Source organism: Bos javanicus, chromosome 3 (assembly GCF_032452875.1).
Source record: "Bos javanicus breed banteng chromosome 3, ARS-OSU_banteng_1.0, whole genome shotgun sequence".
In the NCBI taxonomy this organism is placed as follows: Eukaryota; Metazoa; Chordata; class Mammalia; order Artiodactyla; family Bovidae; genus Bos; species Bos javanicus.
In genome coordinates this window covers 78,406,010-78,478,098 of record NC_083870.1, presented here as the reverse complement: position 1 = coordinate 78,478,098, position 72,089 = coordinate 78,406,010, and the positions used below count along the sequence as shown (strand labels likewise).

Below are 72,089 nucleotides of genomic sequence, written 5' to 3'. Positions count from 1 at the left end.
AAAGGAGACAACAGAGGATGAGATGGCTGGATGGCGTCACTGACTCGATGGACGTGAGTCTGAGTGAACTCCGGGAGTTGGTGATGGACAGGGAGGCCTGGCGTGCTGTGATTCATGGGGTCGCAAAGAGTCGGACATGACTGAGTGACTGATCTGATCTGATCTGATCTGCTAGCTTTGTACATAGTAACGCTTCCTAAGGCCCACTTGACTTCACACTCTAGGACATCTGGCTCTAGGTGAGTGACCACACCAATGCAGTTATCCAGGTTATTAAGACCTTTTTTGTATAGTTCTTCTGTGTATTCTTGCTACCTCTTCTTAATCTCTTCTGCTTCTGTTAGGTCCTTGCCATTTCTGTCCTTTACTGTGCCCATCTTTGCATGAAATATTCCCTTGGTATCTCCAATTTTCTTGAGGAGATCTCTAGTCTTTCTCATTCTATTATTTCCCTCTATTTCTTTTCATTGGTCACATAAGAAGGCTTTCTTATATCTCCTTGCTATTCTCTGGAACTCTGCATTCAGTTGGGCCAATATTTCCTTTTCTCTTTGCCTTTTGCTTCTCTTCTTTTCTCAGCTATTTGTAAGGCTTCCTCAGATAACCACTTTGCCTTCTTGCGTTTCTTTTTCTTTGCAATTGTTTTGGTCACTGCCTTGTGTACAATGTTACGAACCTCTGTCCACAGTTCTTCAGACACTCTGTCTACCAGATCTAATCCTTTGAATCTATTCATCTCCACTGTATAATCATAAGGGATTTGATTTAGGTCATACCTGAATGGTCTAGTGGTTTTCCCTACTTTCCTCAATTTAAGCCTAAATTTTGTGATAAGGAGCTGATGATCTGAGCCACAGTCAGCTCCAAGTCTTGGTTTTGCTGACTGTATAGAGCTTCTCCATTTTATGCTGCAAAGAATATAATCAGTCTGATTTCAGTGTTGACCACTGGGTGATCACATGGATCACAGCCTTGTGTAACTCAGTGAAGCTATGAATGATGCCATGCAGGTCCACCCAAGATGGACAGGTCTTTGTAGAGAGTTCTAACAAAACGTGGTCCACTGGAGAAGGGAATGGCAAACCACTCCAGTATTCTTGCCTCAAGAACTCCATGAAAAGTATGAAAAAGCAAAAAGATATGATACTGGAAGATGAGACCATAGATTGATAGGTGCCCAATATGCTACTGGGGAAGAGCAGAGAAACAGTTCCAGGAAGAATAGAGGTGAGGCCAAAGTGGAAATGATGCTCAGTTGTGGATGTGTATGGTGGTGAAAGTAGTCTGATGCTGTAAAGAACAATATTGCATAGATATCTGGAATATTAGGTTCATGAATCAAGGTAAATTGGACATGACCAAGCAGGATCTGGCCAAGAGTGAATATCGACATTTTAGCAAGCAGTGAACTAAAATGGGCAGGAATGGGCAAATTTAATTCAGATGACCATTGTATCTGCTACTGTTGTTGCAGAAACTAGTACTCAAGAAACCAAGCACCACACTCAGAGAGTTGGAGAACTCAGGTTTATTATGCCAGCGGGCCCAGAGGAGTTAACACTCCAACCTCTGAGCCCTGAACAAAGGGGTTACAGAGCTTTTATACATGGACAGGCATCATTAAGTGGGTTTGCAGGGGCTAGGGTTATTGCAAAGAGTAGGACAAGGGTGAGATAAGCTCCAGTTTTGAGTATTGTGAGTCCCCACTTTCTGAGACCTACGTGATCTAGACTTTGCAAGGAGCAAGCTGAGTTACAGAGGCAGAAAGAGCAGGAGGTTATGTAAAAATTTTAACTTTTCCTCTTCACTGTGGGCAAGAATCCTTTAGAAGAAATGGAGTAGCCATCATAGTCAACAAAAGAGTCCGAAATGCAGTAGTTGGATGCAATCTCGAAAACCAACAGAATGATCTTGGTTCATTTCCAAACAAACCATTCAGCATCACAGTAGTCCAAGTTTATGCCCCAATCACTAATGCCAAAGCTGAAATTGAACGGTTCTATGAAGACCTACAAGACTTTCTAGAACTAACACAGAGAAAATATGTCCTTTTCATCATAAGGGATTGGAATGCAAAAGTTAAGAGATACCTGGAGTAACAAGCAAGTTTGGCCTCGGAGTACAAAATGAAGTAGGGCAAAGGCTAATCGAATTTTGCCAAGAGAATACACTAGTCATAGCAAACACCCTCTTCCAACAACACAAGAGACAACTCTACACATGAACATCAACAGATGGTCAATACCACAACCAGTCGGTTTTTATAGGGGTGGGTAATTTCATACTAATGATTGGGAGGACTATTCCAGCTATTTTGGGGAAGGGGTAGGGATTTCCGGTAATTGGGCCACTGCCCATTTTTTGACCTTTATGGTAGGACTTGGAACTCTCACGGAGCCTGTGAGTGTGTCACTTAGCTTGCTGGTGTGTTACAAAGAGCATACACTGAGGCTCAGGGTCTGGTGGAAGTTGACTCATCTGCCATCTTGGACCTATTTGGTTCCAATCAGTTTACGTTGTGTCCTCAGGCCATTCCATTCTTTTAAACATTGTGCCCTGCCCCCTTCCCTACTGTTTCAGAGTTGCTCACCCAATGGAATGATTGAGTCGGCAGAATGCACACATTCACCCAATTTATTGCTCAGTTCCCTAGTGTTCACAGTCTTTTAACAGATTGGTTCTATGCAGCCAAGACACTTGAACTAATTGCTAATACCCCTAATGAGGCTTCTCATTCCTCCTCAGTAGAGAAAAGTGGGGTAGTGGGTAGGGCAGGAAACCGTGGGTATTACCAGAGAGAAGTCCCCAGGGGAACAAGAAGAGCAGGGAAACAAGTGTTCCTGTCTAACTTTCCCTTGCCTTTTGAATTTAATCATTAAGTTGTGTTTAATCAGGGGTGTGTCTAGCACCCTTTAGAGAGGATTCAGCTATCAGTGAAGTCCTGCTCCTATATTTATGAAATTGCTCCAACAGTATACTTTTTTTTTGATTCTCCTGGGAATATCGCTTAATAGTGTTAATTTTGTGTTCAGAAGGCTCTAAAATATACAGTAATCATTACATAACAGAGAAGAACAAACTGATTCAATATTGGATCTCTTCCTTTAGCTCCAACCTTTGCGCTCTGTTGCCTGTGCTTAGTCATGCTGGCTCTGCACCTTTGAACAGGTTATATATAACCTGTTACCTATAACCTGAAGTATACAGGATAGCCCATTCTCAAGGCTCTGCCCCCTTGACCTTTAAAGGTGTAACACCTTTCATTCATATAAAGTTGCAAAACAGAGAATAGCAGTTGTCTTGTTGGAGGTTTATAGGAACTTCATGACCAGACCTGCCCAGACAGCTGCAAGAGCAAAGGCTTATCACATCTTCTCAGTTTGCAACAAGCAGTCACATCTCCTCCCTTTTTAGTATAAAAGAAACCTGAGTTCTAACTCAGATAAGAAGCAGTTTGGGACATTAGTCTGCCACCTTCTCAGCCTGCTGACTTTCAGAATAAAGTCATTATTCGTTGCCCCAACACTTTGTTTCTCAGTTTATTGACCTGTCATGCAGTGAGCAATACAAGCTTGGACTCAGTAACAACTACATTCCTTAAATTAATTCCGAGACCATGATGTGTCAAGATTAAAATTTTCATTTTCTATTTTATTTCCCATCTCAAATTATGGCCAGCCCACTGCCCAGTATAAGTCAACAGAGGTACTGTTATGAGAGTAATACACTTTACTAAGGAAGTGCTAACACAGAAATCCCCAATTTTGAATATATTACCCCCACTCTAAAATTTCTTCTGAGAAATTAAATTCAAAGATTAAAGTCCCAAAGAGACTGCAATAGCTTGACCTTGTTATAGAAACAATTTTACCTTGTGTTTAATCAGGTGACCAACAATATCAAAAACTTATTTCTTGATCATGTTACATGAGGGCTATGGGTTGGCTGAGGCTCTTCTGGCCTTTGTAGGATTCAACTTGCCTTGTTTCCAGATGTCTTCTCATAGTGGACCCAGATTCAAGGCGTGACCACTACTTGAGATATGCTCTTCTCATGGTGGAGGACAGGAGCAAGAAGAGCAAAGCTGAATTTTCTGAGTCACATCTGCTAACATTCTACTGGTTAAAGTAAGTCCCACGACCAAGCCCACATCAGTGGAGTAGGGAAATACACTTCAACTACGGTAGTCCAAGTCTATGCCCTGATCAGTAACGCTGAAGAAGCTGAAGTTGAATGGTTATACGAAGAACTACAAGACCTTCTAGAACTAACACCCAAAAGAGATGTCCTTTTCATTATAGGGGACTGGAATGCAAAAGTAGGAAGTCAAGAGACACCTGGAGTAACAGGCAAATTTGGCCTTGGCGTACAGAATGAAGCAGGGCAAAGGCTAAGAGAGTTCTGCCAAGAGAACGCACTGGTCATAGCAAACACCCTCTTCCAACAACAAAGAGAAGACTCTACACATGGACATCACCAGATGGTCAACACCGAAATCAGACTGATTATATTCTTTGCAGCCAAAGATAGAGAAGCTCTATACAGTTAGCAAAAACAAGACCAGGAGGTGACTGTGGCTCAGATCATGAACTCTTTATTGCCAAATTCAGATTGAAATTGAAGAAAGTGGATAAAACTATTAGGCCATTCAGATATGACCTAAATCAAATCCTTTATGACTATACAGTAGAAGTGAGAAATAGATTTAAGGGACTAGATCTGATAGACAGAGTGCCTGATGAACTATGGATGGAAGTTCATGACATTGGATAGGAGACAGGAATCAAGACCATCCCCAAGAAAAAGACGCAAAAAACAAAATGGCTGTCTGGGGAGGGCTTACAAATAGCTGTGAAAAGACAGGAAGCAAAAAGCAAAGGAGAAAAGGAAAGATACACCCATTTGAATGCAGAGTTCCAAAGAACAGCAAGGAGAGATAAGAAAACCTTCCTCAGCGATCAATGCAAAGAAATAGAGGAAAACAATAGAATGGCAAAGACTAGAAATCTATTCAAGAAAATTGGATGCCAAGGGAACATTTCATGCAAAGATGGGCTCAATAAAGGACAGAAATGGTAGGGACCTAACAGAAGCAGAAGATATTAAGAAAAGGTGACAAGAATACACAGAAGAACTGTACAAAAAAGATCTTCATGACCCAGATAATCACAATGGTGTGATCACTCACCTAGAGCCAGACATCATGGAATGAAGTCAAGTGGGCCTTAGGAAGCATCACTATGAACAAAGCTAGTGGAGGTGATGGAATTCCAGTTGAGCTATTTCAAATCCTGAAAGATGACGCTGTGAAAGTGCTGCACTCAATATGCCAACAAATTTGGAAAACTCAGCAGTGGCCACAGGACTGGAAAAGGTCAGTTTTCATTCCAATCCCAAAGAAAGGCAATGCCAAAGAATGCTCAGACTATCTCTCAGTTGCACTCATCTCACACGCTAGTAAAGTAATGCTCAAAATTCTCCAAGCCAGGCTTCAGCAATTTGTGAACCGTGAACTTCCAGATGTTCAAGCTGGTTTTAGAAAAGGCAGAGGAACCAGAGATCAAATTGCCAACATCCGCTGGATCATGGAAAAAGCAAGAGAGTTCCAGAAAAACATATATTTCTGCTTTATTGACTATGCCAAAGCCTTTGACTGTGTGGATCACAATAAACTGTGGAAAATTCTTCAAGAGATGGGAATACCAGACCACCTGATCTGCCTCTTGAGAAACCTGTATGCAGGCCAGGAAGCAACAGTTAGAACTGAACATGGAACAAGAGACTAGTTCCAAATAGGAAAAGGAATACGTCAAGGTTGTGTATTGTCACCCTGCTTATTTAACTTATGTGCAGAGTACATCATGAGAAACGCTGGGCTGGAGGAAGCACAAGCTGGAATCAGGATTGCTGGGAGAAATATCAATAACCTCAGATAATGCAGATGATACCACCCTTATGGCAGAAAGTGAAGAAGAACTAAGAACCTCTTGATGAAAGTGAAAGAGGAGAGTGAAAAAGTTGGCTTAAAGCTCAACATTCAGAAAACTAAGAAAATGGCATCCGGTCCCATCACTTCATGGCAAATAGATGGGGAAACAGTGGACACAGTGGCTGACTTTATTTTTCTGGGATCCAAAATCACTGCAGATGGTGATTGCAGCCATGAAATTAAAAGATGCTTACTCCTTGGAAGGAAAGTTATGACCAACCTAGACAGCATATTAAATAACAGAGACATTACTTTGCCAACAAAAGTCCATCTAGTCAAGGCTATGGTTTTTCCAGTGGTCATGTATGGATGTGAGAGTTGGACTATAAAGAAGGCTGAGTGCCGAATAATTGCTGCTTTTGAACTGTGGTGTTGGAGAAGACTCTTGAGAGTCCCTTGGACTGCAAGGAGATCCAACCAGTCCATCCTAAAGGAGATCAGTCCTGGGTGTTCTTTGGAAGGACTCATGTTGAAGCTGAAGCTCCAATACTTTGGCCACTTGATGAGAAAAGGTGACTCATTTGCAAAGACCGTGATGCTGGGAAAGATTGAGGGCAGGAGGAGAAGGGGATGACAGAGGATGAGATGGTTGGATCGCATCACTGACTCCATGTACATGGGTTTGGGTGGGCTCCAGGAGGTGGTGATGGACAGGGAGGCCTGGTGTGCTGTGGTTCATGGGGTCGCAAAGAGTCAGACATGACTGAGCGACTGAACTGAACTGATGAAGATATATGGGAAAAGTTAGGAGGAAATCAATAACTGTGAACCAATTGGAAATATTGTAAACAAGTGTTTAAAATTTTTGCCTTTATGAATTAAAATCTCCAAGCTCTACTTCTCTCCCATCTTTCTTACCTTCTCTTCTGCCCCATCTCTCTGACTTCTGCACTCCTCTGCTTTTAAGGGATCATGTGATTATATTAAGCCCACCAATAATTCTAAATAATCTCCATATTTGAGGTCGGATGGTTAATAACCTTAAATCTGCCTTCAAAGTCCTTTCACAGTTGTATCTAGTTAGTGTTTGAAAAACAAAGGTTGGGAATCTTGGGGAGACATGTTTGAAATTCTACTTCCCACACTGGCTTCAGTAGTGAAGTAAGAAAAGTTATTTGTGAACTCATCTAGTCCTGGGGCATGTCACTGCCTTCTAGGAAATTAGTGTATTCAAATTATCCATTTCTAGACGTCAATTCTGAGCATTTCTTTTTTGATAGGAAATCAATCCACTTTTACTTTTTAGATTTTCAAGTGTGTTGGCATAAATCTGCATGTACTATTTCTTACAATTCTTTTGCTTGCTCCTATATTTATGGTTATAGGAGCATAAACTAATCAGACTGATCACATGGGCCACAGCCTTGTCTAACTCAATGAAGCTATGAGCCATTCTTTGTACAGCCACCCAAGACAGACGGGTCATGGTGGAGAGTTCTGATAAAACAAGGTCCACTGGTGAAGGGAATGGCAAACCACTTCAGTATTCTTGCCTTGAGAACCCCATGAACAGTATGAAAAGGCAAAAAGAAAGGACATTTAAAGATGAACTCCCCAGGTCGGTAGAGGCCCAATATGCTACTGGAGAAGATTGGAGAAACAATTCCACTTATTTCTGGAGAAAGAATGAAGAGATGTAGCCAAAATGAAAACAACACCCAGTTGTTGATGTGACTGGTGATGGAAGTAGAGTCTGATGCTGTAAAGAACAATATTGCATTGGAACCTGGAATATTAGGTCTACGCATCAAGGTAAACTGGAAGTGGTCAAACAGGAGATGGCAAGAGTGGACATCAACATTTTAGGAATCAGTGAATTAAAATGGAATGGAATTGGCAAATTTAATTCAGATGACCATTATATCTACTACTGTGGGCAAGAATCCTTTAGAAGAAATGGAGTAGCCCTCATAGTCAACAAAAGAGTCCTAAATGCAGTACTTGGGTGCAGTCTCAAAAATGGCAAAATGATCTCTGTTTGTTTCCAAGGCAAAGCATTCAATATCACAGTAACCCAAGTCTATGCTCCAACCACTAATATCAAAGAAGCTGAAACTGAACGGTTCTATGAAGACCTACAAGACCTTCCAGAAGTAACACCCAAAAAAGATGTTCTTTTCATCATAGGGGACTGGAAAGTAAAAATAGGAAGTCAAGAGATACCTGGACAGGAAAGTTTGGGCCTTGGAGTACAAAATGAAGCAGGGCAAAAGCTAACAGAGTTTTTCCAAGAGAATACACTGGTCATGGAAAACACTCTCTTCCAGCAATACAAGAGATGACTCTACAGATGGACATAACCAGATGGTCAATACAGAAATCAGATTGATTATATTCTTTGCAGCCAAAGATGGAGAAGCTCTATACAGTCAGCAAAAACAAGACCGGGAGCTGACTATGGCTCAGATGAACTCCTTATTGCAAAATTCAGACTTAAATTGAAGAAAATATCCCTAGACCATCCAGGTATGACTTAAATCAAATTCCTTATGATTACATAGTGGAAGTGACAAATAGACTCAAGGATTTAGATCTGATAGAGTGCCTGAAGAGCTATGGATGGAGGTTCATGGCATTCATTGTACAGGAGGCAGTGATCAAGACCATCCCAAGAAAAAAAATGCAAAAAGGCAAAATGGTTATCTGAGGAGGCCTTACAAATAGCTGAGAAAAGAAGAAAAGCAAAAGGCAAAGGATAAAAGGAAAGATATATCCATTTGAATGCAGAGTTTCAAAGAATAGCAAGGAGAGATAAGGAAGCCTTCCTCAGTGATCAATGCAAAGTAGGGGAAAACAATAGAATGGGAAAGACTAGCAGTCTCTTTAAGAAAATTAGAGATACCAAGGGAATATTTCATGCAAAGGACAGAAATGGTATGGATCTTTCAGAATCAGAAGATATTGAGAAAAGATGGTAAGCATACACAAAAGAACTATACAAAAAAGATCTTCATGACCCAGATAACCACAATGGTGTGATCACTCACCTAGAGCCAGAAAAACTGGAATGCAAAGTCAAGTGGGCCTTACAAAGCATCACTACAAATAATGCTAGTGGTGGTGATGGAATTCCAGCTGAGCTATTTCAAATCCTAAAAGATGGTGCTGTGAAAGTGCTGCACTCAATATGCCAGCAAATTTGGAAAACTCAGCAGTGGCCACGGGACTGGAAAAGGTCAGTTTTCATTCCAATCCCAAAGAAAGGCAATGCCAAAGAGTGTTCAAACTACCACACAATTGCACTCATCTCACAAGCTAACAAAGTAATGCTCAAAATTCTCCAAGTCAGGCCTCAATGGTATGTGAACCAAGACCTTCCAGATGTTCAATCTGGTTTTAGAAAAGGCAGAGGAACCAGAGATCAAATTGCCAACATCCATTGGATCATAGAAAAAGCAAGAGAGTTCCAGAAAAACATCTATTCTGCTTTATCGAATATGCCAAAGCCTTTGGCTGTGTGGATCACAACAAACTGTGAAAAATTCTTAAAGTGATGATTCCCATCACTGTAAGAGGTCCCATACCAGACCTCCTGACCTGCCTCCTGAGAAATCTGTATGCAGGCCAAGAAGCAACAGTTAGAACTGGACATCAAACAATGGACTGGTTCCAAAATGGGAAGGGAGTTTGTCAAGGATGTATATTCTCATCCTACTTATTTAACCTATACACAGATTACATCAAGTGAAATGCCTGACTGGATGAGGCACAAGCTGGAATCTATATTGAAGGGAGAAATATCAAAATAACCTCAGATATGCAGATGACACCACCCTTATGTCAGAAAGCAAAGAGGAACTGAAGAGCCTCTTGATGAAAGTGAAAGTAGAGAGTGAAAAAGGTGGCTTAAAACTCAAGATTCAAAAAACTAAGATTGTTGAGGTCCTTTAATAGACCAGAACCTGGTGGTCTGGAGTCGATGATAAGAAAGTAAAAGAGAGAGCGAAAGAGGCTGATATTCCTTGGTTTACACAGAAAACCAATAAAGCCCTTTGACACAGGGCTTGCACTGCTACACGTAGGCATTAGGTGCCCTCTCGAGGTGGGTGAAGGCAGAGTGTGCCTTCCGAGAGGGTCTTAGAAGCCTGGGCAAGAAAGTGAGCTCAGTGGGCCTCTGTGCTCCAAAGAATTAGCCTGAAAGAGACAGAGAAAGAAAGAAAGACACAGGGACCCAAGCTCTGGTGGAGTGAAGGTGTTTTATTCAACATAGTGTGGGTATATATACTGTCTTGCTGCTGCTACTGCTAAGTCACTTCAGTCATGTCCGAGTCTGTGCGACCCCATAGACAGCAGCCCACCAGGCTGCCCTGTCCCTGGGATTCTCCAGGCAAGAACACTGGAGTGGGTTGCCATTTCCTTCTCCAGTGCATGAAAGTGAAAAGTGAAAGTGAAGTCGCTCAGTCATGTCTGACTCTTAGCGACCCCATGGACTGCAGCCCACCAGGCTCCTCCGTCCATGGGATTTTCCAGGCAAGAGTACTGGAGTGGGGTGCCATTGCCTTCTCCATATACTGTCTTACAAGTTAGCTATTTTCAGCAGAGATAAAAATCAAAAGTCCAGACTTACAAATTATCATAAGGCAATCCATATCAAAGAGAGAGTTGTAAATAATCACTTTTACCATATGGTTCATAAAAAGCAAGAGGGTTGTAAATAGTTACTTATTACTGTATGCAAAAACTAACAAAGCAAATGCATACATTCTTCCGCTCCTGGGAGTAGTTTGCTACTCCACTTTATTCCTGAATATTCAGGAATTAATAAGGGACAGAGGATTCACGACAGATCCAAAACAGCACACAGGAAGCCTCCTGTTAAATGCTTCCTGACATAAGATCATGGCATCCAGTCCCATCACTTTACACAAATAGATGGGGAAACATGAAAACTGTGGCAGACTTAGTTTTCTTGGGCTCCAAAATCACTGCAGATAGTGACTGTAGCCATGAAAGTAAAAGATGCTTGCTCCTTGGAAGAAAAGCTATGACCAACCTAGACAGCATATTAAAAAGCAGAGACTTTACTTTGCCAACAAAGGTCTGTCTAGTCAAAGCTGTGGTTTTTCCAGTAGTCATGTATGGATGTGAGAGTTGGACCGTAAGGAAAGCTGAGCCCCAAAGAATTGATGCTTTTGAACTGTGGTGTTGGAGAAGACTCTTGAGAGTCCCTTGCTCTGCAAGGAGATCCAACCAGTCCATCCTAAAGGAGATCAGTCCTGGGTGTTCACTGGAAGGACTGATGAAGCTGAAGCTCCAACACTTTGACCACCTGATGTGAAGAACTGACTCATTTGAAAAGACCCTGATGCTGGGAAAGATTGAAGGCAGGAAGAGAAGGGGACGACAGAGAATGAGGTAGCTGGATGGCATCACCAACTTGTTGGACATGAGTTTGAGCAAGCTCCAGGAGTTCATAATGAACAGGGAGGCTTGGTGTGCTGCATTCCATAGGGTCACAAAGAGTCGGACATGCCTGAGTGACTGAACTGAATCTCTATCGTTATTTCTTTTCTCATTCATAATTATATTCCTTTTTTTGCTCCTTTCTCTTAAATCAGGTTTGAGAATAGCTTATCTGTTTTAGTGTATTTTATTTTTTAAAACAGTAGAAATTATTTATTTATGTATCCTTCATTTACGGCTGTGCTGGCTTTTCGTTGCTGTGTGGGCTTTCCCTAGTTGTGGTAAAGGAGGATATTCTTTAGTTGTGGTGCAGAGGCATTTCATCACAGTGGCTTCTCTTGTGAAGTACGGGCTCTGGGCACTCAGGCTCAGGAGTCGCCACTCCCTCATAGCCTCAGTAGTTGTGGTACAGGGGCTTAGCTTCTCCATGGCAGGCACAATCCTCCTGGATCAGGGATGGAACCCATGTCTCCTGTATTAGCAGGCAGATTCTTTACCACTGAGTCACCAGAAAAGTCTCATTTTAGTGTATTTTAAAAACAAACACACAAAACAATAACTTTTGCTCTTATTTACCCTTTTATATATATATATATATTTTTTTTTAATGTGTTTTCTATTTTCCAAAATAAGAACCTTGGGATCCTTTTCATTGAAATCTTTTCATTAAGAAAAAGGATGTAAAAAGGAAGAAAGAAGAAAAATAATAAAAGGAAGAAGAAGAAAGGAGGAGATGAGAAAGGAAAGAAAAACAAGAAATGTAACTTTTGTTTTAAGCTATTCTGCCATAAAGTTTGAAAGGAAGTGGCTTCTTTTTCATTATTTTTTACTTTATAGTTTGAGTTTTGTTTTCTTCTTTTTCCTTTATTTTTAAAGCAGTTAATATATTTGGATTCTGTTTCATTTTGATTGTTTTTTATTGAGTTTTTTTTTTAAAGTTCTCTACATTCATTAAAAAGAAAAAAAAAAAAGTGTTTCTGTGTAGCCCTGCACATAATCATTTTCTATGGACAAGCTCAAAAATTTCTCTGTTTCAGAAAAACAAAGAAACCAGAGTCTATATACATTACATTAATTTTATTAATTGCATTATATAATTACTCTGTATCCATACTTTTTTTGTTTTACCTGTTTAACTCTTAAAGAAGTGAATTTATGTCTTCCACAATAATTTTATTTTTATTACATTCTCCTGAGATTTCTAATAGCTTTTGTTTTCTATAACTAGCTGTTTTGTCGTTTAGTACATATATAGTGCACCAAAGATGCTGTTATATCTTTTACAGATAGTGTGTTTCTATTATTACATAAGGTATAAGGTCCTTCTTTGTCACATTTATCATTTCTAATCTTAAATTTTAATGTGATATTAATAATTCCACTGCAGCTTCTCTTTGTTTCATTAGTCTGGTATCTCTGTCTCCATTCCTTTATTTTAAAGCTTCTTTTTATTGCTTTAACTATATTTCTTATAAACAGAATATATTCATCCCTTTGTATCAAGGGGATTAGTTTCAGGACCTCCTATGGATACCAAAACCTATGGATGCTCAACTTCCTTATATAAAATGGGGTAGTATTTGTGTAAAACCTATGTACATCCTCTCATACACATTAAATCATCTCTAGATTACTTACACAGAGAAGGCAATGGCACCCCACTCCAGTACTCTTGCCTGGAAAATCCCATGGACAGAGGAGCCTGGTGGGCTGCAGTGCATGGGGTCACTAACGGTCGGACACGACTGAGCGACTTCACTTTCACTTTTCACTTTCATGCACTGGAGAAGGCAATGGCAACCCACTCCAGTGTTCTTGCCTGGAGAATCCCAGGGACGGGGGAGCCTGGTGGGCTACCATCTATGGGGTTGCACAGAGTCGGACACGACTGAAGCGACTTAGCAGCAGCAGCAGCAGCAGATTACTTACAATACCTAATACAATGTAAATGCTTTGAAAATATTTGTAAGTAAATATTTGTAAGTATAATGTAAATGCTGTGTAAATAGCTGCTAATGCTAGGCAAATTCAAGTTTTGATTTTTGGAACTTTTCAGAATTTTTTTAAAATAAGACTTTCTACTTGTGGTTGGTTGAATTCACATATGTAGAACCCATGTATACATAGAGCTGATTGTATAATTAAGTGTTATTTTTTTATTTTTTATTTATTTTTTTTTATGAAATATTTTAATCAACTAAAGGTTATCCCATTTATGCATGAAGTCACTATAAGGGCTGCAGGGACATGTGGAGGTCTCTTGAACATGAGAACAAATATTTCTTTTTTTTTTTTTTTTTCAGTATTCATCCCACTTGCATAATATCTAAGACAGAACTATGTCATACCATATTCTTTTTTTTTTTTTCTGAAAAATTTCACAATATAATGTTGATAGTTTACCATGAAGAAATTAAGAAAAGAGAATAGTTTCTAATGTTTATCCATGTATTGACTGTTCGTAGTGCTCTTTACTCCTTCCTGTATTTCCAAGTTTTGTTTTGATATTATCATCATTCATAAAGGACTTTATCATTTTTTATAGCTCATGCATGCTTCCTTAGCTTTCATTTCTCTGAAGGTGTTTTCACCCCCATTTCAAAAGATACTTTCAATGAATATCTATTACAGAATTGACAGCTTTAATTTTTCAGCACTTTATTATTTTTTTTTATTTGATAAATTTAACGCCTTTTATTGCCATACCTCATTTTACTGTGCTTTGCTTTAGTGAACTTTATAGATACATGTTTTTTTTTTTTTCCTTGTTAATTTTCTGTTTAGTTGATCTATCCATAAGTGTGAGTGGGGTATTAAAGTCTCCCACTATTATTGTGTTATTGTTAATTTCTCCTTTCATACTTGTTAGGATTTGTCTTACATACTGCGGTGCTCCCATGTTGGGTGGATATATATTTATAATTGTTATATCTTCTTCTTGGATTGATCCTTTGATCATTATGTAGTGACCTTCTTTGTCTCTTTTCACAGCCTTTGTTTTAAAGTCTAATTTATCTGATACGAGTATTGTGACTCCTGCTTTCTTTTGGTCCCAATTTGCATGGAAAATCTTTTTCCAGCCCTTCACTTTCAGTCTGTATGTGTCCCCTGTTTTGAGGTGGGTCTCTTGTAGACAACATATGTAGGGGTCTTGTTTTTGTATCCATTCAGCCAGTCTTTGTCTTTTGGTTGGGGCATTCAACCCATTTACGTTTAAGGTAATTACTAATAAGTATGATCCCGTTGCCATTTACTTTATTGTTTTGGGTTCGAGTTTATACACCATTTTTGTGTTTCCTGTCTGGAGAATATCCTTTAGTATTTGTTGGAGAGCTGGTTTGGTGGTGCAGAATTCTCTCAGCTTTTGCTTGTCTGAAAAGCTTTTGATTTCTCCTTCATACTTGAATGAGATCCTTGCTGGGTACAATAATCTGGGCTGTAGGTTATTTTCTTTCATCATTTTAAGTATGTCTTGCCATTCCCTCCTGGCTTGAAGAGTTTCTATTGAAAGATCAGCTGTTATCCTTATGGGAATTCCCTTGTGTGTTATTTGTTGTTTTTCCCTTGCTGCTTTTAATATTTGTTCTTTGTGTTTGATCTTTGTTAATTTGATTAATATGTGTCTTGGGGTGTTTCTCCTTGGGTTTATCCTGTTTGGGACTCTCTGGGTTTCTTGGACTTGGGTGATTATTTCCTTCCCCATTTTAGGGAAGTTTTCAACTATTATCTCCTCAAGTATTTTCTCATGGTCTTTCTTTTTGTCTTCTTCTTCTGGAACCCCTATGATTCGAATGTTGTAGTGTTTAATATTGTCCTGGAGGTCTCTGAGATTGTCCTCATTTCTTTTAATTCGTTTTTCTTTTATCCTCTCTGATTCATTTATTTCTACCATTCTATCTTCTAATTCACTAATCCTATCTTCTGCCTCTGTTATTCTACTATTTGTTGCCTCCAGAGTGTTTTTAATTTCATTTATTGCATTATTCATTATATATTGACTCTTTTTTATTTCTTCTAGGTCCTTGTTAAACCTTTCTTGCACCTTCTCAATCCTTGTCTCCAGGCTATTTATCTGTGATTCCATCTTAATTTCAAGATTTTGGATCAATTTCACTATCATTATTTGGAATTCTTTATCAGGTAGATTCCCTATCTCTTCCTCTTTTGTTTGGTTTGGTGGGCATTTATCCTGTTCCTTTATCTGCTGGGTATTCCTCTGTCTCTTCATCTTGTTTAAATTGCTGAGTTTGGGAGTCCTTTCTGTATTCTGGCAGTTTGTGGAGTTCTCTTTATTGTGGCGTTTCCTCGCTGTGTGTGGGTATGTAGAGGTGGCTTGTCAAGGTTTCCTGGTTAGGGAAGCTTGTGTCGGTGTTCTGGTGGGTGGAGCTGTATTTCTTCTCTTTGTTCAGTCGCGCTATGGGGAGGGAGGGAGGGATGCTGCAAACAAATGACACTGGCGTGTGCTCGCAGTGCCTCAGCCACACTGGGTCTGCCCCCGCTCACGGCGCATGTAGCCTCCCTGCCCACACTGCTCAGGCTCTAGGTTGTTCCGCCGGGAACAATCCGAGGCTGGCCCTGGGTTGCATGCACCTCCCAGGTCCAAGCCGCTCAGGTTCAGGCACTCAGGTAGTCCTCAGAGGCGCAGACTCAGTTGGGGCTGCGTTTTGTGCTCTTCCCAGGTCCGAGCAGCTCAGGTGATGAGGTGTTTGGCGAGCGCCAATGCTGCGACTTATTGCCTCCCCGCCACTTGGTTATCTGGGTGTAAAACCGGCGCACCTTCTCAGGCAGATGTTGACCGTCCAGACCCCCAATATGTTTTAGTTAGCAAAGAAGCCAGTTTTATAGATAATGTCTCTCTGGGGCTGCGATTGCCCCCTTCCGGCTCTGGCTGCCTGTCACCGGAGGGGGAAGGTTTGCAGCCGGCTACCTCTGTTTAGTCCTTTGTTCCGTGCGCGGGCTGGCGGTGTCTTAGGTTAGGGCTGGCTTTTCGCATGGTAGATATCCCACAGTCTGGTTTGCTAGCCCAAATTATTTCACTCAGATAGTGCTCAGGGTATTCAGGCCAGATTCTTACTCTCAGCGATGCAGCCCGCGCCGCGCCTCCCTGCCCAGCCCCCGCTTGCTAATGGCGGATGCAGGCGTCTGCGCTGCTTCTCCGCTGGAGGAGTTACCGTAGGGCTCGCAATCTGCGAGTTTTAATTGTTTATTTATTTTTTCTCCCTGTTATGTTGTCCTCTGTGCTTCCAAAGCTCGGCACGGATTCGGCAGTGAGAAGGTTTCCTGGTGTTTGGAAACTTCTCTCTTTTTAAGACTCCCTTCCCGGGACGGAACTCCGTCCCTCCCTCTTTTGTCTCTTTTATTGTTTTTAATATTTTTTCCTACCTCCTTTCGAGGAGTTGGGTTGCTTTTCTGGGTGCCTGATGTCCTCTGCCGGCATTCAGAAGTTGTTTTGTGGAATTTACTCGACGTTTAAATGCTCTTTTGATGAATTTGTGGGGGAGAAAGTGTTTTCCCCGTCCTACTCCTCCGCCATCTTGGCGCCTTCCCCTAAGTGTTATTTTTTTAAACTCAGTCTGAGAGTCTCTGTTTTTTAAAGGGAAAATTCAGGCATTCCCCTGGTGGTACAGTGGATAAGAATCTGTCTGCCAATGCAGGGGACATGGGTTCGATCCCTGTTCTGGGAAGATTCCACGTGCTTCAGAGCAACTAAGCCCATGTGCCACAACTACTGAGCCCACACAGAGCAACTACAGAAATCTGAGTGCCTAGAGTTAGGGCTCCGCAACAAGAGAAGCCAACCGCAGTGAAGCCTTCACACCTCAATGAAGAGTAGCCCCTGTTCGCTGCAACTAGTGTAGCCAAAAATAAAAGAGTAAATTTTTAAAAAATAAAGGGAAAATTCAAGCAATTCAAATGTAGTATGACAGATATTTGATACCAATATTTTATGATTTTATATCATGTTCTTTTTCATTTTTCTTATATTTTATAAATTGCATTTCCCCTTATTTTGGAAGCTTTCTTATATTTTCTACTCAATTAATAGTTACCTATTCTATCAATTCAGATTGTGATTGAGAGTCATACACACAACCAGTATTTTGTGTGTGTGTGTGATATACTTGAATCTTTAGTGCTTTTTATTATTTTTTTAAATCAAATTATCCCTGTCTCCTCCAGAATCTTAATCTGTTCTACTTATTTTATAGCTGATTGCTAAATGAGCTAGACTTGGCAGGATAAGCAAACAGGAAAAAAACTTCTTTTTTTCAAATTTTTTCTCACTGCTAATCCCACAAAATTACTATGTTTGTTTAATACTCTCCATCCCTAGGTTAAACCTCTGTCAGTTCTCAGGCCCTTTTCCCTGTTATGTCCTGCCTGGATGGCCACTATCTGCTTGCTGTGACCCTTTAGATGGGTTGCTATTTTTCTTATATGGCTCTCAGAAGCTTAAGTCTGTTTATGGCAGCATTTAGTGACCACAACTGTGTAAATGGTAGAAGGTAAAGTCCTTCTTATTATGTGCTGGTACTATAAAAGCAAGCAGAATATGGTCCTCTGCTGAGGCATCTCAAGGAAAAATTCTCTGAGTTCCAGATTTTTTCATAGGTTTAGTGTTTTCTTCTTAGTCTCCTGGGGACCAACGAGACCAGGAACACTTACAGAGAACCAGAGACAATCTTTCCCTGGGGTAATCTACAGATTCCAACTGCCAGCCAGTCTCTAGACACAGCACAATTTCCATTATTGCCTTCTAACTCAGAGACTGGTCTCCAGAGCCATATTCAGATCTCAGCATTAGAACAGAAACCTTATCTAAACTTGCACCCCACTTCTTGCAGATCCCAGCATCTGTTTGGCTAAGGAGATAATAGATTAAAGCTGAGAGTAGAAGAGAAAGGTGGTGAGCTTATATCACCATCTTCCCACAACCCACTGCTCCCAGCTGTCTAGCTATTTCAATGGCCAATGCTCGGTGAGATGGAATTTTTAAATTAAGTTAGTGCCCTTCTAAAAAATAAAACTCACATGCTTCGGCAGAAACTTCCAAAAATAACATACAAAATCCTCAGTTCTAATTTAAGTCTACTTTGGGCTAAAGTCTGAAGACTGACTGTAGTTAGGTTTAGCCTCTAATTTAGAAAAGGTTGTAGTAAGAGACCTTTGGGAATATCTTTTAAGAAGTTATTCTTAAATTAAGAGCAGGGGAAAGGATGGGCTTCCCTGGTGGCTCAGATGGTAAAGAATCTGCCTGCAATGCAGGAGACCAGGGTTTGATCCCTGGGTTGGGAAGATCCGCTGGAGAAGGGAATGGCAATTCACTCCAGTATTCTTGCCTGGAAAATTCTAAGGATAGAGGAGCCTGGTGGGCCATGGTCCACGGGGTCACAAAGATTCAGGCACAACTGAGCAACTAGCACACACACTTACATTAAGAATAGGAGAAAGGATGGGAATAAAAGGGGAATTATAAATAAATGCTTACCATACTCAAGAGACTCCACATTGTTTATTTAATCTTTAAAACGAAAGTGAAAGTGAAAGTCATTTTTTGGTATCTGACTGTTTGTGATCCCGTGGACCATACAGTTCATCGAATTCTCCAGGCCAGAATGCTAGAGTGGATAGCCTTTCTCTTCTCCAGGGGATCTTCCCAACCCAGTGATCAAACCCAGGTGGATTCTTTACCAGCCGAGCCACAAGGGAAGCCCAGTCTTTAAAATAATCATACTGTAAATCAAGGTATTGTTGTCCTCATCTTAAGGCAGGAATATAGAAAAGTGAGACTCAGACAGTTGACATTATTTGTCCAAGTTGACTCATAACTGCCCAGATTCAGGGTCTACACCTGTTTCTCTTGTACTGAATATCAGGAAACCCTACCATCATTACTTGTGCTATTACTAGGTATATTTTCTATTTCTTGTCATTTTTACTGTTAGTGGCTAAGAGTCTGTGTTTTCTCTTCTGAGACCACAGGGTAATTAGGGAAACTATTTTGCTTTGCTGTAAGCCGTCGGGATTACTTCAGTGACTATGGTGGTGGGGTGGAGATAGGAGAAGAATGGATAAAGCAAGCAAAGAGATTAAGGTCAATCTCTGTTTTCTGAAAAGAAAGGTGACTTAATGACTTTGAGCTGCAGCTGCTGCTGCTTCTCCTCTCCACCAGTAATCAAAAGAAAGGTAATTAGCCAGAAAAATTTGTGTGTTCCCACTCTATTACTACCTACTCCAGTGTTCTTGCCTGGAGAATCCCAGGGATGGGGGAGCCTGGTGGGCTGTGGGTCTATGGGGTCGCACAGAGTCGGACACGACTGAAGCGACTTAGCAGCAGCAGCAGCAGCAGCTCTATTACTTCTTACATAACTGAACCCACCACCTTATCTTGAATCTTTATTCTCTTGTTCTTCTCTCATTTACAGAGTCTCCAGTTAACATTCTCTTTCCTCCATCTTCATTTTCTCTCCTTGTCATCCTATTTGAGAACCAAAATCTGCTTCTACTCATGAAGAGATGCCCAAGAGTAGCATTGATGCCACACAATACAGTGGAAACAGAGGCAGTACAGTGGAAACCCGAACAAGTTCACTTCCTCATTCTTGAAAGTTTCCACTGCTTCTGCTGCTGCTGCTCAGTCGCTTCAGTTGTGTCCAACTCTATGCGACCCCATAGACGGCAGCCCACCAGGCTCCTCTGTCCCTGGGATTCTCCAGGCAAGAGTACTGGAGTGGGGTGCCGTTGCCTTCTCCGGAAAGTTTCTGAAAGACCTCCAAAACCTTCCTTTAACTGAAATGCTTCTAATTAACCCACTTCTCCTCCAGTGCTAACAGTTAGGACTTTAAAAAAGAAAAGTCCTTAAACAAGTAGATTACCAATGAACTCCTGAAATGCGACTTGTTTCTGAGAAGTTAATGAATAAATAGAATAGCAACTGATTTAAAATTTTCAATCTTTCATAGGATTTACTACCAAAATTATTTAGTTACTAAGGATCAGTTGTGCTTTTAAATTGTTTAACAATTCAGAAAAAAGTCAAAGTCACACTTGATAAAGGCATTATATATAGTAAAGAAGTTTCAACATTTACTAACAAAAAGATATTTGAAATTTTGAAAAGCCTTTTAATTTCATGAATTGCTAATATAATATTGTAATAGTTTCCATCAATTATCTAAAATGCTTTTATACAATTAATTCCACATCTATCAAGTTAATGGTATATTGTTTTATTTGATATCCAGTTATGGAACAAAGTTTTTGATGTTATTTGGCTTCCAATAGCAAATATCCAGAGTCAGTCTATACCATTCTTGGTCTTGAATCATACTTAACTGTAGGAATGCCAATGACTGAGTAATCTAATTGAGATAAGAGAAATTTCAGAACTAGTTCCTCTTGGTGATCATTATTTCCTAATTTTATCCTCTTATTTACTAAAAATATTATATCACTGTTGGTTTGTAATTTCAACTTCTATGCTTTGTTCTCTTCTACCATCCACTAGAATATTACCATTTAGACAAGAATTTCTTCTGTGATCTTCTAACTTTGTTATTTGCTTCTTGTTACCCCCAAAATGCTGAATAAACAATATTTTATGAGGTGCTTATTTTTTACTTGACAAGTTTAACAAATCATCTAATGGTGTTACATTATTTATTTTATGGACTTTGAGTATATTTCTTGAAGGCTTTGAGTAATATTTGAAAGGTGAGGCACTGAATTCGCTCACTGGTTTTACTGTAGAAAACATTTTTTCAAATTTTCCAGTTTTAGCACTCATTTCTTGAATAACTGTTTTATCAAGGAAACCCACAAATTTTTTTGTTAAGCTAGAAAATGTCTGTGAAAAATTATAGAGTTTATCCCAAGATATGTTTTCGAATGTCTGCTTCCTAGTTTTCTTCCTTAGTTTATCATCTACAACCCTATCACTGACTTTAAAAGATATTGCTGGTATGTCTTTCTTCTGTGTTGTAGGCAGAGTTCTTTGGGTTTTGGAAGGAGTAATAGATTGATCTCTAGCTACAGATTTAAGCATTTCACAATTTCTTTGTAAAACAACATTTGATCTTTCATATGGGCTGCCATTTCCATTTTTCTTAAAATGGGGAGGAAGCCTATTTTTTGTCAAAAGTAACATTTGTACATATCCAGCCTCATGGAACATTATGGGATTTGTATCATTTTTCCCCTGTGGATTAAGGAAAAGAGTCTTTGTTATCTGTCTATTGAGGCAAGAAGGCTAAGTAGTTTAAAACATAAAATAAAATGGCAAAATATTCTAAAAGTAACTACATAGAAGTTTTTACTATAAGCAATAATAGTATTTAAACCTAACAAAAAGATGTCCTTGTGTGTTATACACTTCCTTCTCTTAGTACTCTGTTGCAATGTTAGGGGTAAAATCTGAACTTCTGGCCTCCTAAAATTCTTCCTGAAATAGCATGAGATGTAAAGAAATGTTTGGTGCTGTCACTGGGTAATATGACATTTGGTAGCATGGAACATTGTCCTGGCATTTCTTAGGTTTCCATGCCCAGAAATAAGCAGCATACCAAACAATAGATTGAGTCAAAGATCAAAAGAAACTGATTACATAACTGATTATAAGCCAAAATTACAAAGTCTGAATATCCTAATAAATTCAGAAAGTGTAAAATTTTCTTTAAAAGACTTACATTCGTTATTGTATCCCAACATATAGCACAATTTAGCACAATAAAAAGTGCTCAATATATTATATCTGTGAAATAAAAGAGCCAAAGTAGTAGATTGACTTAAAAATAGACTATTTTTATCACACAGTAGTAGCAAAATCTGTATGTATGATCTACTCACTGAACTCTCTTACACATTTCCATTATAATATAAAAAAAATTAAATCCACAGATTACTCATCAAATATAAATATTACCAGTATTTAGTTTGTAAACTTTAAGTCAATGATTGCTACTTTTCTTTTAGAAATATAATTAACAAAGTAAGAAATTAATGATCATCTAATTGTATATTAATGACCTAAGTGTGAAAGGCATATTAATACTTATGATTACTGAAAAAAATGACAAAAGATCTAGTTTTTTAATCCACCGGTGATGCCAATGTTACCTATTTAGCCACAGTAGTAGAGGTTTGTCAAATTTTTGGTCTGTCCAGTACCTTAGGGAATGTACCCTTGCATACATGTTCAGTCCCTGAGTCTGTCTGACTCTTTGTGACCCCAAGGACTGCAATCTGCCAGGTTCCTCTGTCCATGGGATGTCCGGGGGAAGAATATTGGAGTGGGTTGCCATTTCCTTCTCCAGGGGATCTTCCTGACCCAGGGATCGAACTCTCATCTCCTGTATTGCAGGCAGATTCTTTACCACTGAGCCACCAGGGAAGCCCAACGTACCCTTGCTGCTGCTGCTAAGTCGCTTCAGTTGTGTCCAACTCTGTGCGACCCCAGAGACGGAAGCCCACCAGACTCCCCTGTCCCTGGGATTCTCCAGGCAAGAATACTGGAGTGGGTTGCCATTTCCTTCTCCAATGCATGAAAGTGAAAAGTGAAAGGGAAGTCTCTCAGTCGTGTCCGACTCTTAGCGACCCCATGGACTACAGCCCACCAGGCTCCTCCATCCATGGGATTTTCCAGGCAAGAGTACTGGAGTGGGGTGCCATTGCCTTCTCTGAATGTACCCTTAGGTAGAGGCAAAAACTCGCTTTATCAGCTTCCCTTAAGATTAGGGCATAGGCATGTGGCCTAGGGCTCTGCCACTTGGATACACTTAAGACAGTCTTCAGTTCAGAAAAAGCAAGCACTGTGAAAAGCAGACATTGCGAAAACTGTTCTGGTGAGGCTGGTGATAGATATAGCTAGCTGAAAGGCAGCAGTGGGCAAAGTTCTTAGAAGCAGTGTCTACTGCCCAGCATCAGAATTGTAAACTTCTTTTGTCTGTGACAAGAGCATGGGCCCCAGTAGAGCAAGCTGTGGCTGTAATAGGGTGAGTCCTGATTGGATAGCTTTCCAGCCATATTGTCTGTCCAGCATTCCTAGAGACTCTGAGCTACCAAATCACCTTTAATAAAAGCTTCTTCTGGTTGAAATAGAATAGATTGATAGAGAAGTGAAACATAATCAACTCATTAAAAAAAAAACACCATCTTTGTTTTATATTTCTTTTATAATCAAGAAAATTTGATAAATCCTTCATAAAAGGAAAACACAAATTTTTCAGCTGGTGCCAAGGAATCCTCTGGTTGGGAATGGAGGTTCTAAAAAGAATATTAAGAATCCATGTTGTTGTCACTTCAGAATATGAAGCCAAAAGGTAAGAAGAATTTATCAAAGATTCTGGTCACTAGGATACGATATGCCTACAAGTAGTAATAATACATAAGTTTACTGAACAGTAGTATAAATAGATGTTTTTATTACCGTGTGAGAAGTTACTGTCTTTACCAGACCAATGTCGATTATCTTGGCATCTGGCTTTATCAGTTCATCCTCAAAGCACAATGGGAGCAGGCTTTTCTGTCTTACTGAATACTCATTTAGTCGATCATTTCTGATGGATTCATTTTCTTTTGTACTAAAATAATTGAAATCAGAAGATTTTATTCTGTAAATGAGTAGAAGTTCAGCATAAATGTTTATAGGACTGGTTTCAGCGTATCCCTTCTTGTCTATCTAATCCATTCCTCAAAATAACTGCTGCTAATATCTCCCTCAGATCCCCTGCCATACTTTCAACCTGATAAGACCATCATTTGCTGCTTGGTTTGTGTTAGAAAAAAGCAAAAGCAGGGGTGGAAGCAAGGCAGTAATACGTGTGTCTCTTTGGTTTTTGAGTGGGGAGGAAGTACATTATGTAGGTTGAGGAGACCAGCAAAGGAAGACAGGTATATGTGCCACATCTTGTTGAGATTCTGGGACAATAGTTCTTTTCCGGGAGCTTCCTGCCAACACAGGGTCACCTTAGCTTTATTATCAGGATGAAATGATGTGATCAGGCAGAATAGCTTTCATTCCAGATCTCCATGGGTCGACAAGTGACATGAACTCTCGGATTAGGCTTGCCAACAAGCTTACTATCACAGGGGTAAGCCGCAGCAAAGGCTTCCCTTGGGTGAGGTATAAACAGACAGTCTAAGAACAGATGAAGACACAACAGGAACTCACTGAGTTCTACTGTTCTAATGATACCTGAGAGTGGACCCTATCCAAGTTCAGAGAGAATAGGCTGTAAGTTCATGAACCACAAGTGTCAGTAGCCACAGAACATCTAGAAATGAGGCCAGCAGTCCAAAGGCACTGACCAAGATCGTTGGCCAAATACCTTTTTCTCAATGTCACAAAGTCCAGTGAGTCCCTCGCTCAGATACCATCATAGAAAGAAACAGAAGAGCTGTTTTAAACCTAAAGTGGCTGTGAATTTTTGCTCCAATAACATAATCTTCTGAGTGACCAAACAATTCAAGTGATTCCCTAGGTTTTTTGTTTTTTTTTTCCCAGTTTGAGCTGAAATTTTAAAAGATTTTCATAAAAGGTACATATGTATTATGGTATTTACACAATATTTTGTGTAAAATATTTTACATTGAAAAATAACATTCAAAGTACTTGGTTTCATGCTTGATCTGTAGCAGCTGTTTAGTAAAAACAAATAAACAAAATAGAACTGGAAAAGACTGAGATAAAGAATCTAATGTTTGGCTAAGACAGATCAAACATAAAACAGGTCTGGAGATTTTTGTTGCAGAAAGGCATTCCCGAATTTGCAAATCTCTCTAATACGTAAACTCATCATTAGTCAGTGAAAGTGAAAGCTGCTCAGTCGTGTCCAACTCTTTGCGACCCCATGGACTATACAGTCCATGGAATTCTCCAGGCCAGAATACTGGAGTGGGTAGCTGTTCCTTTCCTCAGGGGATCTTCCCAATGCAGGGATTGAACCCAGGTATCCCGCATTGCAGGCTGATTCTTTACCAGTTGAGCCACCAGGGAAGCCCAGTAGGAAGCCTCAGATGGTTAAATACTTGGCACAGAGAGAGGTCATTTAGCATATGCAAATGGTCAGTTAGGTCTTGCCACTTGGCATGAATAAAGTGTCCAAGATTGAATTCTTCCAAATATGACTGCTGGCCACTCCAGCATTTCTCTACTTTCTTAAATATGTTCCCAGACACACATGTTGTAAGCAGTAAATTCAGCTTTTTCTCTTGCTCTCAAGTAGTTTGTATTCTATGTAATGTTTCCCTTTTTTCCACATAGTGACATTTTAGTTAATATTCTTTGTTCAGTACACCAGGATAAACACTTGAGGACACTCATAGCCTGGCTACCATAGAGCCGCCTGAGCAATCTTTAAGTGCCTTAAAGATTTCAGCACACCTATAACTCTCTGAGCACAACAAATTGCCACAGTATATTAAAGTCAGTTCATTCAGTCTGTTCTGTTTTCTTCTTTACACCAATTATCTCCATGTTGGATATCTTTTCTCTTCTGTTAATATACTATCTTGTCTAATCCAATCATATTTTTATCCTTTCATATTGCATTGCGTGCGATTTTCCTAAACTTGCTCTTTAGATCCTCAGTTTGGCTTACTCCATGTTTATTCTACTCCACTACTTTTAATATATCTGTCAGTTCTGCATCATCACTACTTATTTCCTTAAAAATATTGTTAACTCTGATAGCACCATTTCATCCTCAGCAATTATCTTTTGTATTTTCAAATCTTATTTCATAGGATCTTTATTTTCTTTGATTTCTTGAGCACATGAAGCAATTATTGTCTAACTTTTCTATTTCATGGGTTACACATTTTGTCAAAATGTAGCCATTAGCCATATTTTAAATTATTTCCTTTGTTTGTTGATAGGGGCCATGTTTTGTTTTTATTTTTTTCATCTACTTACCTTTGAATCAGGACACTTTAATCTGGCCTTGATATTATCCCCCAAATAATAGGGGTATATTTTCTTGGGATGTTCTCTCTGTTTACCTGAATATTATTAAATTCTCTCCTTAAAAATTAACAGGTAAATCCAGATATTTTTACTTTATATTATCAGTTTGGGCATTCAGCTATCTGAGTAAACTGCTGAAGGACGTGGAGCCCTGAAAAATCATGAGGAAATTTTCCTGTGCACTGAATGTTTTGTGAAACCTCTTCAATGACTCTAATTTGGTAGTAGTGGTGGGTTCTCTGTCCATTTACAGGTGAGTTGCCACTGAGTTCCAGTTTTTTACCTCTCTCTTGGGGTAAGCAACTCAGTCTGGTGAGGAATTCAATCAAAGAATGACTGCATGGCTCTTGGACTGTTGGATGGGGGCATTTTTTTTTTTTTTTTTAAACAGTATCTAGGTGGCTATTACTCACACTTGCAAAGATGATTCCTAAAAAATTGTATCTGGTCTCTTCTGTTACCAATTCTCCTTTCAAGACCTTGTTCCTCCAAGTTAGGAGGTTTTCTCCCTAACTGAGAATATCCAAAGCAATCTTAAAAATACTGCTAACACAGACTTGGAGTGCTGTGATTTACAGTGAGGAAAGGGATCCCAAAGGGGAAGATTTCCCATATTCATATGATTCATCATTGTTTATAAACCTTTTTCTTTGAATGTGTGAGTGTGTTTGTGGTGGGAGTCAGGGCTGGGTAGGGGAATGGTGCTTAACAGAAGTATTTTCAGAATATTTACTACTGGCTCCTTCAATATTCCCCCCCCTCCTTTTTTATAGAACAGGAATTGTGCATTGACTTCTGTAGTCTTTTCAGACTTTCATATGTAATACATAGCAGATTTTCTTTGAGTTTGAGATAAACTGTTCTAGTTTCAAGTAAATGAATTTTTCTTCTCTATTTTTCTTCTTTTTGTTACTTACTTTAGCCAGGATAAACCTGTATGTAGGTTGTCAACTTTCCCAGAAGTCTTAATTTGGAACTTTGATAAAAGAATACAACACTTCTTCTGTAGAGAGACTCAAGAAATTTTATAAAGAGAAATTTGCTTTCCTGAAAGAGTAGAACAGTCTGCCACTGCTGTTAAGGAATACTTCAGACAGAATGTGATATCTCAGTAGAATCTTAAAGGATAACTGGTAAACAGAGGGTTGCCTACTTAAGACTCCCCCCACCCACTTTTTTTTTTTTTTTGCTAACAGAACTCTGATCCTATTCATTTTTCTCCAAGGGAGGTTGGGCTCCTTCCTAAATCAAGCGAATGAATCTTGAATACTCTAAGGCTGTGCTTTTCAAAATGTGACCTACAACCCATCACTTCAGATACTAAATCAATTTAGCATCTCCTGACCAACATCTTAAAAAGTAGAAGAGAGTGTGTCACATAGATCCTTAGTAGTAACTATTCAAGGCATTAAAATACTGCAATCAATTTCAACTAGTAGAAAGACAAATACTTAGGGATCTATGAATCTGAATCTTCTGCTCCATAGATAAAGACATCAATCTTTGTAATATAAAAAGTATTAATATTTCATACTGTGGATCATATTAAAAGCAGATAATCATTTATTTATTAGTTTTTAATTTTTATTTTTAAAACCTTTTTATTTTGTATTAGGGGTATAGCTAATTAACTATATTGTGATGGTTTCAGGTGAGCAGTGAAGGGGCTCAGCCACACATATACATGTATCCATTCTCCCCCAAATCCCCTGATTTATTGGGTTTTAGGTATGGGTGCATGAAGCTTTTCTAGCCAAGGAGACACCAGAGGAGGTCTTCTAGATGGCGTTGGAGAGCATTTTCCTCATTCTTACAAAAGAGTCAAAGAGCTTATCTCTTTTTCATTGGGTGTTGTTTCCAGTTTTGTTGAATAGCAGTCACCATCTTATATGGCAAGGCTGTAGGACATTTTATAAGATAAAGACACCTTATCTAGCAAGGCTAGAAGGACAAACTACTTGGTGAGACAACTGAGGAGGATTGAGAAGCTGCATATGCGATGACATCACTAAATACCTGAGTTAACCTGGAGCTGCCTTCCTGATGGACTTCTTGCTATCTGAGACGATTCAAGATAAATAGGAATCTATCAGGTGGAGAAGTATGTTCTAAGCATAGAGAATAGAATGGGTCAAATCACATAGCTGTTGGAACAGACTATTTATTCATTGTGATTAGAATCAGTAAAGGACAGAATACACGGCTGGAAAGATATTATATGCCATACTCAGGAATCTAGACTTTACCATTTTTGGAATAGAGAGTCTTCAGATGTTATTAAGCAGCAAAATAATGTGTCATATGATTAGACACTGCTATTTCTTGGTTAAAAGTTTCTTAAGGTTTATATCTTAAACTTAGATGCATTTAAGTTTCAGTTATTTCAGTATAAACACACAATATCTATACCTGTAAATAGAGTCTTCTTCTTTCTTGTATGCATTAGACTGATTGCTGGGTACAGAAGAAAAGACTGTAGAACACAATGTTCTTCTACATTGGTGTCTATGCTGTGAATATAATTCCTGGAAGGGCTTAGCATATTCTGTCTACACATGAAGAAAAGGAGAAACTATTTTAGAAATTATTTTTCCATGTCTATATTGATAAATACTTTTTACTTGATTATTCACATTTGGTATATCTAACTATGATAACAAATAGCTGTATGCACTAAGTTGCTTCAGTCTGTCCAACTCTTTGTAACCCCATGGACTGTAGCCAGCCATGCTCCTCTGTCTATGGAGTTTTTCAGGCAAGAACACTGGAGTGGGTTGCCATTTCCTACTCCAGGGGATCTTCCCGACCCAGAGATCGAACTTGTGTCTCCTAAGTCTTCTGCATTAGCAGGCGGATTCTTTACCACTGAGCCACCTGGGATATATACACATATTTGAATAGTGCTGGGCACTCTCAAGTACTATATAGATTTTTACTATTATTATTATTTGCCACAAGAAAAAAGAAAGGCAACTAGGAATTCCAGAAAAAGTACACAAGACAGTCAAGGTCTAACCATGAAGGAAACTAATGGCATTATTTTTTAGTAACTGATGGAGAATAATGTACTCAATGAGAAGAAACACAATTCTAGCACATTACTTTATTCTACAATAAACAGTTTAAAAAATATAATAATAAGTTCTGATTATAGTATTTTTAGTTTTAGAATTAACCTACAGGCAAAATATAAAGGCTTAATCAGAGTTGAAAAATGAATATAATCATTAACCTCAAAATATAAGAATAAATATACACTTGACCTAGGGAAGATGGTGTGGAGGAAAGGCTAAACGTGCTAAGATCTTTCATGTGATGTGCAAGAGAAATCAGGAGTTATTGGTTACAGTTAATAGGAAAGAAGAACATATTTAGATATACTATTTCAAGGTACAAAAGTTAAAATAGAAGAAGCAGAAAAGCAACTATCATAGATCCAGAAGAGGAAAGAGGGAGAGAGGTGAGATGTAGAGCAGTATAAACAAGCTAATTCAAATTTTTGTCTTTGATTATGTAGGAAACACTGCTTAAAGTGAAGTTGCTCAGTCGTGTCTGACTCTTTGTGACCCCATGGACTGTAGCCTACCAGGCTTCTCCATCCATGGGATTTTCTAGGCAAGGGTACTGGAGTGGATTGCCATTTCCTTCTCCAGGGGATCTTTCCGACACAGGAATCGAACCCAGGTCTCCTGCATTGCAGGCAGATGCTTTACCCTCTGAGCCACCAGGGAAGCCCCAATACTGCTTAAAATTGATAAATAAAAAAAATAGCAGTAGAAGCTCATTCTTTAGAATCATAGTTAATCATAAAAGGAATTGAAACCGCCAAAGATTAAACTTGATTGCTTCTGCAAAGAGGAAATTAGAACAGGAAGAATGGGTGGAAGGACTTAGTGCTCTTATTAGCCACATGTCAATAGGATAAAACTAATAATCCAGACACTGTATTTTATCAATATTTTTTAAAATTATAAAAAGCAGTAACTATCCAACAAAATGATAATTTGTTATTAATTATGGTGCAAAGTATGTATTTCTTCATGTTTCATTCTCCATATTTGCAATAAACTGTGTTAATAATAATTAACACCTAAGAGACTCTTTTTGAATTTCCTTTGATGATTCTCTGTATTAATTTCTTTTTCTAATAAAACCTGAATGATTTCCAGTCATGTTCAATGGTCAATGCTGGTTGGGCACTTTACAGGATGCCTGTGTACCTCTGCTCAAGCAGTCAGCGAGAGTCAGTAGTGTTGTTACTACAGACATAGAGAACACACTTGGGGCTGCCTAGAGGGAGAGGTGTTGGGGAGGGATGAATTGGGAGTTTGGGCTTAGCAGATGCAAACTATTATATGTAGAATAGGGCTTCCTAGGTGGTTCAGGGGGTAAAGAATCTGTCTGCGATACAGGAGAGGTGGGTTCCATCCCTGGATCAGGAAGATCCCCTTGAAGAGGGAATGGCAACCCACTCCAGTATTCTTGCCTGGAGAATCCCGTGGACAGAGGAGCCTGACAGGCTACAGTGCATAGGGTCACAAAGTGTCAGCCACAACTGAAGCAAATAAGCATGCAAGCACCACATATGTAGAATGGATGAACACCAAGGTCCTACTGTGTGGCAAGAGAACCATATTCAATATCTGTGGTAAACCATAATGCAAAAGAATATGAAAAAGAATGTATATGTATGTATAACTGAATCACTTGGTTATACAGCACCAATTAACACAACATTGAAAACAAGCTATACTTCAGTAAAACAAATTAAAAAAAAAATTTCCCAATAGAATTGTTTCTAAACCTAATATAATCATCATTATTGTAATTCTACGAGCTAAATAACTATAACAAAAATGGTCTTGGCTACATATCAAAAGATTAACAAATGGATGCATATTTTCATATTCTAAATTAAAATAAAATAGTTAAGTTATGTATGTAGTTTTCTATGAGGCCTGTCTTAACAGACTTTATGAGAAATGCTAGTGCTTCACACATTCAATAAATGATTTTTACTGTATTGCCTGTAAAACAAATATATTATTTTCTTTATTATTTCCATATTTAAAGTTTTACATAATATAAGAGGTGAAATCATTTAAAATTTTGTCCTTCTGAATCTTAAAATTCATTTGAATTTCAGATTTGTAGAAAAATGCATAAAACTATTAGAGATAATCTGTATTTCTATTAAATAACTGTAAGTATACAAATTAAACCTACCTCAGGTATATCCTTAAGATAATGAAAAGATCTAATAGATCTTGATTTTAGATGTTCTTCTACTGGCTCTAAAGAAACAAATCCAAACATAAATGATATTTCTATATTATTAGATTACTTCTAATTTAACTCAACAAACCATTTTCTCTACTTGTAAATATTTTTGGAAATGCAGCTTGTTAGAACTAAATATATTCTAGAATAATTTGCTTTTAAAACAAATTTCTATTAACAGAATATAACTTTCAGTTACTTACTGTTACATAATAATAAAGCTCTATTTTCATAGAAAAAAACTGATTTCTAAATAAACAGAATCATACTTGATAGTCAAATCAATCTCTTCATTAATTTCTCTGAAAAGAGAATTATTGCCTTCAACATGAATCCCCCAACTCCAATTAGGAATTTTCCTAATTTGGATTATCATTTAACAGATTTTTTTAAAAGTAGGTATAATGTAGGGTCAAGCATACAGACTTTGGAGGAAGATAGCCTGGGACTTCTTGGGTTTCCTGGTGGCTTAGTGGTAAAGAATCCGCCTGCAGTGCAGGAGACACAGAATCAATCCCTGAGTCAGGAAGATATTCTGGAGGAGAGCATGGCAACACACTACAGTATTCTTGCCTGGAGAATCCCATGGACAGAGGAGCCTGGTCAGCTGTGGCCCATGGGATTGCAAGGAGTTGGACATGATGAAGAGATCAAGCAGCAGAGAGTCCCAGACCTGAAGCTTGCTTCTGTCAGCAGCAACAGCAGCAGAGCCTGGGACCAGAAACTACTTTCCTGTTTGTGAGTTAATTAGTTTCAGAAAAATCATTTCCCTCTCTGAGTCTTAGTTTCCCCTTCTGTTAAGTGGAAGCAATAGTACTTATGTAACAGGGATGCTGTAAGGATTAAATAAGATAACAGATGTAACAAACTTACATCTGCTATTCCTTCGATCAACAATTATTTGTAGATCACCTCAATGTGCCAGAAACTGGTGTTGGACTCTGAAATTGTGATTTCTGCCTAATGATGCACACATTTTAGTGGATAATGCCGAAAAGAATTAAATAAAGAAAAGAGTGAACAATTGAGATGCATGCTGTGACATAGATTTTGGTGAGAAATAGCATTAGGGGGAGGTATAATTTATCAATAGATAGAGTAGTTGCCATGGATTGAATGTTTGCGTTCCTCCCAAAATTCATATGTTGAAGTTATAGTTCTCAATGTGTTAGTTTGGGGAAGTGGGCCTTTGAGAGGTAATTAAGGTTTAGATGAGGAGATAAGTTAAATAAGCAGGGTGACAATATACAGCCTTGATGTACTCCTTTTCCTATTAGGAACCAGTCTATTGTTCCATGTCCAGTTCTAACTGTTGCTTCCTGACCTGCATATAGGTTTCTCAAGAGGCAGGTCAGGTGGTCTGGTATTCCCATCTCTTTTAGAATTTTCCACAGTTTATTGTGATCCACACAGTCAAAGGCTTTGGCATAGTCAATAAAGCAGAAATAGATGTTCTTCTGGAACTCTCTTGCTTTTTTGATGATCCAGCAGATGTTGGCAATTTGATCTCTGGCTTCTCTGCTTTTTCTAAAACCAGCTTGAACATCTGGAAGTTCACGGTTCACGAATTGCTGAAGCCTGGCTTGGAGAATTTTGAGCATTACTTTACTAGCGTGTGAGATGAGTGCAATTGTGCGGTAGTTTGAGCATTCTTTGGCATTGCCTTTCTTTGGGATTGGAATGAAAACTGACTTTTTCCAGTCCTGTGGCCACTGCTGAGTTTTCCAAATTTGTTGGCATATTAAGTGCAGCACTTTCACAGCATCATCTTTCAGGATTTGAAATAGCTCCACTGGAATTCCATCACCTCCACTAGCTTTGTTCATAGTGATGCTTTCTAAGGCCCACTTGACTTCACATTCCAGGATGTCTGGCTCTAGGTGAGTGATCACACCATTGTGATTATCTGGGTCGTGAAGATCTTTTTTGTACAGTTCTTCTGTGTATTCTTGCCACCTTTTCTTAATATCTTCTGCTTCTGTTAGGTCCCTACCATTTCTGTCCTTTATTGAGCCCATCTTTGCATGAAATGTTCCCTTTGTATCTCTAGTTTTCTTGAAGAGATCTCTAGTCTTTCCCATTCTTTTGTTTTCCTCTATTTCTTTGCATTGATCACTGGAGAAGGCTTTCTTATCTCTCCTTGCTATTCTTTGGAACCCTGCATTCAAATGAGTACATCTTTCCTTTCTCCTTTGCTTTTTGCTTCCTGTCTTTTCACAGCTATTTGTAAGGCCTCCCCAGACAGCCATTTTGCTTTTTTGCATTTCTTTTCCATGGGGATGGACTTGATTCCTGTCTCCTGTACAATGTCGTGAACCTCTGTCCATAGTTCATCAGGTACTCTGTCCATCAGGTCTAGTCCCTTAAATCTATGTGTCACTTCCACTGTATAATCATAAGGGATTTGATTTAGGTCATACCTGAAAGTCTAATGGTTTTCCCTGCTTTCTTCAATGTCAGTCTGAACTTGGCAATAAGGAGTTCATGATCTGAGCCACAGTCAGCTCCCGGTCTTGTTTTTGCTAACTGTATAGAACTTCTCCATTTTGGCTGCAAAGAATATAATCAATCTGATTTCGGTGTTGACCATCTGGTGATGTCCATCTGTAGAGTCTTCTCTTGTGTTGTTGGAAGAGGGTGTTTGCTATGACCAGTGCATTCTCTTGGCAAAATTCTATTAGCCTTTGCCCTGCTTCATTCTGTATTCCAAGGCCAAATTTGCCCATTACTCCAGGTGTTTCTTGACTTCCTACTTTTGCATTCCAGTCCCCTATAATGAAAAGGACATCTTTGGGGGGTATTAGTTCTAGAAGGTCTTGTAGGTCTTCATATAACTGTTCAGCTTCTTCAGCTTTAGTGGTTGGGGCATAGGCTTGGATCACCGTGATATTGAATGAATGGTTTGCCTTGGAAACAAACAGAGATCATTCTGTCGTTTTTGAGATTGCATCCAAGTACTGCATTTCGGACTCTTTTGTTGACCATGATGGCTACTCCATTTCTTCTGAGGGATTCCTGCCCGCAGTAGTAGATGTAATGGTCATCTGAGTTAAATTCACCCATTCCAGTCCATTTGAGTTCACTGATTCCTAGAATGTCGACGTTCACTCTTGCCATCTCCTGTTGACCACTTCCAATTTGCCTGATTCATGGACCTAACATTTCAGGTTCCTATGCAATATTGTTCTTTACAGCATTGGACCTTGCTTCTATCACCAGTCACATCCACAACTGGGTATTCTTTTTGCTTTTGCTCCATCTCTTCATTCTTTCTGGAGTTATTTCTCCACTGATCTCCTGTAGCATATTGGGCACCTACCGACCTGGGGAGTTCCTCTTTCAGGATCCTATCATTTTGCCTTTTCATACTGTTCATGGGGTTCTCAAGGCAAGAATACTGAAGTGGTTTGCCATTCCCTTCTCCAGTGGACCACATTCTGTCAGACCTCTCCACCATGATTTGGCCGTCTTGGGTGGCCCCACATGGCATGGCTTATTTAACTTATATGCAGAGTACATCATGAGAAATGCTGGGCTGGAGGAAGCACAAGCTGGAATCAAGATTGCAGGGAGAAATATCAATAACCTCAGACATGCAGATGACCCCACCCTTATGGCAGAAAGTGAAGAGGAACTAAAAAGCCTCTTGATGAAAATGAAAGAGGAGAGTGAAAAAGTTCTCTCCAAAATCACTGCAGATGGTGATTGCAGCCATGAAATTAAAAGACGCTTACTCCTTGGAAGGAAAGTTATGACCAACCTAGATAGCATATTCAAAAGCAGAGACATTACTTTGCCAACAAATGTCCATCTAGTCAAGGCTATGGTTTTTCCAATGGTCATAAATGGATATGAGAGTTGGACTGTGAAGAAAGCTGAGCATCGAAGAATTGACGCTTTTAAACTGTGGTGTTGGAGAAGACTCTTGAGAGTCCCTTGGACTGCAAGGAGATCCAACCAGTTCATCCTAAAGGAGATCAGTCCTGCGTGTTCATTGGAAGGACTGATGCTGAGGTTGAAACTCCAGTACTTTGGCCACCTCATGCGAAGAGCTGACTCATTGGAAAAGGCCCTGAGGCTGGGAGAGATTGAGGGCAGGAGGAGAAGGGGACAACAGAGGATGAGATGGCTGGATGGCATCACCAACTCGATGCACATGAGTTTGAGTGAACTCTGGGAGTTGGTGATGGACAGGGAGGCCTGGCGTGCTGCAATTCATGGGGTTGCAAAGAGTCGGACATGACTGAGTGACTGAACTGAACTGAACTGAACTGAGGAGATAAGGGTAGAATGCCCGTGGTGAGATTAATGTTCTCTCTCCACCATGTGAGAATAAAGCAAGAAGGTGATTATCTGAAAACCAAAAAGGCTCTTACCAGAACCGGACTCTACTGGCACCCTGATCTGAAACTTCCATCCTCCAGAACTGTGAGAAATAAACATTTGTTGTTTTAAGTCTCTCACTTTACAGTAGTCTGCTATAGTAGCCTAATTAAAGAGAGAACTGGGGACTGAGAGATACTGTAACAAATACCAAAAAATATAAAAGCACCTTTGGAATTGGCTAGCGGAGTAGAGGTTGAAACAGCTCTGAGGTGCATCCTAGAAGAAGCCAATACAGCCATGAAGAGATTTTAGAGGCAATTCTGGTAAGAAATCAGAAAGAGAGAAGAGAGCTGTAGAGAAGACTTCCATTTTTAATAGAAAATACATGAATTACCAAATGCAGAAATATGGACGGTAAAGGCCATCCTGACGGGGTCTTAGACAGAAATGAGGAGCACTGGAGAAAAGGTAATCTTTGTTAAAAAGTGGCAAAGAACTTGGTTGAATTGTGTTTCTATTGTAGTTTTTTGTGGAAAGTAGAGCTTGTGAGTGATGAAATTTGATAGCTGAGATATCTAAGCAAAGTATTAAATAAGAGTCTTGGTTTCTCCTGGCTGCCTGAAGTAAAATGCAAGACAAGAGAAATGAACTGAAGGCAAAATCGTTAAGCAAAAGGAATCAGAACTTACAAATTTAGAAAATTCTCATATTACAAAAGTGAGAAAACATGCTCAAAAGAGAACTTTAAGGATGTGGTGCACATCTGATAGTTAAGGAGATTAGCATGGGGGTGAAACATGGACCTGATCAGACATCCCAGCAAAGACACTGCCAGTTTGAAATGAAAGGGATAAAGATAGGATAAAATGAAGGAAGGCTGTCAGACTTCTTGGCTTTTACAGGATAGGACCACAGAGCAATCCACTGCAAATATATGTTATTCCTTAAAACAAGGGAAGAAAGATTATGAAGGTGACTCAGAGATCGTCAGGCCAGCCTCAGTTTCTGCCTGCCAAACCCTTGGGAGGAGGCCAACACTACACTCCCACTAGATAAAGTCCTGGGGATGGAATTCTGGCCTACCAGGGTCCCAGGGGGGTGGTGGGAGAGTTGTGACCCTCCTCTACCCAGCAGTTTTGAGAGCAGGACCTTTGCCCTGGTTGCTCAGGAAAGCAGAGCATGAAGCCAAACAGGATTATTCTTGAGCCTTAGTATCTCAAAGTTTGTCTTGCTGCTGCTAAGTCACTTCAGTTGTGTCCGACTCTGTGAGACCCCATAGACGGCAGCCCACCAGGCTCTCCCATCCCTGGGATTCTCCAGGCAAGAACACTGGAGTGGGTTGCCAACGTTTTTCGGATCTAACACTCCTTTCTTCTTTCCTATTTCTCTCTTTAGGAATGAGAATGTCTGTCCCATTCCTGTCCCGTCTTGTATTTTGGAAGCACATAATTTGTTTGATTCCACAGGTTCAAGCTGGAGACGAATTTTACCTTAGGAGCAATCATACTGAGTCTCCCCACAGCTGATTTAGAAGATATTTAGGTGAGACTTTGGACTTCAGTAATAACACAAAACTCAGTATGGCAGTAAAATAATTAACATGTTCTAAGATTCTTTTATTGTTCAGAAGGAGGGTAACACTATAGCTTGAAAGGATGAACACTGTAATTTCTAGGATAATCATTTACAGTATAGAAAAAGAGTACCTAACTTCCAAATTAGTAAAGGAGAAAAGTTTAAATTTTAAAAACTCAGTCCTAAATAAGACATAAGAGGACTGAAAAAGAATCAACAAGAGAGACAGAAAGAACAAAATAAGATGGCAGATTTAAATCCAAAGATATGAGTAGTTACATTAAGTTCAAATAGACTAAGTGCTCCATTTCAAAAACAAAGATTACAGAGTAGATTTTAAAATCTAACAATTTGATGTTTACAAGAGATGTCTCTTATATCAGAGACAGAACATAACGTTACAGAAATCATGGTAACAAGATGATGGAAAAGGTATATCATGTAAATGTTAGCCAAAAGAAAGCAGGGGTAACTATAGCAATTTTTGATAATAAGATAATCACTTCATAATTTAAAAAGATTCAATACACTAGAAATATGTAATAATTCTAAAATTTTATACAATTAATAAGACAGCCAAAATAATATTAAAGATCTTTAAGGCAAAATTTGATAAAATAATATTAAAGATCTTTAAAGCAAAATTCGATACAAGGAAAAGTCAATAAGTCTGAAATTTCTTGGCAACTGACAGAACAAGCAAGCAGAAAAATCATTAAGGATATAGAAGAGTTGAAAAACACAATGAAGAAATTTGACCTAAAAGATATATATAGAAAACTGCACCCAATAGCTGCAGAATATACATTATTTTCAAGCACATACTGAGCATTTCCAACAATTGACCACGTACTGGGTGAAAATGCAAGTGTTAACTAATTACACAGGACTGAAATTCTATGGAGTATATCCTCAAACTGCAGTGTAATTGTGCTAAAAACTTATAACCAAATGATAATTAGAAAAGCCTCTTATTTTTTAATTAAGATATAACTTCTAAATAACTAATGGGCCAGAAGAAGAAATCATAATGGAAAACAGAAAAAAATCATGATACTATTGAAGAACAAGGTGGGAAGACTTGCTTTACCAGATATCAAGGGTTATTTTAAGCTATAGAAATTAATGTTGTATGGTATTTATATTGAAATGGATAAATAATTTAATGAAACAGAATAAGAGCTCCAGAACAGAGTCCAGAGCATTAGGGAAAGAAAATCCTTTTTAATACCATTCTGGAATAGCTGGGTATTCACAAGAACAAAAACTAAATTTGACCCTTGGGATGTGTGTGCATGCTCAGTTGTATCTGACTCTTTGCAACCCCCTGGACTGTAGCCCGCCAGGCTCCTTGGTCTATGGGATTTCCCAGGCAAGAATACTGGAGTGGGTTGCCATTTCCTCTTCCAGGGTATCTTCTTGACCCAGTGACTGGGCCCAGTGATTAAACCTGTGTCTCCTGCATCTCCTGCATTGGCAGACATATTCTTTACCACTGCACCACCTGGGAATCCAGATTTGACCTTTACTTCACTCAAAATGTAATTCCAGGTAGACTTTAGACTTAAAGGTAAAAAGAAGAACTAAAATCTTTTGCAAGATCATATCAGTTGCTCAGTCATGTCCGAATCTTTGCGACCCCATGAATCGCAGCACGCCAGGCCTCCCTGTCCATCACCAACTCCCGGAGTTCACTCAGACTCACGTCCATCGAGTCAGTGATGCCATCCAGCCATCTCATCCTCTGTCGTCCCCTTCTCCTCCTGCCCCCAATCCCTCCCAGCATCAGAGTCTTTTCCAATGAGTCAACTCTTCGCATGAGGTGGCCAAAGTACTGGAGTTTCAGCTTTAGCATCTTTCCTTCTAAAGAAATCCCAGGGCTGATCTCCTTCAGAATGGACTGGTTGGATCTCCTTGCAGTCCAAGGGACTCTCAAGAGTCTTCTCCAACACTACAGTTCAAAAGCATCAATTCTTCAGCGCTCAGCCTTCTTCACAGTCCAACTCTCACATCCATACATGACCACAGGAAAAACCATAGCCTTGACTAGACGAACCTTTGTTGGCAAACTGATGTCTCAGCTTTTGAATATGCTATCTAGGTTGGTCATAACTTTCCTTCCAAGGAGTAAGCGTCTTTTAATTTTATGACTGCAGTCACCATCTGTAGTGATTTTGGAGCCCAGAAAAATAAAGTCTGACACTGTTTCCACTGTTTCCCCATCTATTTCCCATGAAGTGGTGGGACTGGATGCCATGATCTTCGTTTTCTGAATGTTGAGCTTTAAGCCAACTTTTTCACTCTCCACTTTCACTTTCATCAAGAGGCTTTTGAGTTCCTCTTCACTTTCTGCCATAAGGGTGGTGTCATCTGCATATCTGAGGTTATTGATAGGTAAGTAGCAAAAGATATTCAGGACCACAAAGTAGGAAAAGATTTATTTGATATGGAACAAAAAGTACTTATCAAACAGGGAAAGATTTTGTATTTTTGACCTTATTAAAGTAGAAGAATTCCCATTCATGAAAAAGACAACATAAAGAGAAAGAAAAGAAAACTCACAGAAAAGATGAATATATTCACAATACACAAAACCAACATATTTTCTATATTCTCAAATCTTCTATAAAGAAATTTTATTATGTTCAAAAAAAAAAAACCAAAGAATGAGTAAAAAGAATATATTTAAAAATCAAGGAGAAAAGAGCAAAAAACTAAATTTAAAATAAGGTAAAACTTGGATGGTTTCCAAAAGTATAAATCCAATTTGTCAATAGTTTATGAAAAAATTTTCAAACTTACTAGTAGTCACAGAAATGCAAATAAACCATAATGGTATACTATTAAATACCTAGTAGATTGCTAAAATGAAAAATTGGCAATTTCAAGTGTTAGAAAGCAGGACAAAAAGAACCCTCACACATCTGATGAGAGCATAAGTTGGTTAAAACACTTTTACCATCATCCAATATATGATGAAAGTAGTCATCATCTATTGTTGAAGATAAGCATTCCCGGTAATGTAAATTCTGGATATACGCTCTCAAGACACTTTTACACAAATGCAGCAGGCTGCATAAAAAAACATTCATTTCAGCATAGCAATGACAAAGTAAATCCCCAAATTTCAAGAGTGGCATGGATAAACCGTGGTATAGTCGTGCAATGGAATACTTAACAACAAGGAAAATGAAAGAAGTATACCTCCACACAACAATGTGAGTGAATGCTACAAGCAAGGCTAAGAAGAAAGAAAGAGAAAATACAAATGAATGCATATGGCATGATTACATTCATGTACAGTAAAAACAAAGCCAACTATATTTTGTAGAGATTCAAAAAATAGATGGTAAAAATGTAAAGAAAAGGAAGTGATGACTACAGAAACCAAAACAGTAGTAACCCCCAAGGACAAGGAAGGGAAAAGTGGTTTGGAAAAGGTCAAATGGTTTTATGGGATGTTGGCAATGGTCTATTTCTTGACTTGCAATATGGTTATATAGGTGTTTATTTTTATAATTGATTGTTACACTGCATCTTTTATGCTATATTCAGTTTTTATAATGTATGCTATTTCATAACTTAAAATGGTTTAACAAAAAAAAGAAGGAAATTGATTAGAAAGAAGGCAAGAATGAAAGAAGAAATACCTGTCAGCAATCCACTATAGTTGACACACACAAATGATGATTTGGATTACAGTGGTGATAGCAGAAACAGTGAAAATAGATTAATTCAAGATGAGTTAGAATGAAAATAACTTGTCGATGTATTGAACTTTGGAGAGGAAGGAAAGGGGAGATGAAGGATGGCTTCTAGGGCTTTATTATTTTATTATTTTTAAAAGATTTTTTATGTGGATCATTTTTTAAAAGCATTTATTGAATGTGTTACAATATTGTTTTTGTTCTATGTTTTGGTTTTTTGGCTGTGAGGCATGTGTCTTAGCTCCCCGACCAGGTATCAGACTTTCACCCCCTGCACTGGAAGGCGAAGTCTTAACCACTGAACCTCCACAGAGGGCCTGGCTTCTAGGTTTTAGACTGGAGTAACCTGCTGCACTTTGATCAAAGTACTGAGAATGGAATGCTGTTGAGGGGCAGGGGAATGGGAGAAAGTTTTCAAGGGCAGTTAGGATAAGGAGTCATGAGACCAGTTCTGGTTATTAGATTTAAGATGTATGTAGTGAGAAGTTTAAGTGGAGATATCAAATATGCAGTTCAGTATGGGCATCTGTTCTTCAGAGGATTAGTCTGGACTGAGATACAAATGAAGGATTTAATGGTATTTCTATGGTATTTTAAACTATAAGACTGGATTAGATTACCTAAGAGGAGACAGTGTAGAAACAGAGGCAGGCTCAAGATTGCGCTCTCAGCAAATACAGTACCTTAAGGATGGAGAAGAGAAATTTAGAAGAGAGACTGAGAAGAGGTGAGATAGCAGAAAAACAGAGTTTTAAGAAGGAGGGAGTGACGAACTAACTACACTGGTATTGAGAAGTGGAAGAGAACGAAAACAAAAATGCTTTGGATTTAGCAACATGGAGATCATTGGTACCCTAATTCAGGGTAGCTTCAGTAGGATGGTAGAGGCAAAAACCAAATTGCAGCAGGTTGAAGTTTGAACAAAAGTTGAAGGAGTAGAGGCAGCATATGTAAACAAATCTTCTGAGGAATCAGATTATGAAGAGTAACAGAAATGAGGCAAATGGACAACATGGAAGCAAGGCGTCTCAGTCAAGGTTGTTGATGAGAACGACACAATTAGACGTTTTTCTGACAATGTCAGAGAAAGAACAACAAAGATGACATGAAACACCCAAATTCTCTGAGGAACTAAAATGCTGGTTCCTAGCTTACAGATTCCTTAAGTTTTTAGGAAAGTGAATTCTTTTACAGTCCCTATAAAGTAAGTTTCTACTAAACAAGATGTCCAGACTTGAGTGATTTTTTAAAAAATAATAAGAAAATTCAGGACTGAGTTGAAAGGAAATCCAAAGATTTTCTTTCTAGCAAAATAAACATAAAAATATGAATTTTTTGTGAATTGTACAAATTGCCTATTCTGGTATTTATCATCTCTTTCTCCTAGGGAATCCTTCTGGATAGCTCACTGAAATCTTTCACAAGCCTTTTCAAGCAAATGCTTTCAACAGAAGCATCAAATTGTAAGAACTTATAAGACAAATTATAAGAACTATAAGACAAACTAATAAATAATAAAGTAGTAAATAAAAGCATTCAATACATCAAAAGAGAGCCAAATATGTTACACAAAACATTACCTATTGACTTGATTTCCTGAGTTTTTATATTTGTTGGCAAAAAGGGTGGTCTTAAATTTGAGTTTTGAAAATCACTTTTTTTAGGTTCAGGCATATTTTTGAAGGAGACATATCTGAAAGAAAGAAAATTAATCTAAATTAAAATAATCAGAAAACTTATAAAATAACTTAAAAAATACATCTGAAGAAATGTAGTCAAGTCCCAGTTATATAAATTTGAATGTTATTGTTTTAATATATTATAGTACAGTGTAAAAGATAGGGACTGATTAAGCAGAAACTGAAAATATTAGTAAGAAAGAAATAGAGAAAACTGCTGGTGTTACAGGATTGAGGGCACTCAGGAAACTACTGTTCAAAAGCTATATTGACCCTTTTAGAGAAATACCTTAGAAATGTGTTAAATTAATATTAGGAACACTGCCAAATCTAGTCAAGCAGTGGGATATGGATTTAGGGTCAGTTCAGGTTCCAGAACAGTATACCAGATAGGATCATGACATATGTTTATTGTGAACAAAAACTTTATCCTCTAAATTCTTTGACTATTGATGGTATGTAAGGAAGTTAATACTACCATATAATTCATGGTAATTCTGACCTTTAAATACTATGACTTAGACCTCAGACACTCATCTCTAATTAATATCATCTAGTCCTCCACCTTTAAATATTATCTATAGATTGCTATTTTACAGATTTTAGTACAGACCCCAAACTCTTCCCTGAATTCTAGATTTCTGACTTCTTCAGTTAGATGTATTACGGGAATTTCAAACCTATATTCAAAACCAAATGTTTGCTTTCACTTCCTTCCCAATCTCTTTCTCACCCAGGTTTTCTCAATTCCTTTCAACCAGAGGGTTAGGCCCAAATTCTGCACTCCAGTCCGTTTCTGTCTGTTTTAAAGTTTTTATTGGAGTATGCTACTGCCAAGTCACTCAGTCGTGTCTGACTCTGTGCGACCCCATGGACTGCAGCCTACCAGGCTTCTCCGTCCCTGGGATTCTCCAGGCAAGAACACTGGAGTGATTTGCCATTTCCTTCTCCAAGGCATGAAAGTGGAAAGTGAAAGTGAAGTCACTCAGTTGTGTCTGACTCTTTGCGACCCCATGGACTGCAGCCCACCAGGCTCCTCCATCCACGGGATTTTCCGGGCAACAGTACTGGAGTGGGGTGCCAGGGCCTTCTCCCTTTATTGGAATATAGTTGCTTTACAGTTTTGTGTTAGTTTCTATTGTACAGCAAAGTGGATCAGCCACACACATACTTGTGTGTGAGTACCCAGTTGCTTCAGTCATGTCTGACTCTTTGCAATCCCATGGACCGTAGCCCACCAGGATCCTCTGTCCATGGGATTTTTCCTGACAAGAATACTGGAGTGGGTTGCCATGCCCTCCTCCAGGGGATCTTCCTGACTGAGTGACTGAACCCTCGTCTCCTGTGTCTCCTGCCTTTCAGGCGGATTCTTTACCACTGAACCACTGGGGAAGCCTGCATATACATATATCCACTCTTTTTTTGGATTTACTTCCGATTTAGGTCACCAAAGACCATTGAGTAGAGTTCCATATGCTATACAGTATGTTCTCACTAGTTATCCACATCACACACAGGATCAATAGTGTATATAATCCCAACCTCTCAATTCTTCCCACCACCCCTCCTTCCCCCTTGGTATCCGTATATTTGTTTTCTACATCTGTGACTCTGTTTCTGCTTCATAAATAAGATGGTCTATACCAATTCTTTCAGATTTCAAGTGTATTCTGCAGTCATCTTTGACTTCTGTTTCTCTCATTTCCCATTCCTGATATCTCAACAAATCTCACTGGATCTTTCTTTGAAACACATTCCAAATCGAACAGCTTCTTTCCTCATCACGTCTGTCCTAGTTCCAAGGCCCCTTCATGTCTCATCTGTCTCATCTGAACTACTTCTCCACATCTCTAGCCTTCTTCTGTCTGCTCTGTCTGCTATCTCTCTTGCGCCCATTCTTATGGTCAGACTTGAGGATCAAAGTTATCTTTATGAGGAGAATTGGAAGTATTTCATCTTTGTCTATGCTCAAAAATCATTTAAATAGTTCTTTGAAGAAACTCACCCTTGACACAACTTCAAGGTGGTGCTTTGGTAAAAGATAGTTTTCTGACGGCTTTCTCAAATTTTTCTAGCTATTGATTTATTTATGTTTTCTTCTTGTTGTTAATTTTATTTTCACCATTTATAGTTTCCCAGATCATCCATTACCAGACTCATGCTTCAAAGCAGCATAGTTATACGTGTGCTCAATTGCTTCAGTCATGTCCGACTCTTTGCATCCAACATGGATTGTAGCCTGCCAGGCTCCTCTGTCCATGGGATTCTCCAGGCAAGAATACTGGAGTGGGTTGCCATGCCCTCCTCCAGGGGATCTTCTGGACCCACGAATCAAACCTGTGTCTCCTGCATCTCCTGCATTGCAGGCAGATTCTTTACCCACTGAGCCACTGGGAAGCAATGTACTCATAATTATCTTAATTTCTTCTACATCCATGTTTATAGCTCTTCCTTTCCCATTACTAGTACTGTGCCTTTCAATTTCTCAAATTATGGTCATTTTAACATTCTTTGGGGAGGTCTTAAACATGCTAATTTTGCAAAATACTCTTAAATATTCAAAGTGCTTGTGAGAGGAAAGCAAAGTTTGGTGGAATTCCTGGGAGATGACAGCTTTATTTACTTATTTATTGGTCCTTTAGTAAATGTGCACTTAATTTATTAAAAAAAAAAAAGAAAAACTGAACTAAGTGCTAGGTACTTGTAAAATAAACTTTACATAAACTCTGTCCTCAAATAATCACTTCATTTTTAGCTTACATAGTCCCTTATCATGTTGTTCTCCTTCTTACTTAAAATTTTATTATATGGATTAATTTTGTGGACTTAGTTTAGGTATAACTAAATTATAAATCCTGCTACCTAGAAGCAGGTAGACTTACAGGATAGATAAAATAGCTGTGATATAGGTTCCTTCTAAGCTCAGAGGCAACTGGATAAGAATACTCTATTAGTCATTGAGGAATGAGCCACAATTTTGTGTACCACTCAGTTTAAGAGAAGCAACAAGGTTTCTGTCATTCTACCCCTAGCTCCTTCCCTCCAACTAGGTGTGGAGAGCTGTGGAAAGTCAGAGATTTGACCCTACTTACAAAGTAACAAGTTGGCCTGACACAATTTCATCTCTTTTGGAAGACAGGAGACTGATGGTTCAGAGACAACCGACTATTTATCACACACAGCAATAGGAGTGGGATCTTCTGCATGAATTCTCTGAGCCCCAGTTCCACAGGGCAACAAGCAGAAGGCCAGATGACATCAGCACCCACACTGGGTTATGTTACAGGACTGGAACCTTGGGTTTAGGGAACCCAGATCTTTTTAATGGGCAGTAATATTCTTGCTCCGGAGAAGGCAATGGCACCCCACTCCAGTACTCTTGCCCAGAAAATCCCATGGACAGAGGAGCCTGGTAGGCTGCAGTCCATGGGGTCGCTAGGAGTCGAACATGACTGAGCGACTTCACTTTCACTTTTCACTTTCATGCATTGGAGAAGGAAATGGCAACCCACTCCAGTGTTCTTGCCTGGAGAATCCCAGGGACAGGGGAGCCTGGTGGGCTGACATCTATGGGGTCACACAGAGTCAGACACAACTGAAGCGACTTAGCAGCAGCAGCAGCAATATTCCTGCTCTTGCTCAGAAGAGGGCACTTTCTTTGTCTTCCAAGGCTGTCTGCTATACAAACGTCCTAGAAAAGATAGGAACAAAGGCAGCCAGTGCTTTTGCTCACAAATGTACAGAAATACAAGACACCTGTGGAGAGTTTTCCCAACAGTAGAAAGAAGGAATGGAGGGGATAAGAGTCTAGGAATAAAACTTGTGTTCCTAGTACTGTGTTCTCAAAAAAAATATGAGGAATTGGACTTGGAGTTATAAATTTGGTAGGTGACTTCACTAGCATTAAATTATAAATCTGTTTTTTTTAAGTTGTATTGGTTTGGGGCTATGTGGATTTGTAAAAAATTCAACTCTTCCTCTCCCCCTTTTTGTCTTATAGTTAGAAAAATCCCCTGTGAAATTATATCCTGTTGCAGTTGAGTTAAAGGGGACACAGGGAAAGGCCTTGATTTGTGCTGCATGGGCTGGAATTAAAGGAAGGCTGTTGCAGGGGCCTGGAATGGACCATGCGAGTGGCACTGGCACACAAAAGAAAACCAGAGAAAGTACCGTTCAGGTGGAAGCATGGCAGCTGAGCTAAGGCTGCCTCTTCTCAACTGGAAATCTCTTAGGGAACACTTGCCTGGTAATTCTTTGGAATGCTTTATGTTTTTATAGAGTAGCCATTTTGAGATGGAAATCCAGAGTTTCATTCAGGCACCATGGGAAAATTTCAAATACATTTTTGTGTAGTAAAGATACTCAGTTTGGATCTTTATTTTATTCATATTTAATTTAAATTTGGATAAAAATATTTCTCCAAGTAGGTTCCTCAGGGAGAATAAATAAGCAGATTACATTCTAAAGTCTTTCAAGTCCAAAAACTTGTCTCTGTTTTGTTCTCAAATATAAATGATGATTCACCCAAATAGCAGATTTCTGGATTGCCATTCTGTTTAAAAGTTGGAAAGGTTTTACCGTTTTCTAGCCTCAGAGATACAGATGAGACAGGAATCTTATTTGCTATCTTTTCCTTTGTAATTAACTGCTGTTTTCTCCCCTGTCTGAAATTGAGTAATTTTACCATAAGTCTAGTACTTGCTAAAGCTTTAGATCTGAAAATTCAAGTTTGTCTTAAATGACACTTTTTTCTTATAATTCTTTTATTTCCTCATCATCTGTTTCTTGCTCTCCTGATTTAGTTATTAAATGTATATTTCCATATTGAGTATCCTAAAACTGTACCTACATGTTTCTTTTTAACCTTATTTTCATTTTGTGGCAGGGGGTGACGGGGGGGGTGGTATTTTTATAGGATTGTGTCTTTATTTGATCGTCTAGATTATTGATGCAGTCTTCATCTGTATTCTATTTTTAATTTCTCTACTCAGTTTTTGATTTAAAAAGTCTTTTTTTCTAAATCCCCTTTCCCCCTGTTTGAGAGAGATTTTGTAAAGTTTCCTCTGTTTCCTCCCTTAAATGTGTTTCATTAGGAGTCACCTGTTAATGAGAGTTTAGTTTTATCTCCCTCCTTCATATGAGTCCCCTTAAATGGCCTGTTGTTGGGGGCCAGAGTGAGGTACTCTGCCCGTGACAAGGGTCATGAGGAAGGAGGCTCGACATACGCAAAGGCGGGATCGAGCCTCAGGAGTCCCCCTGGAAATCCTCAAGCATCTACCCCCATAACCAGAGCCTGCCTACTTTACTACTTTGTGCTCTTACCTACACCTCTGACTTTACGGGGGGCTGTCCCCCACCACCTCTTTCGGAGAAGGAGTTAACCTAGAGCTCCAGTCAATAAAAACTCTTGGGTGTGACAAGAGTGTTTTAACCTACAAACTCCTCTGAAGGTTCTCTAGCCTGCCTGACAGGCTCGTCCGGCCACATGTGATTGCTCACAGCCTCCCAACCGTGAGAGGCACGAGATGCTTTAAACCCTCTAAAAACAGGTTCTTTAGAGAAGTTAGAAAACTATAAGTATAGTGGGCTAATTAGAAATTGTGTTGGTGAAGGGTTTTTCATTTGTTGAGCCAATGTTTGTTGCTAAGTCTCCATATCCCCTGCCCTTACACACATTAATGAATATATAGAAGGAATAAGTATTAACCTTTGATATTAATCACGTTAGACCTTAGGCTAAGTAAATTCTTTCCTTAACTAAAACCCACTACACCCTCACCCTATAGGAATGTAACTTTATTTGGGTGGCGTCTGTTTTGAGAATAATCAGCCCTGGAGAAATAAGTGTCCTGATTGACTGACCGCTGTCACAAGGAGAGGGTCGTAAATTGTCAGCAGGCCCCCCTGGCCAGAAGATGATGTAACACCCCTAAGACCTCTGTATACATTTGTGTGAAGCACCTGACTTTAATAAAAGTCAGGACTGCTGTCCCCACGTGACTTTTGTATAACATCTCAGTGTATAAAAACAGACTCTGGAAAATAAAGAATTGGGATCAGTTCCTCGAAAGACTGGTCTCCCCATGTCTCTCTCTCTTTCACTCTGGCTGAGTCTCCATCTGGAGCGCGGAAGCCGCCATGCTTACTAATTATGCCTGGGCTTCTAAGATCCGACCGGGGAGGCCTCAGTGTCTCCTCTCCTTCGGGAGAACGGAAGGACGCCTGTGGCCTACGTAAGTGGTGCAAACTTCTTGTCTTGAAGTTTTATTGGTCTCCCGCGTAAACCAAGCCACTCAGCCTCTTTTCTCCACTGAATTTCCTCACTGAGCTATCCTCATCCTATTACTCTTTATATCCTTAATTAACATTTAATTAAGCAATTGTTTCCTGATCTTCGCCTACGCCGTCTCTCCTTCGAATACCCTGGATCAGCCGGGGCTGGTCCTCGGCAGGTGGCGCCCGAACAGGGACTTGAACCCTGGACCCTCAGGTTCTTTACTCATTTCAGTGAGTGTGGGTTCCTGCAGCAACTATGAAGGTCAAGCTATTTGGGACTCAGGTAGCACCAGGCAGTGAGAGAGAAGATTCTTTTGCAGTGAACCGGTGGCAAACAATCCCCATCTTCTTAATCTCTATGCCAGGCTAATGTCACACAGAGTAGAAGACATGTATATTGAATTAAGGAAGACAGAATTTGACTGATTAAATTTCATTATAGGCTGTAATCATATTCTCTGTTCATATTTCATTATCTTTCCTGTATGCAAGTTTATCCTTCTATCATGAAAATACTTCTAAAAGGAATATTCTTTTGGATTTATTTTTAGGAAAGTGATTTTTCTAATGAGAAGCCCCTATTAATCTAAAGAAAAAGTATTCTTAATATGTCTACTTACCCCTAACTTGTTTCCTAGATCTTACCACTTAATAAGTGGTAAATTTGCCATTTTCACTTGAGAATCCAGTATGGAAGAGATCACTTTTTTCTCTTTTAAAACTTATGTTCAAGGTAATTTTTTAAAAAGACTTTTGTTAAAATGAGTATGGCTCTTTTGTAAAAGGTCCAATTATGAAAAGTTGCAAAGAAGAGTAGCTTTGGTGTTTGCTGACAAGTTTTAAAGACCATGGACAAATGAAAGGCAAAAGACTGAGAGAGATTTTCAAATGATTATAAAACTCTCTGCCTATCAGTAAAATAATCCCAGGAATGTCCTTCCAGCAAATTTTGGGTGTTTGTGGCCATCACCTTTATCAGTTCCCACCTATACAAGAAAAATGCAGAAATCTTGAGCTAATAGTAACATGGAAAAGATCTCTCTGGGAGTAAGAGTAACTGAGAAAGCAGCCCTATGAATTTTAATGATTCTCAATCCTAGCTTTTCTCAGAATCATCTGAGAAACCTTAAAAATAGTAATGCCTGGGCCCTACTCCAAACTAATTAAAGTTGAATCCAATTATTTTAAAGCTCTCTGGCTAACATGCAGATGGGTTAAAAACCACTGTTCTGAAAACAAAACTCAACTACAGTTCAACCCTAGGTATGTTTCATCTAGGTGATCATAACACCAAGTTGAGTGTTGCTATGATATCCATATATTCAAGAAGAAGCATGGAGCTTCTTGACCAGCATGATTACAGTGGGGGCACAGCTAGAGCAGGGTGGTCCCTGTGCCAACAGCATCAGTGTCTCCTGGAGACTTAACCAGACATGCAAATTATCAGGCCCCAGCCCAGACCTACAGAATCAAAAACTCTGCCAGTGGGGCCCCACAATCTGTATTTAATGATTCCTCCATGTTTGAAAGGCTAGAGTAGTACTTCTCAATTGATAGTGTCCACAGAAATTACCTGGGGGATCTTGTTAACTACAGCTTTGGTTTGGGATGAGGTCAGAAAATTCTGTATTTCAAACAAGCTGCCAAGTGATACCAATGCTGCCAGATGGAAGATAACACTTTGAATAGCAGTAGACTAGAGATCAAAAATGAAAAAGGCATGCAGTTGGTAGGAGTTACTCTGGTACTGGTGGGTCATGATTATGATGTAAGTTTTAGGCTGAGCTGAAATCTGTGTGAATCAGATCTGACATGTTGGCTCATGTAGGAGTGGGGCCCAACTTCTATTTTATGCAACTTTTTCTATGTATTATTAAAATATTCTATTTTAACATGGATAGATCTATAAATGATTTTGAAGTAAAAGTATTGGCCATATCTACAGAAAAACAAAGTAGTAGTGAAAGAAGTTTGTGATAAAGCTAAAGTATGTAAACCATTAATATTTATTTGTGCTAGAAACAAACTCCTTTTCTGCACAATGGAAACATGTTCTGACATGTTTCCTGGTAAATCATAAATAACAAAAATACAGTTGAGTAAGCTGTATTTTGAGTCTAAATGGTCTTGTTTTACTTTATATTCAGACATGTTTGTTCAACTGTCTTTTAGATACCACCACCTGGATGTCCCAAAGCTCAGCATTTCTTGTTCTAATCTCTTACCCACCCCAATCTGCTTTTCAACCTATGATCCCTACCTAAGTACAAAACACCAAAATACATCTAGTCACCAAGACCAAAAGCTGGAAATCAGTCTGTAGAAAGTGGTAATGATAAGAATGTAGGCTCTGAAATTTAAATCTAGCTAGTATTTAAATCTAGCGTCTGCCCCTTGCTAGCTGTGTGACTCTGGGCAGATCATTTTAGCTCACCAAGACTTGGGTTTGTCATCTGTGAAACTGCCCTTAATACATTGAGTTGTTTTTGCTGTTTATTTGCTAAGTCATGTCTTACTATTTTGTGACCCCATGGACTATAGCCCCCCAGGTTACTCTTTCAGTGCGATTTCCCAGGCAAGAATACTGGAGTGGGTTGCCATTTCCTTCACCAGGGGATCTTCCCGACCCATGGATCACACCCAGGTCTCCTGCATGGCAGGCAGGTTCTTTACCACTGAGCCACTGGGGAAGCCCACCAGAAAGTTGAGTTACTACAGAATAAAAATAAATAAGGTAACAGCAGTATTGATACTACCACAAATGCCCAGTTGATTTGAAGTCTTATTGATTCTACATTTTACTATTTCTTTTGTCTTGGATCTCCTCCACATTTCTAGTGCCTAGAAAAAAATATACCTCATTACATACATGCATAGTGCCAGTGAGAGACCAATTATTACATATTCAGGCTACCCCTTGTAAGTACACAGAGAAACTGCCTTACTTAGTTTTCTAGGAATATCTTTTTTTTTTTTTTGCAATATATTGGTTGAAGCTTGAAATAAATCCTGATATTAACTTGGATTGATATAATAAAGCTCAAGAAGTCTTTCTTTAAACATTTAGAATTATAACTACTATGTACAATTATCATCTACAATGGTGAAATATTATAATAAATATTTTATAAACCAGTATTCAGAATACTAATCTAGCATACTGTAACTCATAACCATTATGAAATATACCTATGTTGACAAAGCTTACATTTAATATAGATTGCACAATCTAAGTCAATAAAAATAATGCTTTAAAACTTCAGACTGAAAGTTGCAGGTAGTTATAATGATAACCTTTTTGTTTTTTTAGTGCCATATGATCTGTCTTTTGTGATCTTTGAGTTTGTCTTAGATATGGAGGTAGCAATATCCTTTTCAAGTTCCAACTGGAAATCAAACGTCAGGGGTATCACTGAAATCTTTCTCTTTACTTGACTCTGAAGGCAGTTTTTCTGCAACAAATCCAAAATATAACACAGTGAAAAAAATGAGTACATTTCATATGAGGAAAACCCTGTATGGAAAGGGCAAAATTAATCTCACTTTATACATGCACCCTCAAGCACAGAATTTATGTGGCAGGCAACAATGGAAAAATAATGCAGACTGAAAATTGGAGGCCTTGTGTACAGACTCTTTTCCCATTTATTAAGTGAGGGTGTTGGACTAGATGCTCATGAAGGTTTCCTCTGAAGTTTAGAATTCTAAAGTTCCAAATTTAAGAATGACCTATATATTCAGCAAAGACAATTATTAATCTGTAGAGTTATTGGAGCCATAGCAGGCAGGTCCCTCCAACCCACTTCTCTTCCTGGAGCCGCATACATGGTGGAGCCAGAGCCAGAAATTGAGTTAAGAAAGCGATCAGAAGAGAATTCCGTTCAAGTATTTATACAGATGGACTGAAGAGCAAAAAGGGTAAAGCTAAAGAGTGAGTTAAGGAGCTGAAAATCTTCTCTAAAAAGCTCTCTCAGAGAACTGCACAGAGGAATAAAGAAATAATAACTTGAAAAGGAAATCATAGGATATGAGCACTTCTGTTTCTGCCAGTGAGGGATTAAGTGCTATAGGAATCGCCCTTCTGCTATAAACAACTAGAAAACCAGATAAAGTATATGAAAACTACAATCAGGCATTAGGAAACAGGCAGAGCAGGACCGTGATCCCTGAGGAAAGAGAAACAGATGAAGTCAACCCTACAATAGCCTAGCTTATTCTTGAAGGGCATTTCCAGACTGAGGCACAGGGAGGGGGAACTCAAACCAAACCCTGTGGCTCTAACCTGGTTGATTCTGAGAGACAGACACTGCACTGGCACACACTCTTGGGCATTCACCCCAAAGAAATAAAACTTTCATTCATACAAAATCCTGTACATAAATATTCATAGCAGCTTTACTTCAGCTTATTTTTTTTAGCAGCCTTATTTTTAAAAGCAAAATACTGAAAACAATGAAATACCTTCAGTAGGTAAGCAATTGAAACTGTACATTCATATAATGGAATACTACTCAGCAGTAAATTTTACATATTATTTACCATAAAAAAACCCCACTATTACTTCATGCAAAAACTTAATGGACCTCAAGAGCATAGTGAAATAGTCAATCTCAAAATTTTACACACTGAATAATTTCATTTATATAACATTCTCAATATTATAAAACTATAGATATGAAGAATAGATTAGTCATTGCTGGGGATAGAGACAGAATTGGGATGGGGGAATGGGCTTTCCTGGTGGCTTAGTGGTAAAGAATCTGCCTACAATGCAGGAGATGCAAAAGATGTGGGTTCAGTCCCTAGGTTGGGAAGATTCCCTAGAGGAGGAAATCGCAACCCGTTCCAGTACTCTTGCCTGGAAGATTCCATGGACAGAGGAGCCTGGCAGGCTACAGTCCATGGGGTCACAAAGAGTCGGACACAACTTAGTGATTAAACAATAACAACAAGTGGATCCAAATGCAAAGAAGTAACATGAGGGAGTACTTTTATAGGATGGAGGTGTAATATGCTTTGATTATGGTAGTTTCCACAATCTGTAATGAGATAAAATTGCATAAAACTACAGATACAAATGAATAAAGGTCAAAAAATGGAGATGACTGGGTAAAGTCTGTAGTCTGGTTAACAGTAATACACCAATATCAGTGCTGGATGTGACTCATGCTGGTTTGGGCTAGTGAACTACAACTATGTTAAGATGTCACTTTGGGGGTCAACTGAGGAAAGGTACATGGAACTATTTGTACTATTTCTGTAACATCTTGTCTGTGTGTGTGTTAGTTGCTTAGTCATGTCCGATTCTTTGCAACCCCATAGGCTGCAGCCCACCAGGCCCCTCCGTCCATGTGATTCTCCAGGCAAGAACACTGGAGTGCGTTGCCATTTTCTTCTCCAAAAGGAACAATAGAAAGAAAGAAAGTGAAGTCGCTCAGTCGTGTCCGATTCTTGGCAACCCCATGGACTGCAGCCCACCAGGCTCCTCCACCCATGGAATTGAGTCTACGATTATGAATGTATGATTGTATACATACATTTGTCTTTACTTAACCTCAACTGCTAAAAGGAGTCTGCCTCAGAGGAAAGGATTAGAGGGAAGAGGCGCAAAACTATTAATATTTCTTTATATAATTTTCCTTATGTACAATTTTCTTTATATATATCTATATATATTGCTTAACTTGTTTCCAAAAATATAACTTGAAAACTAAGAAAATATTTTTTAAATGACTTTATATACTTTTAAAAGAACTTCAAGAGAATTTTCTGTCAGTCACATGAATTAAGCATAGTTACACAAAATGAGAAAATACATGGAAATGCTTTGTGCAAAGGAGGCTCCTGGAAAAGTAAGAATTATTATTACCAATTATAACTTAACCTTTTATGTATAAAGAAATTTTGTGACAAATTTAATAGATTTATCTCTGATTATACTTTTAAAGTAAATTACAATTCATTTAAAATAAAAAAATTAAAAAGCAATAAACTTTGGGGTGTCAAAGTCTAACAGGTTTGCTTTAGTTAAGTTATGCTTAGTTTGGTATTTCAAAATTTTGATAGCTATAACAGAACAAATGTATTCCATTTTTCCATATTCCTCTACTTTATTTTCTGAATGAAAGGAGATAATTATGAAATATTAAAAAACCAAATTACTATTCAAACATTAATGCTTTCATTTTCAGGTTTGCAAATATGTTCATTCACTTAAGAGTTTCTCTCTGTGGTGTCCTCCTTGATTTCTCAAACTCCATTGCTCTTTATATATACTTCATTTATCCACATTATTATATTATCTTACAAGTCTTTTTGTAATCAAATTAAATTGCTCACATGTAAAAAATCTGGTGTTTCAGACCTGTATTATTTATTAATATCTTATATTTAATTTTATAATAGTCTCATTCTTTTGAGTCTTCCCTGTTGGCTCAGTGGTAAAGAATCCACCTGCAATGCAGGAGACATTGAATCCCTGGATAGGGAAGATCCCCTGGAGAAGGAAATGGCCACTTACTCCAGTATTCTTGCCTGGGAAATCCTATAGACAGAGGAGCCTGGCAGGCTACAGTCCATAGGGTTCCAAAAGAGTCGGACATGACTTAGCAGTTAAACAACAAACACTTTTCAGTTTATTTTCTAAGAACTTTATTTCTAACTTGGTAGCTATATCAAATATTTTCTTCCTTTTAATGAACCAAATAAACAAGTTTTTACATTTAACATATAATGAAAACTATAGTAGTCACATTAAAAAAAATTTATTTGTCTGCACTGGGTCTTAGTCGTGGCATGTGGGGTCTTTAGTTGTGACACGTGAACACTTAGTTGTAGCGTGTGGGATCTAGTTCCCTGATCAGGGATTGAACCCATGGTCCCTGCATTGGGAGCATAGAGTCTTAGTCACTAAACCACCTGGGAAGTCCCAGGAGTAGTCACATTTACTACTTGACTGCTTAGGATTAAAAAAAAAAACAAAAACAGGTTAGATGCATCATAACCAAACATTACAGTTGGCTGGAAGTTACCTCGTATATTTAATCAATTCTTTATAGTATTTCATAAATGACTCTCTTAACTAATACAATTATTACCTTTTTAAAAATTAGCCTGTAGCCCACTCACATTTGAAATGATAACCTTTTAATGATAAAAGTTAGTGAATTTTAGCTCATATTTTACAAACCTTTGCTCTTGTGGCCAAGAGGGTCTTTGCTTGCTCATCAAGAATATCCAACTTATCTAAGACTCTTTCTGCCATTGTCAGTCAGTAAATTCCTATTTAAAAGGAAGAGGGGGAGGAATAAATCTCCAAAACAAAATTAAACATATAATTAATTATTTAGGCATAAATTAAGAGACACACATTTCCAACACTGTTTTAGGTAAAGAAAAGAATACAGTTCTTTTCTAGATCGTGGAACAAATCACAGAAATGTAGAAGTACTCAAATGTTTTAGACAGAAGCTCATATGATCAGAATTCCCAGAAGCATGTGGGCCCCAGGAATTCTTAAAAGCATGATTAAAGGTGAGTTGAAGAAAGTTCAAGATTACTGTATGGAAACCAGATGTGACTCATACCTGAAGCAAGGGCATGCAGTTTGATACATATCTTCTTTTTGTCATGATTTAATTTTAATGAAAGTAAATAAAGAGAGCTCACATTTATAGAATTAATTACATTCAAATTAAATTGGTCGATGATCCAAGACTGTTAATACAGCACTTAGCAGGCAATCAGTCACAAGGAGCAGCAGCCAAGCTGGGAAGGATCTGTTGCCATAATAGTTCATATTTCCAGTTAATTAATTTGCTACAAATCTCATCTGGGCTCAGATGGTCCACATTAGTTTTAGGGACTTGAATATTAGCAACTAGAACCTGGTATAATTTATTTCCATTTTCAGATGAGAAAATTAAAAGCCACAAAGTACCTTACAATGCAATATACATATCTAGGGGCAGAGTGGAGGCAAGGATCAGGAATACCAATCCCAAACTCCCTCGACTTTATTTATTTTAAAAATTTGAGTAGACATTCATGCATTCAATATATTTTTGTTCACTGAATTAAATGGGCTCCAGTGACATTTATTTAAAGGTCTGTAAAACTTCACAGAAAGTATTGAATTCATCAATATTTCTAGTGAACATCAATGTCTACACTAAGATTCTTTTTAGCTCAAAAACTTTTTATGCATTGTCTCTTATATTGTATATTATTCAGTCAACATCACACAGAGGCAATAAAGCATGAAAAGACAAGAATTAAGAACCCTATGCCAAAAGCTCAAATTATTTTGTATTTGGTTTCTTTTAGCTATCGTTTCTATTTTCTTTCCTTTACTATCATTTCTATTTTCTTTCCTTTACCATCTATTGTGCTGAATTCCTGATGCTCTGCTGGTGTCTTACCATCCCAGCAAGCCCTCTGACATTTTGCTATATCTAAATACTCCACCTCCATCCCATGATGTATGTAGTCCTATGTGACAAAGGACTTTTGTGAGCTATGCAGATAGCCTGCCTTGGTATGAACCACGTAACCTTGTGTTGCAGCTTGGAAAAGAGAGACATAGGGTAAAGGTGTTAGCACACTGTGAATGCCTCAGATTCTCTGGGTCTCCTACAGGAGAGTAGGGGAGAAATTAGAGATTATCTGGACACTGTATACTGTCTTCTCAGATTTAGAAACCACCCCTCTCATATATCCTAAAAACAACTACAGGAATTTTAGCTTCTGTGTTACTCTTAAACATAATATGACTTCAAATATGGGGAAGGATACTCTAATTCTCACCAAAATTTATTTTAGTGGGGACAAGGTTTCTATTTCTAAATAAAACACACAGAGGTAAATAACTAGAAGAACCAAAGGAATGCATTTCCCAGTTTGAGGAAGATGTGAATTATATGAGGGCATGGAGACTTGCTGCTTACAGTGGGAGGGACAGAAAGCAGGGCTTTTAAAGGGTAAAATGTCTTATGCCTTTTACAATCCCTTGTCTTCAACATCACATCAGATATTTTAAGCTACGCCACATCATTCTAATTTTTATAAACACACACATAGAAAGCTAATTTGAAGGAAATTTTTATGTTTTTGGTTTAAAATTATTTTGCTATGAGCAAATTATTCAGCTATGATATGATTTCTGGCAAATCACTGTGCTTATGAGTTTTTCTGAAGTGAAGAATATGAAGTTTGACAATGAAACTGACAGAATGTTATTAGTTTCAGTTTTGCAGTCTTATTTTCATATTTTGGAGGCAAAATTCCCTTTTTTAGCTTGCAAATGTTTTCATAGCCCTTTGGCAACGTGCCAGTGGTTACCAGTGGATGAAGGGCGCTGGGGGAGAGTGCAGGGCAGGTAACACCACAGACTAACCTGCTTGCTTTCATCATCACCCTGGGGGTATCAAGAACCTAGTTGTGTCTCCTCAAGTAAATGCTGAGAGCAAAGGACCACCAGGTCTAATATGATGATGCATCCCAGCTGCTTTTGCATGAAGTAAAAACTAACCTTTTAATCAAGAGCATCCAGATTATATTAAATGTCCCTCAATTTGACCATCTGTCCTTTCTTGATTTAATCTTTAATTTTAATGTCTATTTTAAACCAGCATACTGGCTTCATACTTCAGTTTCATATTCATACTTCTATGGGCATAAATTCTACTTCATTGTTCTATTTCTATCAGCATACAGTTTCATTTAATGATAGACATTTCGTTTGGCTTCTAGCCACTAATTCCATTACATGAAACGTACTGTGCTAGGTATTCTATCACAGTAAGTTGTCTCTTGGCAGACGTTTTTCTTGTGACACCCATCTTCCTAGGCAAAGCAAATAGTCTCTCATATGTCACCAAAAAGAATAGAGACCATCAGGTAAGAACTTCTTTAACTTCCACTTCTCATACCAAAGTCTCATTGGCATCCATCCATTGCCATCTCGCTTGTATTTTAATTTTAATAGAAGTGTTGCCTCTCCCATCCAAAGCTAATTCCTCCCATATATCCTAGACTCTACTATCTTTAGCCTCCTAAAAGAATTATTTCCATTTTTTAATTTCCTCGTCCCTTTATCTTTTATTGTTTTTCATCACCAATTCCTTTTCCTTAGCATGCTCAGGGCTCTTCTATTTGAAAAAAAGGAAAAAATTCCTCCATTCTCCCTACTAGCCATGACTTTCTCTCTCATCTTCCCTTGATTGCCAAATTCTTAAGATAATTGTTTATACTGAGGTTTTCTAATTTTTTACATCCCTTTTCCTTCTCAGTCGGTCATCATTTGACTTCTTAACCTATTCCTCTAAATCTGACCCCATAAGTTACCAGGGTCACCATTTTATAAATAGGTGGATACTTTTCTGCTCGTATTTATCTTATTTGAGTTTTTTAAACTTTTGCTAATGTTAACCACTGCTTTCTACTGGTCTCCCTTCTCTTGGTTTCTATGACAACAGTCCTGTCATCTTATCTTCTCTAAACATTCCTTGCCAATATCTTCAATTTGCTGTTCTTTCTCACACTACTTCCTAAATACTAGTGTTCTTAAATGTTCAGCCATTTTCCCACTACTCCATATATTCTTTCAGGATGACGTCCCAAACTCAGGGCTTCATCTGCTGCTGCTAAGTCGCTTCAGTCGTGTCCGACTCTGTGTGACCCCATAGATGGCAGCCCACCAGGCTCTCCCGTCCCTGGGATTCTCCAGGCAAGTACAGTGGAGTCGGTTGCCATTTTCTTCTCTGATGCGTGACAGTGAAAAGTGAAAGTGAAGTTGTTCAGTCATGTCCGACCCTCAGTGACCTCATGGACTGCAGCCTACCAGGCTCCTGCGTCCATGCGATTTTCCAGGGAAGAGTACTGGAGGGGGGTTCCATTGCCTTCTCCCAGGGCTTCATCTCCCACCATCTATTTCCAAACAAAATCTCTCTTCTCAATTCCAAACTATATACCTCACTCAGTCCAGATTTCCCACAGGTGGCCCAAATGTAGGACTAAAAGTAAATCCATTCTTCTGCTCCCTTAGCCAAAAACCTCTTCCAACTTTTATTATCACATAGATTATATCTTAGGCATCCAGCCCATAAACTTAGGAGTTGTAATGGTTTTCAACAAAGGTCCATCTTTGTTGAAAGATGGTTTGCCAACAAAGGTCCATCTAGTCAATCCTAGTTATACTGCAGAATGAACTCAAAAGTTTTCAAGAAGTACAAATTCCCAGTTACCTCCACAGACCCACTAAGTTAGGATTTACAGAGGTAAAGACCAGGAATATATTTTTTAAAGCCCTTCTAATGAAACAGTTCCCCAAACCAGAATTTGGTCACCACTCTCTAGGAATAGCCAAAGTAAAATAGCTGTACCCAGCTAAAAAGGCGGCTGGGACTCGCAGTCCCTTTATCTCTGTGATACAGTCAGGTGAAAATCAGGATTTTCTTACTGAGAGACAAATGGAAAATAAATATCAGAAGTTCTGTCATATTCATTTTGTCTTCTCTCCTGATTGCTTCTCAAATTCTCTGCTAGGTAAATGGCTCCCATTACTTTAAAATGTTTTCCTATTTTGAGTACAACAGAGTAGAAGATAGGTATCTCTCACAAGAAATTAAAATTTAAAAAAAGGATAATGGCAAATTTTCTGTTTTGGTTTATAGATAAAGTAAAAGCTTACATCACTAGAATTTTGGCTAAGAGATGGGAACCAAACTAGGGAATAATTTGGGCTTAAAAATAGAGGTATTTACAATTAATCAGGGCTTCCCTGTGCTTCAGACGGTAAAGAATATGGCAGAAATAAGAATTTCTGCCAGTGCAGAAAACTCGGGGTCAATCCCTGGGATGGGGAGATCCTGTGAAGAAGGGAATGGCAACCCACTCCAGTATTCTTGCCTGGAGATTTTCATGGACAGAGAAGCCTGGTGGGCTACAGTCCATGGGATCACAAAGAGTCAGACACGACTGAGTGACTAACACTAACACACTCCAGGAAAACTCCTTCCTACCCTTTCTCTAAATATACAATAATCACTTTCTCTTGTATATTCTACATCCTACATATCTTTTCAGTTTTTTTCCTCTTATCCATTCACATTGCTATTTGTCTCAGTGTAAGATTCCATAACTTGTCCGGGTTAATGCAACAGTTTCAAAATATCTTTGTACATTTGTTCCATCACATCTGTTTTATTCTTACTTTTGCCTGAATTATTTTTCAAGAAAAATACAATCACATGCCTCCCTGATTACACTCCAACCCCTCCCTATAGATTTCAAGACAAACGTCAAACTCCTTGATTTATCCTAAGAGGCTCAAGGTTTGGCCTCTGACTAAGTCTTGAACCTCACCTGCCTCCTCCTCATGTATCCTTGATATCCCAGTCCTGATGAACAACTTGCAGTCCTTGAATGCATTGTACTTTCCTTCACTAGTTGCTTTGTCTTTGCTATTTCCTCTGCCTACAATGCTGTTATCCATTCTCTGTATTTCTAAGTCCAATGCATCCCTCAAGATCCAATAGAAATAACACCTCTGCTGGGAGGAATTCCTGATAAACTGTGATTTAGATGTCCAATGTCTACATTCACATGATAGTCTATGTATACTGCTGTCCTAGTTCTTTAATCACACTCTCTTAAAGCATTTTATATACTTTGTCCCTGCTCTATACTGTTTATTGAAGGCCAGAGGCAGATCTAACTCATCCTTGCATCCCGAATACCTAACAACCTGAATAAATGAATTAACCACCAGCCATTGAGGAAATGGAAAATGGTAAATGAAAGGCAGAAGAACCAGAGATCAAATTGTCAACATCCAATGGATCATCAAAAAAGCAAGAAAGTTTCAGAAAAACATCTATTTCTGCTTTATTGACTATGCCAACACCTTTGACTGTGTGGATCACAATAAACTGTGGAAATTTCTTAAAGAGATGGGAATACCAGACCACCTGACCTGCCTCCTGAGAAATCTGTATGCAGGTCAAGAAGCAACAGTTAGAAGTGGACATGGAACAACAGACTGGTTCCAAATAGGAAAAGGAGTATATCAAGGCTGTATATTGTCACCCTGCTTATTTAACTTATATGCAGAGTACATCATGAGAAACGCTGGGCTGGAGGAAGCACAAGCTGGAATCAAGATTGCCGGGAGAAATATCAATAACCTCAGATAAGCAGATGACACCATCCTTATGGCAGAAAGTGAAGAAGAACTAAAGAGCCTCTTGATGAAAGTGAAAGGAAAGTGAAAACGTTGGCTTAAAGCTCAACATTCAGAAAACTAAGATCATGGCCTCCAGTCCCAACACTTCATGGCAAATAGATGGGGAAACAGTGTCAGATTTTATTTTTCTGGGCTCCAAAATCACTGCAGATGGTGATTGCCACCATGAAATTAAAAGACGCTTACTCCTTGGAAGAAAAGTTATGACCAACCTAAATAGTATATTAAAAAGCAGAGACATTACTTTGCCAACAAAGGTCCATCTAGTCATGGCTATGGTTTTTCCAGTGGTCATGTATGGATATGAGAGTTGGACTATAAAGAAAGCTGAGCACCAAAGAATTGATGCTTTCGAACTGTGGTGTTGGAGAAGACTCTTGAGAGTCCCTTGGACTGCAAGGAGATCCAACCAGTCCACCCTAAAGGAGATCAGTCCTGGGTGTTCATTGGAAGGACTGATGTTGAAGCTGAAACTCCAATACTTTGGCCACCTGATGTAAAGAGCTGACTCATTGGAGAAGACCCTGAAGCTGGGAAAGATTGAGGGCAGGAGAAGAAGGGGACAACAGAGGATTTGATGGTTGGATGGCATCATTGACTCAATGGACATGAGTTTGGGTGACTCCGGGAGTTGGTGCTAGACAGGGAGGCCTGATGTTCTGTGGTCCAAGGGGTCACAAAGAGTCGGACACAACTGAGTAACTGAACTGAGCTGATGCTTGCCTTTAGTCTGCCTTTACATTTATGAGTATGTATAAATCTTTCACAGAGTCCTATTGAGGTTCTCCTAGATAAAGCCATAACATTAAAAAACACTGCTTTCTCTCCCACCTTCAAACTTAGAAAGGCAACGTAGTATACTGGTTAAGAACATGAAATCTAAAATTGGGCTGCTTGGGTTTGAATCCTTGGCTCTGCTACTTACCAGCTGTGTGACTGTGGGCTAGTTGCCTACCCTCTTTGTATTGTCCCATTCATAAAAAGGGAATAATAGAAGAACCCACTTCATTTGGGCTGTTATGAGGTTTAACTGAGTGAATGCAAGTGACACATAAAGTGTTTGATAAATGAAAGAAGTAAATATAAGTAATGATACACTTACTGGTTAGGGATAAAATGTATGAGGTTATCTGTAAATTCTGGAAAATGCAAGTTCCACATATGCATATCATTTTGTTTTTTTCTGCATACCTGTCACCGTACAACCACCAATGGTCTCCATATGTCTGATGGTCTACTTCAGAAGATATTTCTTCAATTATACCCAAACTAAATGCTTGGAACTTGGGAAACAAAGAGAATTTATTCAGCAAGTCAGTGTCTTCTATTTAATCCAGTAATTCAGTATATTCTATTTTAATTCAGAAATTTAATATCTTCTGTACCATGTCATCTATTATCTTTTTTCCTTTTCTTCTCTAATTTTCTCATAGTTTTACTTCTCAATTTTTCATTCAATTCTTTTTTCTGCGTTCAGTCAACAAAAACTAAAACTCATTGTCTCATAAGGCGTTAGTGTAGGTCTTGAATATATAGTAAGTGTTTAGGGAGACAGTTTGATGCTACTTGGATAAGCATTATGATGTTGCCACACTAGAAAGTGAAAGTGAAGTTGCTCAGCCATGTCCAGCTCTTTGCAACCCCATGGCCTGTAGCCTACCAGGCTAATCTGTCCATGGGATTTCCCCCCAGCAAGAGTACTGGAGTGGGTTGTCATTTGGACAGTCATCAAAAAACAAAATTAGTTTGTGTTCAAGTAAATAGATCTAATCATCTGCCTTTCAATAATATATTAACTAGGGGTGAAAGAGATGATCTTATTTCTTAAATATGCATAGATACACCTGAAGCAATCTTATATACACTTACAGTTGCTGGGAAATGCTCCTTTCTGGAATGGAGAGTTCTTATGTGGTCACAGAAACCTAACCCATAGAATCTTGGGGTTAAAATGGACCAATAGTCTTTCACATAATTCCATGTACAGTGAGGCTACATTGACCCTAACTGGACAAGCCCTTTCTGTTCAGTTCAGTTCAGTTCAGTCACTCAGTCGTGTCCGACTCTTTGTGACCCCATGAACCGCAGCATGCCAGGCCTCCTTGTCCATCACCAACTCCCAGAGTCCACCCAAACCCATGTCCACCGAGTTGGTGATGCCATCCAACCATCTCATCCTCTGTCGTCCCCTTTTCCTCCTTCCCCCAATCTTTTCCAACATCAGGGTCTTTTCAAATGAGTCAGCTCTTCCCATTAGGTGGCCAAAGCATTGGAGTTTCAGCTTCAACATCAGTCCTTCCAATGAACACCCTAGACTGATCTCCTTTAGGGTGGACTAGTTGGATCTTCTTGCAGTCCAATGGACTCTCAAGAGTCTTCTCCAACACCACAGTTCAAAAGCATCAATTCTTTGGCACTCAGCTTTCTTCTTAGTCCAACTCTCACATCCATACGTGGCTACTGGAAAAACAATAGCCTTGACCAGATGGACCTTTGTTGACAAAGTAATGTCTCTGCTTTTTAATATGCTGTCTAGGTTGGTCATAATTTTCTTCAGAGGAGTAAGTGTCTTTTAATTTCATGGTGGCAATCACCATCTGCAGTGATTTTGGAGCCCCCCAAAATAAAGTCTGCCACTGTTTCCACTGTTTCCCCATCTATTTGCCATGAAGTGATGGGACCAGATGCCATGATCTTCGTTTTCTGAATGTTGAGCTTTAAGCCAACTTTTTCACTCTCCTCTTTCACTTTCATCAAGAGGCTGTTTAGTTCCTCTTCACTTTCTGCCATAAGGATGGTGTCATCTGCATATCTGAGGTTATTGATATTTCTCCTGGCAATCTTGATTCCAGCTTGTGCTTCCTCCAGCCCAGCGTTTCTCATGATGTACTCTGCATATAAGTTAAATAAGCAGGGTGACAATATACAGCCTTGACGGACTCCTTTTCCTATTTGGAACCAGTCTGTTCTTTCATGTCCAGTTCTAACTGTTGCTTCCTGACCTGCATATAGGTTTCTCAAGAGGCAGATCAGGTGGTCTGGTATTCCCATCTCTTGAAGAATTTTCCACAGTTTATTGTGATCCGCATAGTCAATAAAGCAGAAATAGATGTTTTTCTGAAACTCTCTTGCTTTTTTGATGATCCAGTGGATGTTGGCAATTTGATCTCTGGTTACTCTGCCTTTTCTAAAACCAGCTTGAACATCTGGAAGTTCATGGTTCACGTATTGCGGAAGCCTGGCTTGGAGAATTTTAAGCATTACTTTACTAGCTTGTGAGATGAATGCAATTGTGCAGTAGTTTGAGCATTCTTTGGCATTGCCTTTCTTTGGGATTGGAATGAAAACTGACCTTTTCCAGTCCTGTGGCCACTGCTGAGTTTTCCAAATTTGCTGGCATATTGAGTGCAGCACTTTCACAGCATCATCTTTCAGGATTTGAAATAGCTCAACTGGAATTCTATCACCTCCACTAGCTTTGTTCGTAGTGATACTTCCTAAGGCCCACTTGATTTCACGTTCCAGGATGTCTAGCTCTAGGTGAGTCATGATCCTGGCTTTTACATTCAATGCTATTGTCTTCCTTAAGACCTTAAGATGTTCATTTTCTCTTCTCTCAGTTACTGCACTCTAATCTCCCTAATTTGCCAGACCCTAACTTTCCTCCTCATTCCTCAAATATTGGTCCTTCAAAATGCCATCAGAGCTGGCTTAATTAAACAGGACACTGACCGGGTCCAATTCCAGCCCTCAAACCTTAGTTTGCTCCCCAATATCTGCAGAGTAATACACAAGCTCTGCAGATGACGTACAGGACAGTTCAAGAAAACAGTCCAGGATCTGGCTCACTCCACCTTCCAGTTAACCTCCCCCATAACCCATCTTCTTCCATGCTTTACCATTTCTTTTCCCAGGACACATCCTGCACCTTTCCAAGCATGTCCTTCACTCCTGCTCTTTTTTCTTTCTTTTTAAAACATTTATTTGTTTGCATGTGCTGGGTCTAGTGGCAGCATACAGGATCTTCAGTCTTCATTGCAACATGAAAACTAGACATGTGGGATCATAGTTCCTTGACTAGGGATTGAACCCAGGCCCCCTGCACTGGGAGCTCAAAGTCTTAACCTCTGACCACTAGAGAAGTCCTATTCCTGCTTTTCATTTCATTGGGATGTTCTTTCCTAATGTCTTCTAGTCAAAAGCCTATCCTTTCTCAACTCCTAATATAAAGGTGGGCTTGCCAGGTGGCACAGTGGTAAAGAATCCACTTGCCAAGGCAGAAGACACAAGAGACATGGATTCAACGCCTGGGTCGGGAATATCCCTTGGAGTAGGAAATGGCAACCTGCTCCAGTATTCTTGCCTAGAAAATTCCATGGGCAGAGGAGCCTGGCAGGCTACAGTCCATGAAGTCATAAAGAATCAGACACAAATGAGCACACAGCACAGCAATGTAAAGGCAAGCTCTTTTGCAAGACTCTCCTTGACAGTCTCTCATTCTTTGTCCCACTGACAGTTACATTTTATTATGTGCTATTGTATTTTGTCCTTCATGATAGAACTTGGCACATTGTACTACAGAGACTTATCATTTGACAAATCTCTTCCTCACTGTGTTAAATCTCATTTAAAGCAGGAATTGATTTACCTGCTTTGAATCTCAGCACCAGAAAAGGATTTTACACCTAATTGGGATCTGAAAATTATCATTTAGTTTGAATAAATAAAGCATTTTATTCATTTATTTATTCTCTGAATAAAGCATTTTATGGGGAGCAATCCCAGTTTATTTGTGATGGATGATATTAATTCAAGATGATTTACTGGGGATGAAATATGAAGTTGAGTGAATTATAAGATTTGGTTCTTGCCAAATCTAAACTTGGTAAAATTATTTTCAAAGGCAACTGAGATTTATGTTCTTAATTACTGGCTCAGTAATGACAGGTTTTTTAAAAAGAACCTAATGAAATAGAGAACTTGCCAACTAGGGCAGAATAAAATTCCCAGTCACTCTCAAAGTAAATCACCCCCTGGCTTCACTGCAAAGACTTGGCTACATCAACAAACAATTTCAAGGCTGTAAGGCCAACATTATAAGCAGTCAGAGACTGAGTCATTACTAAAAATAACAATATCAAACTAAAAAGTTACTTTTAAAAAAGCATTAATTCATTTTAACAGTACTTTTGAACTGGAAAAAAGTCAAAAATCAAACAAAAAGCCCAATGCTGCCAATATTATAGGCTCTGCTAAGAAGTCTTCTTCAGCAAGTTGCAAACATCTCCTATCAAAGGAAAATCTAAAGAAAACTGAAAGTGGCTTAAACTCATAAACTAAAGAGCTGGACTGAGCAACTATCCAGAAAATGGAGGCTCACATTAACGTTTACTCCTTTATCTGGCTTCATCAGGTCATATGTTCACTCCTTGCAGGAAAAGACCTCTTATACTTGTACCTGACACAGACCACTAAACACTGCATGCATGCTAAGTTGCTTCAGTCGTGTCTGGCTCTTTGTGACCCCATGGTCTGTAGCCCGCCAGGCTCCTCTGACCATGGGACTCTCCAGGCAATAATACTGGAGTGGGTTGCCATGCCCTCCTCCAGGGGCTATTCCTACCTGAGGATCGAACCCACGCCTCTTAAGTTTTTTGCATTGGCAGACAGGTTCTTTACCACTAGCGATACCTGGGAAGCCCCACCAAATACTGTACTGAGCACTAGAAAGCACTTGTTTTAAGTGATTATGTTTTGCTCCATTTGAGATAACTGGCTAAATTTCTTTACCTCACATTCCAAGTACAGACACAAGAGAATTCTTTTTTTTTTTTTTTTAGTCTAAAATGTTGACTTATATTACAGGCTGAATTATGTCACCTTCAAATCTGCGTGTTGAAATCCTAATCCCAAGTATCTCAGAGTGTGGCTGTTTTTGGAGGGAGGGCCTTTATTTTTAAAAATGTAACTAAGTTAAAATAGCTGAAATGAGGTCATTAGAGTGGGCCTTGACCCACTGTGCCTGGTGGCATACAGGAAGAGGAGATTAGGACACAGACAATATGCACAAAGGGAAGATCAGGTGAGACACAGGGAAAAGGGCTCCATCTGCAAGCCAAGGACAGAAGCTTAAGAAGAAACCAATCCTGCACACACCTTGATCTTGAACTTTTAGTCTCCAGAATTGTGAGGAATAAATTACTGTTGTTCAAGTCATACTGTCTGTGGTGTGGTGACCCAAGGACAAAGGAGCAGATAACCAAGGAGGGTCTTGGAATGCAGGAATGGAAAAACCAGACCCTTATCGTCCTTCCCTCCCTCTTGTTGTAACTATTAATGGAACAGTATAACCTGTCTCCCCACCTACCCCATAGGGAGGAGGTATTTGCCTTACTCTTCCCCCCACCCAGTATACTTTCCTCATCCAATAAGCAAATAACCTGCAAGATCCCTATCCCACTTCTTGTGCCCTGGGTAGAAAGTGGACTAAGGACCCCTATTCAACACTGGTTCTCCCTTGAGCTGCCCCACTGTTCTAACAGCATCTCCCACTCTAATAAACTTTATTTCCCTCTCATTCTGCTTCATGTCTGGAAATTCTTTTCCAACCTGTGCATGGATCATGACATGTGCTATTGCAGTTGTGGCAGCTTTAGCAAACCAACACAGCCCACAAATCATGAGAACTAGCTTCAGTTCTGTTCAGTCGCTCAGTCGTGTCCGACTCTTTGTGACCCCATGAATTGCAGCACGCCAGGCCTCCCTGTCCATCAGCAACTCCCAGAGCTCACCCAAACTCGTCCATCGAGTCGGTGATGCCATCCAGCCATCTCATCCTCTGTCATCCCCTTCTCCTCCTGCCCCCAATCCCTCCCAGCATCAGTCTTTTCCAATGAGTCAACTCTTCGCATGAGGTGGCCAAAGTATTGGAGTTTCAGCTTTAGCATCAGTCCTTCCAAAGAACACCCAGGACTGATCTCCTTTAGAATGGACTGGTTGGATCTCCTTGCAGTCCAAGGGACTCTCAAGAGTCTTCTCCAACACCACACTTCAAAAGCATCAATTCTTCAGCGCTCAGCTTTCTTCATAGTCCAACTCTCACATCCATACATTACCACTGGAAAAACCATAGCCTTGACTAGACGGACCTTGAGAACTAACTTAAAAAATCATTATTAGAAGATTTAAAGATCAATCCTGGCCTCTGTGCATAGATCCATACTATTTAATTTCTTGTCCCCTTTGTGTTATGAGAGCAGGGGAGAAAATTGACTCGATTTTCAAACATTACTAAAATTTGCCTGTCACCAATTTGAGGTTGGATGGTAAGGTTCTAACGAAAAATATCAAAGATGTTTTAAAAGTATGTGTACAAACTCTGGGGAGTGTCATTGTGAGCAACCAATGAGATTACGATAGGAAGACTTATTGGCAAATTTGAAATCGCATCACAATTATTGCTGAAGTGATCAACTCCAACCAGCCCCGTCCACAACCGTTCTGTTTGTTTCGGAAGTTTGAAAGGCCCTGATTATGATGCCTGGAGCCGCCCACACTTCATGCCGGTCCTCCAGTTCACCTTCCCCGGGAGCCTCCATCTCAGGAGGGCCGCGCGAAGAGGCTCAGGGGTACCTGGAAATCAGGGAGCCCTTCGCAAATACCCTCTGCCTGTGGTCCTTTAATAGCAAACCAAAATATCAAGGATGTTGTGATTGAGGAAACTCCTTAAAATTAAGTATAGAAGAGGCAAAAGTCCTTTCAAGGAAGCTGGGAGAAGCCCCTTAGGCCTGCCTCCCACCTGTGTCCCACACTCACCTGGGAACTCCGCCACCCAGCGTGACAGGGACGCCTCGCGCCCAGTCCCTCCCCAGCCAGATCCCGGGGGGAGAAAGTTCTGTTATCGGCTGGGGAGGAAACGGGCCTAAGACTTAAAAGCATGCGTTTCTTATTTCGCTTTCTATCTCCATACAAATTTTAGCATTCAAACTTGCAACGCCTCCGCCTCCCCAAACCGCACCTACTTTCTTTTCTTTTCTGGCTCTGGTAACTGTTTTCTGCCGGATTCAGGCCCTTAGCTATGCGTCCTGTGTCCATAGAAACAGTTTCCTGAGCTTTCCTACCCTCGAAAAGGTCTCTGCCTCCAGGGGATTTTGCCCACATACTTTTGTAACTAAGATCCAAAGTGACTCACTAAATCCATAAGGATATAAAAGCTATTATGCTAAACAGTGGAAGGAGAGAGAGGTTAAGAAAAGGAGAGAAGTACAAAGAACTGGGGGCAAAGACTCTGCTTCTCTTTATTTCCTTCTGGAAATGCCACAGTTGAAAAAGAAAGTTTCCTCCTTGCAGTTTGCAGCTCTGAATGGAAGTTGACAGCCTGTTTTGAATACTTGATGAAAGATTGCTTTTTCATGACTTATTACTTAAAAAAAACAAACTCATTCTTATTCCTAAGGCCATGAAACCCCCATGTGATTGGTAACATCATCCTTGTATTTTACAGGTTGTGTAGTAGGTTTGGCTACACACACACACACACACACACACACACACACACACAAACACACTACCCTATTCACACACAACAGAATCATACTTTAAAAATGACTGACTTGAAAGCATTCTTGATTTGATCAAGAATGGTGAAAACTGTCTACAACAATGATTAATTTTTTAGTCAAGAATTGTGTTGATAAGTATTTTAGGAATGTGCCTTAACTGATGCAAATCAAAATGGAAACAAAAGCTTTAGAAAACAGCATTAATCATCACAAGTCCATGCTAGTGTTAATGACAGAACTTCACAAAAATAAATATAGTTTTAATTATATAGTAATCAAAAGACAGCTAGAAATTGTTATTCACAGCCAATGTATGAAAACATTGGAATCGATTTATTTAAATACAAGATTTTCAATGATAAAAGATATGAGGTAGTTTAATTCTATCATATTTCATAAACCATATTCATGAAGTGCAATGATTTGTATGGGATTGGTAACTAGTTTCTAGTGAACATTTGACTAATATTATTATAATCCCTTCACCGCAAATTTGCACAAAGGTGAAATTAGTGTCTTTAAAAAAGGAAAACTGAATTCAGAAATGTTAACTACTTAACAATTTTTAGTCAATGAAATTTATAAAGCATGAATCATATAAAATTCTTGGAGTATTATCATTATATCAGTTAATATTTATGTAATACAAACTATGTGCCAGATAGTAGACTAGACATTTTTAGTAACATCTCTCATTCTATCCTTCCTCTTTCATTAATCCTCAATCTTTAATTAGTATGTATGGGAAAGGTATTATCTTCAATTTTAGAAATGATCAAGCTCAAAGAAATCATATGATTTGCCCCAAATTATACAATTATTCAAATAGATGGGGAAACAGTGGAAACAGTGGCAGACTTTATCTTTTGGGGCTCCAAAATCACTATAGATGGTGACTGCAGCCATGAAATTAAAAGACACTTACTCCTTGGAAGAAAAGTTATGACCAACCTAGACAGCATATTAAAAAGCAGAGAGTTACTTTGTCAACAAAGGTCTGTCAAGTTAAGGCTATGGTTTTTCCAGTAGTCATGTATGGATGTGAGAGTTGGACTATAAAGAAAGCTGAGCGCCGAAGAATTGATGCT

The 72,089-nt window shown here is 39.0% G+C and overlaps 1 protein-coding gene across 6 annotated transcripts; it reads right to left on the bottom strand.

Annotated features, from left to right (window-relative positions):
• Positions 1–20,794: 20,794 nt before the first annotated feature.
• C3H1orf141 (chromosome 3 C1orf141 homolog) lies at positions 20,795–70,482 on the bottom strand. 6 transcript variants are annotated; one of them, XM_061411660.1, is made up of 9 exons: positions 64,310–64,342; positions 63,632–63,716; positions 56,387–56,478; positions 52,492–52,649; positions 42,823–42,935; positions 31,581–31,648; positions 28,764–28,903; positions 23,817–23,970; positions 20,795–21,590 (listed from the first exon to the last, which is right to left on the bottom strand). In XM_061411660.1, exons 3-9 carry the CDS (start codon positions 56,459–56,461, stop codon positions 21,003–21,005), a joined length of 1,296 nt encoding a protein of 431 aa, XP_061267644.1. In that variant the 5' UTR covers positions 56,462–56,478; positions 63,632–63,716; positions 64,310–64,342; the 3' UTR covers positions 20,795–21,002. The 6 variants fall into 6 exon arrangements, with proteins under 6 accessions (XP_061267644.1, XP_061267646.1, XP_061267649.1 ...); XM_061411662.1 differs by lacking the exons at positions 63,632–63,716; positions 64,310–64,342 and adding an exon at positions 70,256–70,482; XM_061411665.1 differs by lacking the exon at positions 52,492–52,649.
• Between the last annotated feature and the right edge of the window lie 1,607 nt (positions 70,483–72,089).

Bases quoted from the DNA above. Each gene is read 5' to 3' on its own strand.
- C3H1orf141 (XM_061411662.1), bottom strand. From the start codon at position 56,461: ATGGCAGAAAGAGTCTTAGATAAGTTGGATATTCTTGATGAGCAAGCA. The intron at 52,650-56,386 runs GTTTGTAAAATA...GATTTGTTGCAG, and splicing joins TCTTGGCCACAAGAGCAAAG to AAAAACTGCCTTCAGAGTCA. The intron at 31,649-42,822 runs GTAATGTTTTGT...TTGTTTCTTTAG, and splicing joins TCAGGAAATCAAGTCAATAG to AGCCAGTAGAAGAACATCTA.